The sequence below is a fragment of the Sander lucioperca genome, chromosome 2 (assembly GCF_008315115.2).
Source record: "Sander lucioperca isolate FBNREF2018 chromosome 2, SLUC_FBN_1.2, whole genome shotgun sequence".
In the NCBI taxonomy this organism is placed as follows: domain Eukaryota; kingdom Metazoa; phylum Chordata; class Actinopteri; order Perciformes; family Percidae; genus Sander; species Sander lucioperca.
The window spans coordinates 11050570-11108069 of record NC_050174.1 but is presented as its reverse complement, the minus strand read 5'-3'; the positions used below and the strand labels follow the sequence as shown (position 1 = coordinate 11108069).

The following is a 57500-nucleotide window of genomic DNA, read 5'->3' as shown; positions in this document are numbered from 1 at the left end:
CCCTCAGCAGAGTCTGACAGAAAGACAGTCAGATCACATCCCTTAGGCTCCTCTCTTGCCTGTCCATTTGTATTTATGTTTCTGACTCTGTTGATGGATGTACAGTGTAACACTCATTAACACACACACTCACACTCTCACACACACACACACACACACACACACACACACACACACACACACAGAGCAGCCGTGGGCCTTGCCTCTGAGGGATGGTTGTTGTCACAGGGATGTATAATGGTCTGATCAACCTCAGCATCATCATTGTGGAGACCCTGAAGAAAATCAGCTTCAACCAACCACAGCGTCTAACTTTGTGCTGTTAGGCTTTGAATATTTTTGTCCTGTGTGTTCCTAAGCATATGCTGTTGTAATCATTGTCCTGTATCCTAAGCATGTGCTGTTGTAATCAAGTCTTATTCCATTATCTGCCAGCTGCTCCAGAATCATTAAACTTCACTACCCCCATAAACTGCTTTGAAAGTGTCAGTATTACATGGCCACAGCGGATATTTACTTGGTAATTTTCTGTCAGCCATGTGAGAAATGAGACAAACTTCACATTTAAAGTGTAATTCTAGTTTTTTCTTGTGATATTCAGATGGTGCTAATGACAGCTATGGTTACTGTCAGACAAACAACTGCAAAATTACATCCACTGCATCTAATGCAGGATGAATGGCAGTCATGAGGAAAACAGATGCATTACGCTTTATGATCAGTTCAAGCTAAATAAATGATTAGCCTCCTATGACTTATTTGTTATCCATACTAGGAGCTAAAAATGAGTGAAATTCAATTTGTAGCGATTCCCAAAAAGTAGATCCATTCATTCCAGTTTTACATGGATTTAAAACTACATCAAGGTTAATACAATAATATCATATGGAAGGGCAAAAAGAGTATTATATTGGAGAAATTACTGCAAAACAACAGTCAACATTAACATGCCATAAATGTTGGGTGTATAGTATCTCCAAAAAGTTAGTCTTTCAAGAGTATTTTTTTTGAAGGCCAAATTGTTTTGAATTTTTTTTATTGTCTGTATGGTATGGAGTCATGAAGCTGTTGCAAACTTGGCTTAGGCTTGTAACAAGAGGCAGTCCACTTAAGACACCAACATTCCAAAAGCCAAGGAGTCAGTGGTGTAGAACATGCATTCAATAATTATTGACATTTCTCAGCACTTACATAGACTGAAATTAAATGTATCCTCTGCATTAACCCATCATATACTAGCATACATGGTTTTGATGGTGGGTGGAAACTAGAGCACCCACACGAACAGAGAAATTATAATTTGGATGAGGTTGAGAGCAAAATGCATGTTATATTTTACTGTCTATTTTATTATGATGTTCAAGTTAAGCTTTTTCTTTTTTTTTTTTTTTAGATACATTTTTTTATTAGCACCATTTATCATTCAGACATACAGAACAAACTCCACAATGTATGACAGTAAGTTAAGCTTTTTCTGAAAATGTCTGCTGGACATCCCAGTCTGTTTTGATGTAATACCCTGTATGTTACATTGTGTATGTTAAAAAGTATTCTATCAGTGTCTACATTCTTACTATTCATTTTTAGTTTGTTTTTTGAGATAAGTTAAGTTTTTTGAGTTAAGTTAAGTTTTGTTACTTTTTGACCTATCTATCTATCTATCATTATTTTGTTTGTTTTTCACTGGTCATGCTTTCTTTGTGATTTTCTTGCTCTTCGTCATGTCATATTCTTACAACAGCATAAAAAAACATTCTCACTATAAAAAGGAGTTGTAGCAGTTACAGTACATTAGTTGCCATGTAACAGCAGTAGTAGAAATAAAAGTAGGTAGCCTAGTGGAAGCAAACACTAGCGGTAGTGGTAACAGAAATAGGCTACCAGCACCTGCAGTAATAACAGTAATATATCAAAACATTTAGACTTATTTCCTCCATCTAGTGCATAGCGTTGGAAATGACATATTTCAAATTGTGCACCATTTCCTGTGTCCACTATGTGGCGCTAGAGAACACACTATTTATACGTCATATTGCTGGTAATTTGACACCTAGCCACGCCCACACCATTGGACGCAAGTGAAAAAGCTTAGCAATTTAGATTTGGCAACGTCTTAAGATTGTATTGACCAATTTTTAGTTGGGTTAAATCTGTAGGAGAAGTTCGTTAAAGTAGCCTGCAAATGGTAAAAATTATCCATAATTTGCACATTAATATTAATGTAGCTGACATTCCGTTAGGTTTAGGGTATGGCTCCAAGAGGCTTTTTTGTTAATGTGGACATGATACATATGCATACCAAATCTCATAGGTCTAGGTGAAACGCAGTGCAGGGGCTACTCTTTTTTTTTTAAATGTTGTAGGGGGCACTATTGAGCCAATTTACCATAATCAAGCCTGAGATCCATGTGGATCACTTTAGGCCTGGACTAACATCATGTATTAAAGATTTGTGTTAGATCTGACAATGTATGTTCAAGTTACAACAACATTTTGTTTCATGATGTAACATCGAAGTTCGCCGTGCCGGCATGGCGACGCCCTTTGTCAAAAAAATCACAATCTTTAAATTGACACATCATCATGGTCTTAAGGCTTTCCTGAACACTTTTGAGGTGGATCTGGTAAAACAGAAGAGGACATCAAATCATAAGGACTGTAACTTCCTGTTTTTTAGGAAACATCAAAATCGCCGCCCTGCTCCGCCCACATGGTATGATAATAACGAAAAAGCTTCGCAATTATGCTCCGCCAAGGTCTTTCGATTATACTGACAAATTTTGAGGTCAGTCAAGTCAAATCTGTAGGAGAAGTTCGTTAGAGTATAACCCCTAAAAAAAGGTCAAAAGTGTCCATAATTTGCACATTAAGATATCTGATATTCTGACAGGTTAAGGGTATGGCTCCAAGAGGCGACATGATACATATGCATACCAAATCTCATATGTCTAGGTGAAACGCAGTGCAGGGGCTACTTCTTTGAAATGTTGTAGGGGGCGCTATTGAGCCAATTTACCATAATCAAGCCTGGGACCCATGTGATTCACTTCAGGCCTGGACTAACATCATGTTTGAGAGATTTGGGCCAGCTCAGACAATAGATGTTCAAGTTACAACAACTTTTTGTTTCATGATGTAACATTGAAGTTCGCCATGCCGCCACGGTGCGCTCTTGGACAAAAAATCACATTGTTCTAAATTAAGCATCGTCAAGGTCTAAAGGCTTTCCTGAACACATTTGAGGTGGATCAGGTAAACCCATTAGGTAGAGGACATCAAAGTGTAACAACTTCCTATTGCCATTAGGGGGCGCTATGATAATATCTCAATATTAACATGTAGATGTCTTCAGGCCAGGTAGGCCTACCTTATACAATCTGAGCAGTTTGGAGCAAATTGGACAATTTGGACAACAGTTACTATCCGATGTTATAGCGAAGCATGAAAAATCAATGCCATGTCCCGCCCACAATGTTTGGCGTGCACTAAAAAGCTTCGCAATTTAGCTTCGCCAAGGTCTTTAGATTCTAATCACCAATTTTGAAGTTAATCGGGTTAAATCTCTAGAAGGAGTTCGTTAGGCATACCAATTTTCTTACATTTTCGAGTAGCCCAAGCACCTCAAAACTGTGTTCAAACGCATAGAATTAAAATGAAAAGAAAGAAAGAAATAAGGAAAGAAAGAAAGAACATTAGAAGAGCAATAGGACGACGATGTCGGTGCTCGGGCCCTAATAATCCATGTATACATGTGACAAACCCCACTCATGTTACGCATGCGCACCGCGCCTTTAAGGAACTAGAATGAGAAGTGCGTGAGTGGGTCGGGACTGGACACGAAATCTGAGATTTGACTTGATCCGCGCTCTAGTTTTGAGAATGGAAATCTATGGCTTGCGGACAAGGGATGCAATTCACCATGTTTTTGTAAACAGGCGGTGAGTTTTATGAGGATAATCCAGGAGGTATACAGGATCTGCACACCCCACCGCTGGCCCCGTCGGCACGGTAATTTGGGACAGAGGCAGGACTCTCCTGCTAGCTGCCACACCAGCTAACTCCAGGTAGTGCAAAGTGCTAACGCTAGCTGTTTACATAGTTTTAATTCGTTTCAATGTATAAACTACATAGCGCTCACTTATGAGCCAATGTTTTTCACAGCATACATTATTTAGTCGCTACATATCGAAATAAGTGGCCAACGAATGTTTGTGCTGCGGCATAATAAACAAACACGCCTGCTAGCCTTATAATAGCATGCTACGTTAGCTAGCTTGCTATATCAACAATCATCGGTGCGAGCCATGGATGCATTGGTGCTAGCTGATAGCTAGCCAATCCGATGTCAAGATATTTAAAAAAAAACCCGGATATTTCCGGTTAGGCTCTTCAGGGTAAAACCATACCTGAGCAGTAATCCACATACACGCAGCTCACAGCACCTGATGGAGCAGTAAATACATTTACACAATAAATATTAGTGGCAGGCAGATCCGCTTAAAATGTGAGTAACACAGTTATGTATATCGGAGTAGCTATAAGTCCATGTCAAATCAGATTTAAAAATGACTTTCATAACTTTGCTGTTGGTATCAGACAATCTTAATAGCCCCTCTATTGTCTTACACAGCACATTAGATATATTAAATATTTGTCAACAATCAACTTTTACATACCTAATAGGCTTACACTAAATAAGGGTTTTGCCCTTTTGTTTTTAAGAAGTGTTACATTTATTTTGAAGACGAGAACTGTTTACTTCCCTATGCTATAACTTCCCCGGCTGACGGCAGCCAGAGTGGCGCCGCTAGACAAGGCAAGCGAGTACAATTTAAACACTATTTGTATCGTAGAATAAACAGTTCCGGGTTTTTCTAAATTGAAACGCATATGTAAAAATGCTGCTTCGTCTTGTTATTATGTTGTTGGCGAGCTAGCGTTATCAATATACTGCTAAAACTTCGTTAAAACGTTACGTTATAGTTTCTGGTTCATGCCTCTTGTCTGCCACCCACATCCTAACAGAATTATTGTGCGTTTGTCGGTATTCGCTAGAAAGCTAATCTGTCATTCGGATTTGCTCAACATTACAGCACAATAGCAACATGACAGTAACTGACATCATCAAAAGAAGAAAATAACACAGAGGTAACGTTAACGTTACAGCCTATTTTTACTTACTTACTTGGTCAGTTCTACGCTTAGTTGCCAGTTTACACCTAGCTAGCTAGGTGACCTAGCTATAACTAATGTAATCTATTACAATAGCTAGCTAGGGCTGCAACCAACGGAATATTTTCATATTCGATTAATCTGTCAATTATTTTCTCGATTAGTTGTTTGGTCTATAAAATGTCAGAAAATTGTGTAAAATCTCGATCAGTGTTTCCCAAAGCCCAACATGACGTCCTCAAATGTCTTGTTTTGTCCACAACAAAAAGGGATTAAAGAAACCAGGAAATATTCACACTTAAGAAGCTGCATTAAGAGAATCTTTACATGAAATGGCTCAAAACGATTTATCAAAATAGTTGCCGATTAATTGAATAGTTGTCAATCAATTTAATTAATCTTTGCAGCTCTAACAACAGCCCTGCAATAAATACCTAAATCCATGCAATCTGATATGTAGGTTATAATGTTCAGTTTTTGTTTAAAGTGAGATTTCCATGTATTTTCTTATTATAAAGCAGGTCGAGGTGCTAACGTTATATAAATACTGTGAAAGTATCAAAATGCTCAATCCACAGAGAAATGCAAACAGCCTGTATTCAGAAACGGTCCATTTAAACGAGCCATCAGGACTTTTGTGGAGTTGTGATGTCACAGCTATACTATGTATAAGTATAAAGTGCCGCTACAGTGCCATTAAAGTCATTTGACGCCTACAATGATGCAGAGAGCGCAGATGCGGAAGGCCTGGAAACGCTGACCAATCAGAGCTAAAGGAAGTTGGAGTTTAAAGAGGCAGGCACTAAAACTGAGCTTTTCAGACAGGAATATACAGGTATATTCAGACAGTTTGAGAAAAATAATGTGTTTTTAGAACATTAAAGCATGTAAATGAAGTATAAGTATGAACCTGAAAATTAGCATCATATAGGACCTTTAATGATTGTCTAATACAGTATATTCATTGAGGTTGACCGAATAGAATTACCTTGTAAAACGCTATAATTCAATTCAATTTTATTTATAGTATCAAATCATAACAAGAGTTATCTCGAGACACTTTACAGATAGAGTAGGTATAGACCAAACTCTGTAGTTTACGAAGCCCCAACTATTACAGTGGTTGCCTCAAGAGCAAGCATTAGCAGTAGCTATTGCGACAGTGGCAAGGAAAAACTCCCTTTTTTGTTAGGAAGAAACCTCGGACAGACCCAGACTCTTGGTAGGCGGTGTCTGACGGCACCAGTTGGGGGAGTGGTGAATGGTGGCAATAATAGTCATAATAAAGATAGTGAAACAGTGATCACAATGGTAGTCATAGTAGGGTACAGCAGGGCGTTACGGGGTGTAGTGTGGCACAGCAGCCTGGGTGGATGCGGTTGGACGCGGCAGGACGCAGTCGGACACTGCGGGGAATCGCAGAGCGTAGCAGGGTGTAGTAAGTCCATAGCGTCAGCTGCACCCAGGACCCCGGTGTAGGTGCCACCCAATTCCAAGGCGATGTTCTGGGTGAAGAAGAAGCAATGGGACTCCGGGGAGAAAACTCCCCAGAGCTAGGTTAGTAACAGGCATTTCTGGGACTAAGATGCACACAAAAGGAGACAAGTGAAAAGAGAGAAGAGGGAGCGGCTCATTGTGTCCTTGGAAGGAGCTTCCCACAGCAGTCTAGAGTTATAATAGCATAACTAAGAGAGGTAGGCTAAAGAGAGGGGCCCTGGACTGGGCTCGTACTCTCCCCTGCCGGAACGGGCTTGTACTTCCTGCCTCCCTCTACTCTACTCTACTATGCTGCAACTCCTCACTCCCTAACTATAAGCTTTATCAAAGATGATGGTTTTCAGTTTATTCTTAAATGTGGCGATGGTGTCAGCCCCCCGAACCCAAGTTGGGAGCTGGTTCCACAGGAGGGGAGCCTGATAGCTGAAGGCTCTGGCTCCCACTCTACTTTTAGAGACTCTAGGAACCACAAGTAGCTCTGAGTTCTGGGAGCGCAGTGCTCTAGTGGGACAATAAGGTACTAAGAGCTCTTCTATGTATGATGGTGCTTGACCATTTAGTGCTTTGTAGGTCAGGAGAAGGATTTTAAATTCAATCCTGGATTTTACAGGAAGCCAATGCAGAGAAGCTAATACAGGAGAAATGTGATCTCTTTTGTTAGTTCTTGTCAGAACACGTGCTGCAGCATTCTGGATCAGCTGGAGGGTCTTGAGGGACTTATTTGAGCAGCCTGACAGTAAAGAATTACAGTAGTCCAGCCGGGAAGTAACAAATGCATGGACTAGTTTTTCTGCATCGTTTTGCGAGAGGATGTTCCTGATTTTGGCAATGTTACGAAGATGGAAAAAGGCTGTTCTTGAGGTTTGTTTTAAGTGGGCGTTAAAGGATAGATCCTGGTCAAAAATGACTCCTAGATTTCTGACAGTAGTGCTGGAGGCCAGGGCAATACCATCTAGGGTAGCTATATATTTAGATAATGAAGTTCGGTGGTGCTTGGGCCCCAGCACAATAACTTCCGTTTTGTTTGAGTTTAACATCAGAAAATTGTGGGTCATCCAGGATTTTATATCTTTAATGCACGCTTGAAGTTTAGCTAACTGACCGCTTTCGTCGGGCTTAATTGACAGATATAATTGGGTGTCGTCTGCGTAACAGTGAAAGTTAATTGAGTGTTTCCTAATAATATTGCCTAGAGGAAGCATATATAAAGAGAATAGAATTGGTCCAAGCACTGAGCCTTGAGGAACGCCACGGCTAACTTTAGCGTATTTGGATGGTTTATCGTTAATATTAACAAATTGGGATCGCTCAGTAAAATAGGACTTAAACCAGCTTAGTGCGATTCCTTTAATGCCAACTAAATGTTCCAGTCTCTGTAAGAGGATGGTATGGTCAATAGTGTCGAATGCAGCACTAAGATCTAATAAGACAAGTACGGAGACAAGTCCTTTGTCAGCAGCAATTAGAAGGTCGTTAGTGATTTTCACCAGTGCCGTCTCTGTGCTATGATGCATTCTAAATCCTGACTGAAAGTCTTCAAATAGACTATTTCTATGCAGAAAGTCACACAATTGATTAGCGACTACCTTCTCAAGGATTTTGGAGAGAAACGGGAGGTTACATATAGGTCTATAGTTGGCTAAGACCTCAGGGTCGAGGGTGGGTTTTTTCAGAATAGGTTTTATCACAGCTACTTTAAAAGACTGCGGTACGTGACCCGTTAATAAGGACATATTGATCGTATCTAGTAATGTGGTATTGACCACGGGTAGTGCTTCTTTAAGTAGCCTCGTTGGAATGGGGTCTAAGAGACAGGTAGTTGGCTTAGCTGAAGAGACCCTTAACATTAATTGTTGGAGGTCTAAAGGATAAAAGCCGTCTAAATAAGTATCAGGTCTTATCGTTCTCTCTAGCCCTCCTGCGCCCAATGGTGAGCCGTTAGAAGCTGTGGGCAGAAGGTGATGAATTTTTTCTCTAATTGTTATAATTTTATCATTAAAAAAGGTCATGAAGTCATCACTGCTCAGAGCTATAGGAATAGATGGCTCAACAGAGCTATGACTCTTTGTCAGCCTGGCTACAGTGCTGAAAAGAAACTTTGGGTTGTTCTTATTTTCTTCTATTAGTATTGAGTAATAGTCTGATCTGGCATTTCTGAGGGCCCTCCTATAATTTTTTAGACTATCTTGCCAATCCACACGAGATTCTTCCAGTTTGGTGGAACGCCATTTACTTTCAAGTTTTCGTGAGATTTGTTTTAATTTACGAGTTTGGGAGTTATACCAAGGTGCTAGTTTCCTTTCCTTCATCATCTTCTTTTTGAGAGGAGCAACAGAGTCTAAAGTAGTCCGTAGACAGGCCGTAGCAGCGTCTACAAAGTTATCAAGTTGGGAGGGACTAAAGTTAACATAACAGTCCTCTGTTATATTAAGGCATGACATTGAGTTAAGTGCTGTTGGAATATCTTCCTTAAATTTAGCTATAGCACTGTCAGATAAGCATCTAGTGTAGAAACTTTTATTTAATTTCGTATAGTCTGGTAGTAGGAATTCGAAAGTTATTAAAGAATTGTCTGATAATAAAGGATTCTGCGGAAATACTATTAAATCGTCAATTTTGATGCCATATTCTAGCACAAGGTCGAGGGTGTGGTTAAAACAGTGCGTGGCCTTATGCACCCTCTGACTGAAACCAATTGAATCTAGCAGTGAATTGAAAGCAGTACTAAGGCTATTGCTGTCAACGTCCACATGGATATTAAAATCACCTACAATAAGTACTTTGTCTGATTGAAGGACTACGCATGATAAAAACTCTGAGAATTCAGATAAAAACTCAGAATATGGACCTGGTGCTCGGTAAACAACAACGAATATAATTGGCTGTACTGTTTTCCATGTTGGGTGTTGAAGATTAAGAACAAGGCTTTCAAACGAATTATAATTTAGTTTAGGTTTAGGATTAATTAACAGGCTCGAGTCAAATATGGTTGCAACTCCCCCTCCTCGGCCTGAGCCTCGTGGAATTTGGGTATTATTATGACTGGGAGGAGTGGCTTCGTTTAAACTAACATATTCGTCATGGCCCAGCCAGGTTTCGGTGAGGCAGAATAAATCAATGTGGTTATCTGATATCAATTCGTTTACCAATAATGCTTTCGATGACAGAGATCTAATATTTAATAGTCCACATTTGATTTTCCTATTCTGTTCTATCGTTGCAGTGGTTGTTTTAATTCCAATTAGGTTGTTTAGTATAGCACCTCTTTTGTTAGTGTTATGTTTAAACGGTCTCAGTCGGGGGACAGACACGGTGGTTATGGGATTATGAATGGGTGATTGCTCTGAAGGGAGCACAGAGGGGCGTGTAGCGCTGTATCTCTGATTATTGACTTTGGGAGAGTGTGTCTGGTCAGTGTGCTTGTGGGAGTGTTTACGGGATGTAAACAGTCAATCAGAGGTCTGGGTATGCAGGGCGTGGTGCAAATTTCCACGTAGCATCTGGCTTCCGCGTGTATTGGGATGAATCCCATCCCTGCTGAACAGGGAGCCACGTTCCCAAAACAGATTGAAGTTGTCAATAACTCAACAGCACCACAAACTACAGCCTCCTAAACCTAAAGTAAAGTTGAATGAACACCTCTCTAAAACAGTTTGATCAACTTGCATGTTGTTCTCTTTTTCAGACCTTGTCACCTTTCCTCCTGATGCTGAGAGGTTTGTGTGGTCACACAACTGCCTCAACTACAGCTGTATTGCTGTGAAGATTGTCTCTGCTCCGGCTTCCTGGTTAAGTGAAACTGTGTCAACAACATATATATATATATTGTCAGAAATTGCAGTCAGACACAGAAGTCAAGATGTCCATCACCAACACACCTACCAGCAATGATGCCTGTCTGAGCATTGTGCACAGCCTGATGTGTCACAGACAGGGTGGTGAGAGCGAGACGTTTGCCAAGCGGGCCATCGAGAGCCTGGTGAAAAAGCTTAAGGAGAAAAAAGACGAGCTTGACTCCCTCATCACAGCTATCACCACCAATGGGGCCCATCCCAGCAAGTGTGTGACCATTCAGAGGACACTGGATGGACGGCTGCAGGTAGGCAACACAGTAGTGTTGATTAGTTTTGACAAGCTTTGGAAGAATGATAAACCTTTTGATGTTTGGAAGTTTTTTTCAAGTTATTTTAATCTACAATAAACTATCAAGCCATCCGATTCAATTGCTTATCAATGAAGTAACCATCCATCCATCCATCCATCTTCTTCCGCTTATCCGGTAACGGGTTGCGGGGGTAGCAGCTCCAGCAGGGGACCCCAAACTTCCCTTTCCCGAGCCACATTAACCAGCTCCGACTGGGGGATCCCGAGGCGTTCCCAGGCCAGGTTGGAGATATAATCCCTCCACCTAGTCCTGGGTCTTCCCCGAGGCCTCCTCCCAGCTGGACATGCCTGGAACACCTCCCTAGGGAGGCGCCCAGGGGGCATCCTTACCAGATGCCCGAACCACCTCAACTGGCTCCTTTCGACGCGAAGGAGCAGCGGCTCTACTCCGAGCTCCTCACGGATGACTGAGCTTCTCACCCTATCTCTAAGGGAGACGCCAGCCACCCTCCTGAGGAAACCCATTTCGGCCGCTTGTACCCTGGATCTCGTTCTTTCGGTCATGACCCAGCCTTCATGACCATAGGTGAGGGTAGGAACGAAAACTGACCGGTAGATTGAGAGCTTTGCCTTCTGGCTCAGCTCTCTTTTCGTCACAACGGTGCGATACATTGAGTGTAATACCGCACCCGCTGCGCCGATTCTCCGACCAATCTCCCGCTCCATTGTCCCCTCACTCGCGAACAATACCCCAAGGTACTTGAACTCCTTCACTTGGGGTAAAGACTCATTCCCTACCTGGAGAAGGCACCCCATCGGTTTCCTGCTGAGAACCATGGCCTCAGATTTAGAGGTGCTGATCCTCATCCCAGCCGCTTCACACTCGGCTGCGAACCGATCCAGTGAGTGCTGAAGGAAGTAACATTTAAACAAAAAACATCAAATACCATTTAGCCGCATTACAATTTGTTTGTTTCATGAATTAAAATAAAACCCATGGCAGTCCGTTATTCAGCATAATGTTCGCTACACCTGTGGAAAACGAGCTGTGTTTGACCTCAGCTATAAGGACAGTGAGTTTCCAAATGAATTAACTCTGTTTTCCGGTATTCTTTCTCCTATGTTGTTGTTGTTCCCAGGTGGCTGGACGTAAAGGGTTCCCTCATGTAATCTACGCCCGGCTGTGGCGGTGGCCTGACCTGCATAAGAATGAACTGAAGCACGTCAAATACTGTCAGTTTGCCTTTGACCTCAAGTGTGACAATGTGTGTGTCAACCCTTATCACTATGAGAGAGTGGTGTCGCCTGGCATAGGTGAGTAACAGGGAGGTTTTCAGTTAGTGTTTTTAAAATGTGTATGGGGTTCAATAGAACCCATTGAATCTTTACATAACAGTAAGAAATGTAGTGCCAAAGTTTCAGTTCTCTGTTATAGCGTACTAAACTGAACTGACACCAAAAGCTGCCTTTTAAAGGAGGAAATTGATGTAAACACTGGGTTTTAGCAATTGTCAGCAACACAGTTACTTTAAGGGCTAAAACATGGAGAACTACTGGTGTGGTCCAGTAACTTTACTTAAAATCATTCAACTACTGTGATTTTTCTTGAGGTCTAAGAGAGAAGACACACCAGCCCGATAATCGGGCGTCGGGCCGTCTGGCGAGGTCCGTGACTCGAGTCTGTTCGGTGTGTCCCGTGCCGTCGGCCGTCCGAGGAGCCGTCGGCATTCATTTGGGCCAACCCGACATGTTCAGTCGGAGACAGGGCAGTCGGGTCTCACCCGGAAATGGGGAGCGGATGAGCCTCTCAAAATCTGACGAAAATCTTTTAAACTGACCTTTGTCAATCTGAAATGAAGACAGATTCAGAAACTGCATGGCCTATTTCTCGCTTAAAATGTTTTCAGAAACACGTTTCGGTGAACTATTTTAGTACAATATGAGATCGTATTCTGAACAAGCCGCCATGACAGTCTGGCTGTGAATTTCCGGAGAAAAAAGAACCACGTGACGCGTTCGTCCAATCAGCTGCCGGTCTTCATTTTCTGGTAAATAATCAGACTGTTAATGGAAACAATACAGAGCAGCGCCGCCTGCTGCTATGGAGACGTATTACGTTTCGCGCACGCGCAGAGCGTACGCTCAAGTCGGCATCGCCTCAGTGTGTTCTGAGGCATTTTTTGGACCTCGGGACCCGACTGATCAGTCCGACTGGCTTTTCTGCCGACGGTCGGCCCATCTGGTTGGTGTGTCAGGGCCCTAAGTGACATTTCACTGTGCATGTGCCTGTTTAGTTCATCCCGTTTTTTAGTTAGCCTTATCTAACCCACTGTCTGTATCACAAGGGACTATTTTTTAGCAATGCAGATAAGAAGCTGGCACTGTCAATAACCTATTTCACCTCTTCATGCTTTTCCTTGGTTTACAGACTTATCAGGACTGACACTGACCAGTTCTGGGCCTAGCTCTGCACAGATGGTTAAGGATGAGTATGATTTTGATGGACCTCAGAGTCTGCCCTCAATTGAGGGTGGGCACTCCATCCAGACCATCCAACACCCCCCATCTGCCGGCCGCCCAGCCCCTTCTGAACCGTTTGCGACCCCAAACCTGCTCCCATCTGCTGAGGCCTCCACCTCTGCCTCAACATCATCCTTCCCTGCCATTGCTGCTGGATCAGGCAGTAAGATATAGTTGTAAAATATACAGGGATACAGGACAAACAAACATAGACAGACACATATTGTACATGCAAAATTGTGTCTGTAATTGACAGTTAGACATTATTGTCTCATTTTAAAATTTTAACTTCAAAAAGATTATTTTTTATATATTTTTTTCTTTGTTCACTAGAAATCATTCATATTTAAAGCATTTTCTGGATCTGTTTAATGAACCGCAGTACATTTGTGAGTTTGTGCTCTTTATCGGTCCATCTGTGGATCTCTGACTTATGTTCTCCTTTTCTCCTCAGGTGCCAGCTCATCATGGTCTAGGAATAGCAGCTTCACCTCCAACATACCCCACCACACCAACGGCCATCTACAACACCACCCTCCTATGCCACATCCGACACACTACTGTAAGTGCACCCTGTCATTACCTTACAGCTAGCTGTAAGGTAATACACAGACAAAATTGCATACTTGAATTAGTTTTTTGCAAAGTGGGTGATCGCTTCCCTTGCTCTCTCTGTTTCTCCCAGGGCCAGTGCATAATGAGCTCGCCTTTCAGCCTCCTATATCTAATCATCCAGGTGAGAACACACAATTCAAAAGTATATAAACCCTGGACAGAATCTTTAAGTCTGGTATATTAGACAACTGCGTGAACAGATCTTTCTTTGCACATTTTTGCCGACACAGATTATTTAAAGAGTACTGCCCTTGTTGGCTATCATTCATCCTTGCTAAAGGCAGTGTTGCCCATTTCAACTGCCTCAAAAAATGTCAGACTAGATTATATATAAAACTGTGTTAATATGGTCAGTTTAATTGCCTCTGTGACAACTTCTGATTGTCATAATGGCAAATTTACAGGTTACCTTTTTATCATAGCATGTAATGCTGAAACAGTTAATCAAAAATAATGTAGTTTTTAGTGATGAAATTATTTAAATTAAACAAATTGATTAAACATATCATTGTTGATTAATGGTTTTAGTCATTTATCAAATACAATTGCGATTTAACCGGTTAGTCCTCATCGATATAGTGGCATGTGTCACCCATCCAGCAAAGAGCCACGAACTAAGCAGACAAAAATAGCTTAAAACGCAACTTGCTAGTGCAAACCTTGCACCCTTGCAAACCTTGACCTTAGGTTCTCCTCTCTTTTTCAGCTCCTGACTACTGGTGCTCCATTGCTTATTTTGAGATGGACGTTCAAGTTGGGGAGACGTTTAAGGTGCCCTCTTCTTGCCCCATCGTGACAGTGGATGGCTATGTGGACCCCTCAGGAGGAGACCGGTTCTGTTTGGGTCAGCTCAGCAACGTACATCGCACTGAGGCTATTGAGAGAGCAAGGTAGGGGACCCAATTAACCTCAATATTTAGAGCAAAACACTTAAAAACATACTGCTAACGTACTCCCTGAAATAACATAGCATTTTAAAGTAGAGAAAGAATTATAGATTGTTGTTTTTTTTTTACATTTGAACCAGAAACAAGCTTGGTGGAATCTTTAAATGTGCGTTGATGCAGATATAAATATCCCAAAATATTAAGGAAAAATGCATTTCCTTATCTGTATGTTCTGGTTGGAGTATGTACTAGGGGGGTGCAAAAAAACTGATTTATATTCTAATCGCGATTCAAGCTCTACTGATTCAAAATGGATTCATAGAATTCCAAAAATCGATTCATATTTTTTTTTTAATTTAAATTGTATGTTTACTGCAATCACATGGGAAAAGTAACTACATTTACATACCGTGAATCGTTTTTTTTCTCCGAATTCGAATCGTGACATTTTGTTGTCACAAGAATGCACAGAATGTGAAAACATTTACCGCAACTGTGATCTGAAACATTAAAATGCTGCATATCTTTCTGGGCCTTAAGGATGCAGACACTATGACACATGACACTATTATAACTCACATGCTTTCCCTGTTTCCTTTATTCCCCTACTGTCCTCTTTCTTCTCTCCCAGGCTTCACATTGGCAAAGGGGTTCAGCTGGAGTGTAAAGGGGAAGGAGATGTGTGGGTGCGTTGCCTCAGTGACCACGCAGTGTTTGTTCAGAGTTATTACCTGGACAGAGAGGCGGGCCGAGCCCCTGGAGACGCTGTTCACAAAATCTACCCCAGCGCTTACATCAAGGTAAGCACATGGGTCATTGGACTGTAAAAAGAGGACATATCTCAAGACGTTTCATAAAATGTTATATTTCCTCTTTGGAAACTGCTGAGTGCAAGCTCTAAACATCCCTTGCATGCAGTCTCCTCAGGCATTCTGACCTTTACATTGGTTTTATACAGTAGTCGTGTGTATGTTACATAAAATGTTCCCCATACTGCCACCGTTTTCCATCTTTTCCACTTGTGTCTCTCATTAGGGGATATCATACCTCTTCACACAGCCTAGCTCTTACTTAGGCTCTTGATAGCCTGTGGTGGTATTTACAGTTCTCCTTTACAGGGGGCTAATTGCTTCTGAATGTACAGCATTTAAAGTCTCTTCTCTCCTGCCAGGTGTTTGACCTCCGTCAGTGCCACAGACAGATGCAACAGCAGGCTGCTACGGCTCAAGCAGCAGCTGCAGCCCAAGCTGCAGCAGTGGCCGGAAATATACCTGGACCTGGATCAGTTGGAGGAATAGCTCCAGCTATTAGTAAGATACTGTAACTGCAAACAGATGCACATTCACACACACAGACAGTGGGAAGTAAAGGCAGCATGGTATGATGTAAATGTTTACTGCAAATGAGCAGCAAGTGTGAGCTACAGTATGTACTTACATATGAAAATAACAGAAATGCTCACACAGATGTTAAACCTAATTTGCATATTTAATATTAGAGAAATACAATATAATATTGATTCCTATTAGATGATAAATATTTGCTAATATTGGCTTCATTGCTCTAAAAATGTTGCATCTAGTGTTTTCCTCTAAGTTGTTACTTTCACAGAGACTGTTTTTATGGGTTAATAGTAGGACTGCAACTATTTTCATCACTGATTAATCTGTCATTAGTCATTTTCTTGATTGATCGCTTAATTGCGTCGGTGCAAAACTCAAAAGATATTCATTTTACTGTCATCTAAGAAAAGCAGCAAATACTTATGTTTTAGAGGCTGCAACTAGTGAATTTTTGCCTTTAAAAAATGTATGTAAGCTATTTAAAAATTATCAGAAACATTGTCATTTGCCAATACATTTTCAATCTATCGACTAATCAAATAATCAACTAATAGTTACAGCTCGAGTTATTAGGAATCACTTGAAATCGCACTATAATTCACTTGAAAATATTCCTTCCGGTTTGAATTAATTGTTTTTCAGTTCATACATATGCAGCATCAAACTGACCTGATTGCGACGTCCTCTCCTCCTGTCCTCTCAGGTCTGTCAGCAGCAGCCGGTATCGGGGTAGACGACCTCCGGAGGCTGTGTATTCTCAGGATGAGTTTTGTTAAGGGCTGGGGGCCCGACTACCCCCGCCAGAGCATCAAGGAGACCCCCTGCTGGATCGAGATCCACCTGCACAGAGCTCTACAGTTACTGGACGAGGTTCTGCACACTATGCCTATAGCAGACCCACAACCTCTGGACTGAGATCTTTACAACTGCAGCGTCACACTGCAACATACAGTGGCAATGGCAAGTCTTCCTCAGTAAACTGTTTGGGTGGAGAAGCCAGTGAAACAGCTGCAACACTGAAGCTGTCCCACATGAAAAAAATACTTTCAGGTGTGTTTGAGGCACCTTTGTGCACTGTGGCCTCTACTTTTGCTTTTGTAAGTAAGAGTGACACTAAAACGAGCCAAAGCCATGTATTGAAGATATCTTTATCTCTATTTTTGATAGATGGCTTTGATTTGTGATGACTGGAATGATGAACTGTAGGACTAGAAAAAAGACGTCACAGATAACTACAGTTACAAAGCACCACAACATGCATATAGATGACCTGCAGATCCCATTAAAACTAGAATGTACAGCGACTACTTAGAGTCCACAACCACCAACTACTGGCAGACATTAGATTGACTGAACAATGAAAGAACACCAGAGTGCTGTACAGCTGTGGGATGAGATGACTCACATATCCAGTGTCTGGGCACCAGAGTACTGCTGGTTTTCTATTGTGTCATTTTCCATTCGAGCTGTTACAGACTGCTTCTCACCTGGGCTAACAAGCAAGATCAGTCAACTGTCAGGCTGAATAGAAAAGCAGCAGCACTCACAGGATCACCGCTCAACGTCATGCTGGTCGCTGCCTCTCAGATACTGGACACAGTCGAGGACCACCCAGCTTGGATCAGGGCATACTAGACCTTCACAGCCATCCACGAATATCACAGAGAAGAAATGAAAAGCGCCATGCCTAAAGCAGACTCAACCTCTGAACTGAAACAAGGTCAAGTCTGTGGACTCTTCTAGGTCAGGTATTGTCGAACTACAGGTTTAGACCTTAGTATCTGGTAGTGGGCCTGGTGGGTGTCCAATGACAAATAGTTGTCCCCCCCCCCCCCTCTGAATTAAACAAGATTTTGGAGCAAATGAAGAGCCCCCAGTTGAGGTTTTGGACCAGAGAATAATATCCTTCTGTGGCATCATGACATGCAAAGTTGAATTGCCAATTGATGATACAATGTATTGCTTTTTACTGACTTACTGTGATTATGTCATGTATTCACTCACTCACTCAAAAATAGTGATGACAAGATGCTCATTGAAGTGTGATCATTCGTCATTGGTCACTTTCCACCATGGTCGCCTCCCACCTGTTTCAGGTACAGTTACGGTTTTGGAAAACGCCCTCTTTTATGCTGCCACAAAGGATGAATCTCATACACCTGCGAACTGGTTCAGTAAGATGGAGAGAAGAGGCAGACAGTTTGTCTTTGATGTCTAATATAATCACAGTACAAGGATCAGGGTTTATCAATGTTTTGGCAAACCAAAGTACTAATTACTCAGAAGCATACTGTAACTCTAGTGTGATCACGAGAGTGAGAAGGCCAGTCAGCTGCTGGACTTTGTCCCAGTTACGTTAATTTGGAAGTTTCTTTAATTACATTTTAAAGGTGATTATGTTTTTGTATTCATTTTAATGAATATTGATTTTTTTTTTTTTTCTCTAAGCATACCCGACAGACTCTCCAACCTACTGTAGTTGAGAATCATTGTACTTATGACTTGCAGCCCACTAATATACTACTTGATCCAGGTCTCTTGTGTATAGTGTACTGACAAAGATATGAGAATTTAGGACAGGCCCCCAGCAATATAGATATATTTTCTTGGTTTTATTTTTGTTACTTTTATTAATTGATTTGTTTTATATTTTTAGCACTTTACTTTTTTTCTTGTTTTTAACTCAATAACCTTAATTTTGAGGTGGTTGTGCTGCGATATGTAAAAGGGAGTGAATAGGTTGGTTGATTTTTTTTTTTTTATATATATGTAGGTTTGTGATGCATTTGTGTTAAAAATACTAAGACATCTTTTTAAAATCATTTTTTGCCCTTTCAATCTATAAAGGCATATATGCATTTGTAAGTTGTTTTTTTTTTGCTGTTCTGAGTTGCAGTCTTTTTGATTTGCAGTTTTTCTTTCCTTTTTAATCCATGTAAATAACTTTAGTTTTTTGAAATGCATGTCAATGTTTGCATGAATCTTAATGGCAAATAGACCCCTTTATCCCTACCCCCTTTTTAAAATACTAAGTACTTCACTTGTCCTGCATTACACAGGGATCCTGGTATCTGAGGAGAGTAGAAAGCACCTGCTGTATACTGGTATGGTGTGTTACTGGTTTATGAGAACAGCATTAGGTAAACAGAGGGAAGCTGTATAGTCCTAACTGATGGAAATGATCCAATTTAATCATATAACTTACTTTTTAGCAGCCAAGCTCCTTAAGAAGGCAACTTGTCTCCTGAGACCTAATTTGTGTACAGTAACTCCGTCAGTTATTAGTGTGCAGCCTCTCTTTGTAAGTAAAATGAATGATCATTTCTCTTGCATGTGTTGAAACAGGTGAAGGTAGATTTTAACACAAGTCCCTTTGTCTCCACTGCCCCCGCGCTGCATGTGATACATTTGTTATAGATCACACGCATCGATTAGGAATACACATTTAATTTACTCTCCTCGTGTTCATGCTTATTTTCCACATCAACCTGCCATACAGTATCATCTTTCTTGTCATCTGTATATGAAAAGACAGGTTTTAAAAATAAAATAAACAAATGTGTTTTGGACAATGCTGTCTTGGTGGGTTACAGATGAAATGAAAAAAGACAAATTGGATTTCTTCAAGGTTTAGTTGAAACTTGGGGTCTGTTTGTCACAGGAAATTATCTGTTTTGTTATCCAATTGATTAAGCAAAACTAAGCAGTGGGTTGCTTTCTCTCCCCTCTTTGATTATTTCACTATAATTTAAAGGTCCCATGGCATGAACATTTCACTTTATGAGGTTTTTTAACATTAATATGAGTTCCCCCAGCCTGCCTATGGTCCCCCAGTGGCTAGAAATGGTGATAGGTGTAAACCGAGCCCTGGGTATCCTGCTCTGTCTTTGAGAAAATGAAAGCTCAGATGGGCCGATCTGGAATCTGCTCCTTATGAGGTCATAAGGGGCAAGGTTACCTCGGCTTTCTCTGCTTTGCCCGCCCAGAGAATTTGGCCCACCCATGAGAGAGCGACATCATGGCTTTCAAACAACCAAAGTGGCAGTTGGTCAAGGCCCCCCCCCCCTCCTCCTCAATACCTACAGACACAGAAATGGCACATATTAAGTAAAGCTCATTGTGGGACTGGCTCTAGTGGCTCTAATTCTGCACCAAGGCTGAATTTTGGGAAAGAGACTTCAGATACAGTATTAGGGGACCACTAAGGTCTATATAAAAGCATCCAAAGAGCACCATGTCATGGGACCTTTAAAAAGCATCGTTAAAAAAAGGTTTGTCCTACATCTGAGATTAAGAGTCAAATTTATTCACTTAATTATGCATCCAATTGATGAAACTGAAAGACCTGACCTCTCTGTCTGGAGAATTACTCTGTTATGTTCTGTTGTGCTTTAAGGTGGACAGATGTTTTTTTTGTTTTTTTTTTAATTACTTGCAGTTATTATAGGAGCCTAAAGACACAGCTAAAATAAGTTGATGTTGACTACTATGACAGATTGCAGATATACATTTTACCTGTATTTCTTATGAGTCTTTAATTAAACATGGCCTGATATTCTCTAAGTGGTGACCTGTTTATTTTCTCAACAAGGTAATATTTTTACAAGGATGAAATTAGTACAGTATAAACACTTATATTTAATGTAAGACTTAACTTGAGGGGTCCTGCATACACATACAGGTGTTTTCAGTTATTTTGATTAAACCTCTGCTCAGGTGTTGGGGAAGGGGGGGGGGGAGCTATGCCTGGAAATAAGTCAGCATACCTATAGACCTTTTTCACAGCAGACATTCTGACTTGTCATAGCAGGAAAAGCACAGCTGCATTTAATAACATGAATGATGGCTGCATTCCACTTTTGGCTGGTCCTGGTATTTCCTGCTATGACATGTCATAATGTCTGCCGTATATAGGAATGATGAGGGTGTACGTTGTCTACAGCAAGGTATACAACAAATGATTGGGGCAGATGTCAATCATGCACAGTGTATACATGCCCACACTGGCCTGAGAAGAGGTCTAATCAGACACTAAATTGAAATCACGTGTGTGTGTGTGTGTGTGTGTGGCACCTGCATATCAGTCAGTGTGGTCTTTGTCCAAATGATTTTTGCTGTATAATGACATGCAAACAAGCAGAGACAGTTCTGAGGCCATTTGTGTGAGGTTCAATTTACTCAAGGTAAACGACAAACGCATGAGAATACCTCACTATCTGCGAAAAACGTATCACACATTTAAAAAGGCCCTCCAACCATGGTAAACCCACACAGGTCATTTCAATTATTTCCATCATTATTGTATATTGTGTGGGCATGTACAGGCTGTTTGACATTTCCCCCTCACTCCTGTTAGCTTTGTTGTACCGGTTAAGATGAGACAAATCACACCTTTGACCTTTGAAGACATGTCACAGTAGAAGAAGAGAGAAAATAATGTTGATGGTGTAATTCAAATTAGCTGCTTCAGTTTCAGTGTTGGCACATCGTGTTGTTGAACGTTTACCCTACTACAAGCTCTATACCAATGCTTTTTGGTAGACAAAATTAGGCTGAGGGAATTGTCATGTTGCAAATCGCAGCTCAAATGATGCAAATTCAATTAAATGGGCCCCAGGTTCCTCAAAAAGCAGTGTGAAGTTCTGAAAGGTGCTGGAGTGCTGAAAGGATCCTGCAGAATATGGAAGATGGGTGCAAGCAACATTACAACACCATTTTACATAATAAATTAATCACACCAGTCTGACAAGTCTTAAAATGAAACCGTCTTTATTAAGTAACTTTAATATCAGAAAAATAAAACTCTTAAATTCTCTTTACAGCAAATATATAATATCAGTGCTTTGGCCGCAATAACTTAAAAGGCCGTTATAAAATATAGTCTGCTTTTAAACTCCTGACTCAATTTGAAGAATTTATATGCCATAAGACTCCCCCTACATATACATAACAAAAGTGTAGTAAAATTAGCAAATACTTTGAACTGTTGGTACAGCTTAACAATATATGTATTTATATATAGATAATCTAAGCTCCATTTTACAGAATACAGTTTTTAATTTGGAGGCGTACAGACATGACCGGCAGCTTGAATCCTTGGCCTTTTTACAGTTGCAGTGGGACGCTTTACATTGGCGGTACATTATGAAGACATGCTCGTGATGCACATTCCATTTTCCACTAAGTTAAACGGCAGCTATCAATAATATTATCATCAATACTTTAAACTAATAACTAGACTACAAGCAGATAGCATCGACACCCTCCTCCTGCAACATTTCTGGGTTTCCAACTCTTCATTTACATAATCACTCAAAGTAAAAAAAAAAAATTATTGTAAACATTTTAATATAGATATATTTATGTATATATATGAAATGTAACAAAATAAAAATAAGTTCTGTATATTTATCATTAACAGTAACATTATATAATACATACAAAAAAATGTCAATAGATTCATGTCAATAAACTGAGGGCTGACAGTGTATTGCATTCCCTCAGAGAGAGCAAAGAGAGGTCAACCCTTTCTAGAGCTGAGAGAAGTAAAACAAAAGGACGGAGAGAAGACCCGAGGGGGCAGAAGCAGATGGTTTTTTTGCACTTTTGGGACTCATTTGGTTCCATTTCCTCGGGAAAGCTCAATCATCCACGAAAGAAGACGATATTTAAGAAACAGAGCCAAGCAACAGAATAACGCCAAAATACTGTTTACAGCTGGAATGCTAGACGGACTGTGATCCAATGTCCACAAAGTAAAGCAACAGTATTGACCTTATGTAGTGTTGGCAGAGTCCAAGATGTAAGAATCTTTCCAGCTGCTTCCCCTTCGAAATGTCCATCAATTCATTCAATCCTGTAAAACAAAGACTAGAGACACTGGTGTTTAAAGCTAAGACTTGAGATGATTTCCACCAATACATTTTCTTCACTTTTCAGGCGGAGGAACAGACAGATGCACACATTGAATGGGGGAAAAACAAAAGTCAGTTTTTGGAGTCCAAACTTGTCAATAGTGTGATAAGATATGGGGAAGGCTGTGCTTAGTAGGACACAGGACAACAGCAAATGTGCTGATGAGACAGGAGAAGCAAAGTGTGTGCTATTGAAACATCTCATCAATGTATTAGAGCAGGTGATGAAGGTTAACCCCGACTGAAATGTAGTAGTAAAAAGAGAAGGGATATGGTTACACAGGTCTGTCAACAAATTAACACCCAAGGTAGTTTGAGCTCTAATTGAAACCCAACTTTAGTTTATCTAGTGCTTCTTTGAGTAGTTAACATACTGAGTTTTTTTGTTTTTGTTGCATAGGCCGCGTGGTGGCCGCCGTCTCAATTTTGCATCCTAATGGCATTTTGCTGACTGCTTACCAACAAGGACACAAAATGGCTGTGACGAGACGGCCACAGGGTGGAGCAGTTCAAGTGAAAGAAAATGACACTATTGAGATGGATGAGAAGTCTGTAAGGGATTTGTTCCAGATTAAACCTGTCGTCGTAGTAGAGTTTCATAGAATATCAGCTCTTTTGACTCCCAGGTGAGGCGTTACTACTAACTAGCCATACTTATACTATCTACAAAAGTGATTGCAATACAGGGGAGGAGGAATGTTTCTAAAAAGGGACGAGGCTGTGCATATCCTTCTGGCTGAAAACCAGCACATGGCTTCCCCAAACAAAGACGTAATCGAAAAATATACAAAGATGGTATTAAAAAACAATGAGAGGGGAAATATATGGAAACAGAAATAAAGTAAATGGGAGTGTTTGGTGCTGAAAAGATAAAGCAATAGGTGGTAAATACTAGAAAGGCTCAACAAAAATAGGAAGCAAAAGAAAACATCCCTGTGATATAGCCTTTGTTCCACCGAGATACATTTAAGAGATTGAACTTCGAGGAATACTTCAAGACCTCGGTATGTCAGCTTGTGTTCTTTCGGGCAAAGATCTAGATTTGTAGATGGCGTTAAGTTGATTACAGGCTTTCCAAAAAGGCCACCAGTTTGTTTTAAGACAGAGAAACACTGTGCGTCTGCTGAACCAGTGGTTTCTTTTTGTTTACTCAGAACGGAATTAGGCACGAGTTTACAGTAAACAGTTTTTTTAAAAGTAAAAATGGAAAGCAACGTGGCGATACTGAAGTGGTGTAAAATCCTGGTACTTTACAAAAAGGAACTACCCACTTGTTGGTTCTAGTCTGGAAAAGAAAGAATCCTGAGGCAACAAGAGGTTGCCTTCGAGTGTGACAACTTTGCAGTTGCAGGTTTGACCCACTTGGTTTAAAAACCCTTTGTGGGTTTGTTTGCATGCATATTAATATGCTGGTAATATCAGCAATACTCAATCATTCTCATGACCTGGAGCATCTAAACATCATATCATGTTTAAAAGTAGCACAGACACACACTTTGCTAGCCTGATCATTTTTTACACAATCTGGAATATAGTGCCATTTGCCAGGATAATACAGCACGTATATCCAGTTTACTGCAGTAGGCATTAAATTATGTGGTAACCAGGAGAATACTATTAGTTTGAACACTTATGTGGAACTCACTATATGTAAACATGCTCACCTCTTCTTTTTTCCTTACAGTTCGCCATGAGCACAATAACTGAGAGGCAAAGGGGCTGGGCTGTTTTTCAGTACATAAAAACAACTGTAGCAGCGAATTCTTTATCCTCTCTCTTTTTTTAAAATGGACAAAACTATTAAAATGTAGACAAAAAAATAACTTTGACCCAAAAGCCAACAATATTTTTATATATATATAAAATAGAATTCAAAGCACATTTAAAATGTTTGATAGGTAGGCAAAAAACGATAATTATTAGCTTCAGGGAGAAGAAAATGTTAATCAAAAATCATGAGCAAATATATATATATATATATATATATATATATATATCCCACCCCACCCAATGCTACACAGAGGGTTTCCAACCCTCCCATTGATCAATCAATCAATCATGGAAGAAGACTTCACAATAGCAGGCACATGAACGGGCTGAACACCCTAGCTCACGCCCCTAAATACAGATCATTATAAATTCAACTATTCTTCCTCACCTTTGTCAACCAAACACCAGCTTGGACAAAACAGGGGTGAGGCCACACCTAAACACTGACTTGGGGGTCAGTTTTGTAATTTCTCCACATATGTTATGAATTGGAAGTGTTGGGGAGGCAGATCCCTCATCAGCAATCAAAGAAAATGGATTCAAATCACATGTTGCGGAGCTGAATGGCCTGTGTGACCGGGGACAGGCACACAGGGCAAACGGCGTCTGGACCCTGGCATATATGGGTGGCACAATCTAGACAGAAGAGGTTATGGCCGCAGGGAACCAAGGCAGCGATCACCTGGTTATCCATACAGTGGATGCAGATCTCCTGTCCTCTCCCTGCTGATCCGAGCCCCGGCCGATAGGAGAGGGAGGATTCAGGTGGGGAGGAAGAGGAGGCGGTGCTTTCACTAGAAGAGGAGAAGGCCGAGCTGTAAGAGGGAAACCTGTGGGCATCGAGGACCCCAGCCGCGCCAAAAGGCCCTCGGTGAACTCGCTGGGCCTGAGGGTGCTCCAAGGCTTCTGTCCCAGAGAAGGTTGGAGAGAGTCGGGGCGTCCCAGGCTGACTGGTCTGAAGACATTGATGACAACAGTCATTAGATGGCATTAACATACTGTATTGCATCTTCAAAATTCCTGTTCAGGATTCAAAACAAATGTTTTCTAAATTTCTTATTCAACATAATGCATCACTGATGCAATTTCTGGGCCATCAGTGTCACTGCACAGACTTTGTCCTTGTTCTTTTCAGGAAAGGGGCAAAGGTTATCAGAAGATATAAATGGTAACTGCCACAAGCCAAACATCTTAGTTAAAATTTAATTTTGTGGAGCACTTCCAGCTGCCCTGTCTGTGCATGCGTCCAGGTCAGGGTTTACATTACTGTGACTCAATGAAATAAGCTAGCTCCCAAGATGTATGTATAGCAGCACAGACAGGCGTGACGCCATCAATCTGAAAAGGGCCTTATTTTTTTTCTTTGTATCAATAATCAAAACTGTAAACTGTGACTTAAAGGCACGTGCCAATCCGGTAGACTTGGATCTAATGTTTTGCCGATTCTCAGATTTCACATTTAAAATAAACAAAACATTGCTTGTACATGAGAAAAGCAATTGGTATATCCATAACTGTAACAGTAGTCCCCATTTTGATATTTACATACCAAACACCCAATGCACATCGTCTACAATAAAGGATAAAAAGGCAAAAAGCTCATATTTAAAATTGTTGTAAACTGTGGGATGGTCCTAAGGAGGCCACAAACTGTATGCTCCTGTTGAATTTCACCTACCTGAGCTTGACGAGCATCAAAGGCCTGGGGGGGTTGGTGGTCCACAAAGGGGCTCCAGATTTGTGGCTGTGCAGCAGGGTGCGAGGCTTGGGCAGTGGAGATGGTTAATGGGTCAAATCCTGAGGTAGAGCCTCCACCTCCCAGGCTGACCAGCTCCTCAGACCCCACAGGAAGAAGGCTATCACCAAACCAGAAACTTGTACTGCTGCCATTACTGTTGTTGTTGTTGTTGTTGTTAGCATTGGCATTAAACTGACAGGTCGGGCTTAAATCTGCCACCCGGTTCCCATTACCACCGCCGTGGACAGAATCAGCTGAGCTGGAGCCGCTGCCCAGGGAACTTGAGCTGTCATTGCGGTAGGTGGAAGACATCCTGACACCACTGTTAATATTGCTATTGATTCGCTGAGTACCGTTGATGCTCATTGGCAGCAAGCCACCACTCGGTGATGATGCACCTGCATGAAGCCACCCGGCCTCCCCCAACCCAGCTGGTGTGGCGGAATTCTCAAAGCTGACGTCTGTCCCATTGAATTGAAAGTCATTGTTGTCTACACCAGGAGCCTCAATGCTTCCGCAGGTTCCTGTGCGGAGGGCGATGTGCGCCTCTATCTCATCCCTTGCCCGGTCTACGTTCTCGGGCATCCCGGTGACCTCGAACACAGGCTCTTTGTCCCGACTCGGTGTCACAATGTAGGTGTGGGTCTGTTGCTGAATACGTTTGATGGTTGCCCCTGAAAGATATGACCAGACCAAGACCCTTATACTTAAAAGACTTGTCAAGGGTTAAAAGTTTAAATAACTGCTCTGATCACAAGGCGCCATGAATGTCAAGAGTGCACCATTAAAGTTTGGTTTGACAAATCATGTGTGACCATTCCTGAGAAATATACATCTGAGCATAAAACAATGGCACAAAGGAAAAAAAATAAAAATAAAAAATAGTTCCGTGTCAAGAAGAAAATAAATGGTAAAGTATATAGTGCTGAATACATAGCTAGAGAACAGATCTGTGTTCATTGTCACTTTTTGACTACAGCTTGACCTGAGCGTTTCAAGTCAAGAGTCATACTAAAGACTGCAGTCACATTAACACCATTATATATTTTCAGTAAATACACTTGTTTTTTTACAATATCTGAAGTTGAAATTGGAAGAAACCCAGCTGTGCAATAATTTTAGCACTTCAGGATGTCCTGGTGACTCAGCTGACTAAATCGCATACCTAAAGCCTATAGCAGCTAACACAACGCTGAGTTTCAGTGTTGTATAGAAACATTTGTCAATACTACATATTTTGAAAAAGACTGGATAACCAGAGAGCACATTCACAAAATAGATGTGCCAAAATGAATGGGCAAGTAACAGACACTTTTTACCTCAATGCTTGTTAACACCACATATTAAATATTAAGATTCCACACTGCTTTTTGCTTCTGTATGCATGGCACAGTGTTTCCTCACCACTTCCAAATTGTTGTCATTTTGACTCGTTACCTTACCCACTCCAGCCAAATGACACATGGTTGAGAACCGCTGCACTTCAATTTACAAATCAACCCCAGGACTTTCTGACACTGAGGTGGTAATGTCAACAGGGCAATAGGTTAAAGTAAGAGCAAAATGAAACCTACTGGAGTAAGGCTGAATATATTAAACTCTTCCAAAAGCTGTAAGCAACTTAAGACACACCATTAGACAATTCACAATTTCCTTTAAATGCTCAGAAAAACAAAAAAAACTGTTATGTAAGGGCTAGCAACTGGAGCAAACAACATGTATTTGAATACAGGATTATTTAAAAGACCCACCTTTGGGACCCACGACCAGCCCTACAACACGATATGGTACACGCACCTGTGGGGTTGAAATGACACAGGGTAACTATAGACACTTTCAATGTCAAACAACCAAAACATAAAACCCAGAGAGACTCCTTTATAAAACAAAAGTGCTTGGATAGTAACATACACAACATTTAGATATTATAACAACTGCACTTAATGTGAGTCACTGCATAAGAATATCTGTTTTATATTTTTAACACTGAATGACACTATGACTCCTAATCACATGCTTGCTGACCTGAATGGTAGTCTGTCCAGGTAGAGAGGGGGTCCCAGGACCGGTTGTAACAGACACAGGACCCGTCTTGTTTCGAGAGGCTCTGATGAGGGAGAAGTGCTCTGCTGCAGACAGGATCTCCCTCTTAGCCATGGCCACATCTTCTTTGCGCCCCGTCACAACAAAGACAGGCTGCTCTCCCCTCACTGGTGTCTTAATGTAGGTGTTGGTCTTGGCTCGAAGTGCCTTAATCTTACAGCCTGTCAAGGGCAAGTGAAAGTGAGACAATAAAAGACAGAGGAAGATGATGGAGAGATCTGTGGCCCGGGTACATGGAGCTAGTCAGAAAACTCTACGTGCATGGGATGAAGTTTACACCTTGGTTAAAGAAAGTGCAGCATTAATGTATTTGACTAATTTTTACCATGTCAGTATTATATTTGTATTTTTGTATTGTATCTTTTTATTTCTTGGGGAGTTTGTAATGGGGTCGCCATGGGTTGGGGGAGGGGATGTTTGTTCTGTTTCTGTGATGTATATGGTTTTGTGATATCTCAAAAAAACCTGTACTATCATTGAATTTCTACCTGTATATTATCAATAAAAAAATTATCACAAAAAAAGAAAGACAGAGGAATGTTGGATCACTTTAGATTCACTTTTAAAATGTACCACCTTGCATTACATAAACATATTAAACTTTGACGTTGAACTAATAAAAGACTATAGCATATGCAATTTCAGTTTCCAGTCCCTAATGCCATTTAAAAGTTGCACAGTTGATAAATTAAATATTCCTTTCAGCTGTGGTTGAGAGTCCAGCATCATTACCAGAGCCATTTCCTGTTGTTGTCAACACTGCAGTCTGTGCACCCTCCCCCAACTGGTCTTAAACCTAATAACACTATCCCAACTCTACCATTGAGTTATGTAAAGTTCATGTAAAAGACCAGATAAAGGCGTTGGGTATATAAGAAAAGCCGGTCGTGTTTAGTTGTACTGAGAAGCCTTGGTTATGTCACGGAGCTAACTATTACCTACAGCTGATGTGGCAAAGCAATGGTGACCAACACACTGGTCTTCATGTTCTCTTTCGAGACAAAGCCGAGCCTGGTTTAGCACGGCAAGGCACGGCTGAGGACAGGCTCACGGTCCGCGAAGCACAGACAAAACATCCATAATACAGACGAGCTGTCAAAGCGAGAAGACACAGATGGGTCTGCTGGTTCATAAAACTTGTGATGCAAACTTTTGGTGAGGGTGTTGGACGAGTGTGGTGTTGACCCAGTTAGGAGTGCTAAGCTAGATGCTTTCAAGCTAAGTTAATTGTTGTTACTTTAGAAGCTAAATGACAGTTTGCTTGAATTATGGGTGAGTGTAATGTTTAAACTATAACGTACACAACTCGTCAGGGGTTCTATATCTAAAATTGTAACTTATAAAAATGATTCTAGTGTAACGTTACATCTTATTTGTTTGCTTACTTTCCTGCTTCCTGAAGTATCTCCCCACCAAGTTAACGTTACGTCCAAACTTCTATTAACAACTTAGCTAACTAGCTAATGATTCCAAACAAAACCAGCAGAAAGACAACGACGACTCACCCTGCCTGCCCACAATCTCAGCGACGTGCTCGGAGCTCGGCACCGCCACACACTCGGTCGTGTTGACGCTCTTTCGCCGAGCCAACAGCGTAGACTCGGCCTCGTAGCCCGACTCCCCGTACACGCCGGGCGGTAGCATCGCCATGCTGCCAGCCAGTGGTAGGGCGCTGCCGCCGACTCCAGTATCATCCCACTCGTCTCCGTTGTACAACAAGACCGTCTCGATGTGCGGTGGCTCCATCCCGGACGGCATCACGGAGCCGGCCGGCCCAGATGGGAGGTGTTGATGGCGGCGGGCCTGCGCTAGCATTGAGGAGTCTGCGGCGGCTAAAACTTCTGGCTCCTTGTCCTCGGGCGCAGCCGTCATGTTCACCTCATCTCCCGAGGGCGGCCGATGCAGAGGCTTCAAGTCTAGGACCGTACCGAGGAGGTTGAAATGAGAAATTGGGGAAAGCTGGTGATTGTGGTGGTGATAGTGGAGGCTCTCATCTACTTGTTCGGGGGTCTGGCTCTGGGTGCCGTGGTGCTCCTCAAGGCCCATACCGGCGAAAGCGTGCACTAGCGGAGGTGGGACCTCGGACTCTCCCTCGTCGGCCTCCAGCAAAGACGTGCTACTCGGCATGGTGCAGAACTTTTATAATATTTGCATTAATCGAAAATCGATACGAATAATGATTACAATTTGTTTAGGTTTACAAAAAATAAAAAGCGACCAGCGCCTGTTGGTTGAAATGTGTGTGGCTTTTGTTTTGTCTTTCAGCTCATGCAGCCCTCCCTACACTGTAATCTCGTATTGCTGGTTCACGCGAGACTTTGCTTTGGGGTCAGGGGTCAAACCAGTTCTCTTAAACATCCATGGCTCAGACCATAGACTATAAAGTCTATGGCTCAGACGTGTATTCATTTCTTTTACGGTCTATGGTACTCACCACAACTGTCAGAAAGACGCACTCAGTGCGCATCTTGCAGTGGTGTGATGACATTGATTCATTATAATATATTACTAATTACATTTTTAAAAAACACAGGGTTGATGAGTAGAATTTAAGATAATTGTAAAAGTACATGTAACACACTCCTGTACAGTAGGTGGCGGTATGCACCTAAACGTTGTTTGCAATCCGCCATTAAACAGAAGAAGAAGAAGAAGAAGAAGAAGAAGAAGAAGAACAACAACAACAACAACAACAACAACAACAACAACAACTACTGGTGGTGCCACTGACTGTAAAATTAATATTAACAGTCTATGGTTTAGTGCCCATCTGCCCAGGGCTACACACCCCAACGCTGTTGGTGAATAATTTGGTGAATAAGGCCTAAGACTTTGTGAATAATTCAGTGAATAAGGCCTAAGACTTTGTGGCATACACTGATACACTCTACACAGACTTTGAGAGATCAAGACAAGAGATAAAAACAGGAAGAAGTAAAGTTTTCTAATAAGGCTTAGATTGAGGGCAAGGATAACATATATTAGCTAATGCAGAAGCATTGACTGTAAAATTAATATTAACAGACTATGTGCAGAAGCTGTCAATAGACCAATGAGTGCCTGACCCCATGCCAGCTACCTTGTGTCCAAACGTGCTGCCTCTCTATGCTGGTTTGATGAAAACTGACTTTTAAGTAAAAATCAATCTGAAATACAACAGATGGCTTCTCGAGAGTTGATATAGAGATTGTGTAGTCTTTCAAATAATTGGTTGTCCAACTAACAACAAGCTGAAGAAGTCTGACAGCAGATGCCCTCCACCGGAAGTTAACTAAGGAGGAGCCTGTGGGGCACCAGACGTTCAATGACTGGGGTGGCAACAACCATCCTCTATGCAGTGGTCTGTTGGACCAGTGTCATCTTAGGTGCAAACGGAAAAACCCTATCCAGGAATGTCTACTGTACTCCATAGATGAACATTTAACAGAAAATGATGATTTGTCATTACACATCCAACCCCCTGAAAGAGGTCCCCTATCCTGCAGGTCTTTTTTTTTTTTTTTTATCTCAGCTTCAGTGAGGCACTGTTCTCAGTTGTCCACAATACCCCAGAGTGTACTGTAGGTCAATCACTTCATAAGGCTTGATGTTGGGTATTTTGCTACTGTACCACACGCTTCCTGTCGTCGTGGCCATCATCATCAGTGTCTTGCACATAGATTTCACGCATGAAGACACAACCCACCACAAACATCTCATAATAATAAAAAAGGTAGCATAGAATACCCCATACCCCATCAGTTCTTACGAGTACAACATAAAAGAACATGGATAAGAATACATATATTAAAGAACATGAAAGAGAAGTAAAAAACAATTGAAAAAACATGTATAAAAGAGAATATAAAACACCTACAACAATAATGGTCCTTACATTAACTTGGGCACTGCCAAGAAATTGTGTCATAACTGGAGGCTTTATCAAATGATGATGATTAGGACTAGTCACAGTCAGATTTTGTGTGGATTTTTGTTTAATCTAGTTTTGTTTTTAACGTAGGCTATCAAACCTTTACGTACATTTACGATATCGTATAAACTGCTTAACAAAACATAATTTTCAGATGTAGTATATTATCTAACCACAAAGTGGCAGCCACGTTGGAGTGTATTGAAAAGGCAGCTACGCTTCTCTAGCATAGAATGTGTTCGTCTGGTGGTGGACGTGGCCATCCTCTTCTTTCTAGACCAATTAGAGAGAGAAGGGGGCGGGCTTTTACAGATGACAGCCAATCCCGTGTCACGTTTGTAAAACCCTACTTAGTTAGCATTAGTCGCATCCGGGTGAGCGCTTTAAGGTGAGTTAGCTAATGCTGGGACAAAATAACATGAATTAAGAAATGATAATGTTTGAATTTACCTTAACTTCAATGACCACGAAATCGCCCACAATACACAATTACACTAGCCATAAGAAAATGGTACAAATCCATAGTGGCTTTCTGTCTCTAAAATATAAACGCCAACAAGCTAGCTAGTTACCGTTAGCTTTAAGCTAACACATTGATATCAATGTCCGGGTTTGCTTTGCCATTTTTGTCTTCTTCCCTCCCTCGCTATTGATTTTAGTTTAATGTCTGCTAATGTTTATTTCGGCAGGTCCGCTCAGGTTTTTACTTTGAAGCTTGGCTCTCGGACATCAGGATGTACGGATCCTTTCGGGTGCTGTTGCAGGTGCTGTCGGCCCAGCTGCTCTGTGTATGGGTGCTGGGCTCCGAGCTAACCTTTGAGCTGCCAGACAACGCAAAACAGTGTTTCTACGAGGACATCATCATCGGCACCAAGTGTACACTGGAGTTTCAGGTGGGTCTTCTTTCGGCCCACAGTTCAGCCCTCTAGCCTTATTTATCATCCTAATGAGGAAGTTCTCATTTTTAAATCAGACAGTCAGACTTTCATCTGGATGGCAGTCTGGGCTCAGCAGAGATCAGCAGCGTTATATCAGCAGTTATCTCACTGATGAATACATGGTCAACTTTTTAAAATATAAGGACAAACCTGTTTTTTTCTTTTAAACACACAGGAGCTTTTGTCTGTCCCATTGTATTTATTAATGTAGCAGGAATGCTCATTACATAAAGTGTTGTTTGCTCAAACAGGTAGATTTTGTCCGCATAAACAATTCCTATAACATCATACATCTAAATGTTGCACTAGTTAGCAGGTTTTTGTACATTTTATTACAACATAAACCATATAATTTACATCATGTATTTCCATATAAATATGTGAGAGTGCCAGTTTTTCTGTTTTTTGATAAGCGATAATTCATTATTAATTATATTGTTTTAAAGTCTCTTCAAAAATGATCTCTTCATCCCAGTCTGTCATGCCTAAATGTGACTCAAATCTGTCATCAATTTGAGATATTAAATAATTGAGAACATGCATTTTTAGATAGTTATAGGATTGTGTTGTAGTAAAATACTGCATTTGACTTTGATGTGACAATCATGACATGAGTTTTGTCCATGTAGTCCAACCCTCTTCTTTGTCTCTTTACTACTTGACACAATGCATGATGGCTTGAAAGGTGGTGACCGGTGGCCATTATGATGTGGACTGTCGTTTGGAGGACCCAGAAGGCACTACACTCTACAAGGAGATGAAGAAGCAATATGACAGCTTTACCTTCACAGCAGCCAAGAATGGCACCTACAAGTTCTGCTTCAGTAACGAGTTCTCCACCTTCACACACAAGACGGTTTACTTTGACTTCCAGGTTGGCGATGACCCTCCACTCTTCCCCAATGAGAACAGAGTCACTGCCCTCACTCAGGTAAACTGTGTGTGTGAGGATGCACAAGCTTAATCATTATATAGCATGCAAGTGTATAAGTGCTTTTTGTAACTCTGACATAAACCCGATTTTGTTTTTATCTGACTTAAAAACTACAGGCTCGTTTTCCAGACAGCATGTTGTACAACATGAGATTATACACTTTCCCACATCTCTCTTACTCTGCTGTTGGTTATATAGCACCTGTTAAGGCTTAGGGTGGTACTACTAGGTTCTTATTAGTACACGGTGTCTTCTGCAAATTCCCAGCCATGCTCCACCTAATTTCTAACCTGAAAAGAGGTTTGACCTGCTGTAATGACGGAAACACCTGTCTGGCTATGCTCGGCACTAGTTAGTTTTAACCAGGACGAATATGTTTTTATTCAACACCCATAGTGAGTGATGTTTTAATATGCCTTTTATGTTTTCCTGATGTTTGTTTTCTCGTGACAGAATAACAGATGAAACATTGAAAAACAGAAAAGCACAGTGTGTGCTGCAAGGCTCAAGGGCCTGGTTACTGCTAGAGGAACATTTAGTCCGAAAAAATAAAATAAACCACAGTGTGTGGTAGTGATCGAACCAAACTGAACCAAAATAAAGAATAAGACTGATAACATTATTGCGGGCTCAAAAAGTCTTAATATAAATGTATGCCTCATCATTTTACAAGTTGGTGGATATTTTAACATTTTTTGTTCCGTCTAGTTTGTGAAAGAAATATAGAATTGTCTTCTTGTTAGTTGGTCAATCGTTAATTTCCAGCAACAGTCTAAATACGTTGGTCTTGGCTTCCATTTTTTTTTTTTTTTTTTTTTTTTTTATACCATTCTAGATGGAATCTGCTTGCGTGTCCATCCACGAGGCCCTGAAGTCGGTCATCGACTACCAGACTCACTTCCGCCTCCGTGAGGCCCAGGGACGCAGTCGGGCGGAGGACCTCAACACCCGTGTTGCATTCTGGTCCATCGGAGAGGCCATTATTCTTCTGGTGGTCAGCATCAGCCAGGTGGTCCTGCTGAGAAGCTTCTTTTCTGACAGAAAGACCACTACAACACGCGTTGGATCGTAACAGTCTCTGAGCCCCGGAATCTAATTCATCACTTTCTTTATCCGTACCTGGACTGGTGTGCATAGAGTGGGTTAGAATATCAGTGCTGATCTAAAATTGGATCATATCAAACTGCCAGGTTGTACAATCTGACATGTCAACTTCATTCTTCACTGGTATTCTTACAAACATTATGCAAATGAGTCTTGAAGTCTAAAAGGTTAAATATGTTCAAAATGCTTTTGAGGGGTAAAATAGAAAACCTGAAGAAAGGTTTCCTTGTTTGTGTTGCTTGTTACCATCTGTATTGGAGGCAGTTCAAGGTCATATAGTTGAAGCAAACCCTAAATAATTTGAAGTAGAGCTGGGCAATGTGGAGAATATCAAATATCACAATATTTTGGACCAAATACCTTGATATCGATATAACAACGATATTGTAGCGTTGACTATTGGTGCTTTCACAAACTATTTACACAATATTTTTTTGACAAATAATCAGATGTACCATAGATATAATGACTAAGTGGTTAAAGGCAAATAATAGAACAGCTAGAAGTAAGGTAAGTTCAGAAAATGATATCGCATTAATGTAATGCAGCCTGTAGAACCAGGAAAAGACAACACATACTCACCATAATACGATAGCCAAAATTTAAGAAGATATCTTTTATCACAATATTGATAAAATTGATAAATTGCCCAGCCCTACTTTAAATATTTGAAATAATTTCTAAATGTGTTTTGATTTTATTTGTGTTCTTTTTTCCCCCGTCCTCTCAAACCTCTCCTCCTGATCTGTTTCATTTTTCAGCCCAAATTGTGCACTGAAATAACAGAGTGGAATTTGTGACTAAATGTACTCATAATGTAAGGTTTATGGTTTTGTTTATTTTCTTGCATGCAAAGCATTAGGTTTCCAAAACCACACTGGCAAGGCAAAGGGTGTTTCCCCCACAAAGTTTGCATTTGGTTATGAAAAATATGTTGCTTTTTTTTTTCTTTATTAAATCTCGCTGTATTAAGTGAGAGTAGATTTTGTGTTGTGGTTTTTAATTTAAAAAGAAATTTTAGACTTTATTTTGATAGGACAGCAGAAGACATGAAAGGGGAGAGAGAGGGGGGGGAATGACATGCAGCAAAGGGCTGCAGGTCGGAGGAGTGAACCTCTATGTATGGCCGCCCGCTCTACCAACTGAGCTATCCATTGTGTTGTGCTTTTATCAGCTTTGTCATTTTAAATGAGTTATAAGAGTATGCTGTATTCAGAGTAAGCCATCCTTTAATTTAATATAAGCTTGAAACAGTTTGTATTTGGGTTGAAGGATTGAGTTTAGAGATACAGATGGTCTCCCTTAAGTGACTGCAGACCCAATTCCTTAAATGTTTTTGCTATTTGTATTCCATTTGCACATCGGGGTAAAGTCATGCTTCAGTTTGACCACACCTAGGTGAATTATTTCCTAAAAATGTTATAATTATCTATGTGACTTAATGTCGAAGGCAAAAAAATAATTATTCTTTTGAAAATGACACATTTGAGTGTTAAGTGGTAATGCCAGCAGTTTTTAGTGCACAAACTTAAAAAAAAAAAGAACTTTGTCTTTCACTTGTTCCCTTGCAATGTTACATCTAGTTCTTGCTGTGTAAGTGTAACAACTTATTTATCTTGTAGGCTGATATTGCTCTCGGTTTTATACAGCACTGTTGTAAAAATGAATGTTTTGCAAAATATTGCTTGAATATAAGGTAATTGCAGTAACTTTGAGTTGTAGTTGTAATTTTAAATTGTACCCCCTGACTCAATTAAAAAACTCAATTTTCTAAAGGAACAGGGAGGAAGATTTAGACAGCTTAAATCTAATGTGTCTATATATATATATAATATGACTGGTTCTGAACATATGAGCCTGCTTAGTTCAACCTGGTAGTGTCGCTTCAACCAGGAATCAGTCATTGGGTCATTCTTTCTCTCACTATTCACTGATTTCCAAATTCAGCTCTTAGACACAGGAATGAATGCTGAAACATGAAATACCTGAGTATATTGTGGCCATTTTGAAGTTCACCTGTAGAATTGAATGTGACTGAACAGAACACCTCTGGTGAAGCTAGAAGACATCACTGTTGAAATGTGAGATAAATATAACTTTTATATTCATAAGACAGACTTTTACACCTAACCCACTGAAAGAAACCAAAAACTCTATTTATAGTTTGGTCTTGTTTAACCGTCAAAACTGATTCTAGAGACTTGTAAAACAACTAATTTATTTTATTCATTTATTAGTTCTGGTTTGGCTTTGCTTCCATTGGTATGCTTTTCCCCTCTCACCATATGTTCATTGTCAGTTTTGGTAAGTGGTGCAAAGTTGCCATTTAAGTTTTAGGTTTATGTGCTGCCAGGTCATTTTTGGACACAAATTTATCTCTGATGCATTCTGGGAACTTTTTAAGTTATTGGGATGACTGAATAAACTTTCTGTTAAAATGTCAAGGTATGCTTTTATTTATTAATTATTAAAAAACACTTGCTGTTCAGTGAGGGGTGAAGTTTTTGGATACATTCTCAGGTCATGCTTATTTTATCCTGTAGGGAGAGATATAATCAAGGCCATCACAGTCAGATTTGCACCCATACAATATTTAAAAATATTTCTTAATCCGGTAGATACAAAGGAGGCATTTTAAATTTTCTTTTGAAGTTGGTTGCTCTTTACCATACACAGTGAAAGAAAGCTCTTTACAGGATGATCGTTTCTCAGGTTCCTGTAGAGCAGCATTGTCTTTTTTTGTATTGACTACGACACAGTCTACCAGCTCTGTGATTGGTCGTTCACACGTCAATCACTTGCGCTAGTCGAGAAAAAAGACTGCGTTGGGTTTGCGATTTGACAGAAACTGAGTCGTGATCATCCGGTCGAGCCGTGGGTGGATAGCCGTCCATATTTACCTTCGCTGAGATTACTGTCGTGCCAGCTTGCTGAGGGGCTACACGGACGAGTGTTGTTCGCCGCTTTGGGGGTAACGTCTCTCGCTTGCTTTTCGACGTGTGTGTTATAGAAAAGCTGCCCGGACAGTAGGGGTATCCCCTGATTGTTTGGCCGAACAAGAGACCGAACGTCGTTTTCCATGGCTAACTAGCGAATAAGCTAACAACAGCACGGCGTAACGGGTGGGGGTGGATGTCTATAGGTCGGCCCTTAGGAAGCGAATATAAATAACGTCTCAGCAGTGTGTTGTGGAACAATGCCCATCACAGGAAGCAGATCTAATGGAGGCGAGCTTCTCGGAGGGGAAGACATGTCAGTAGATGGGTATCGGCTGAACGATCAATAAAGAGGTGTAAAGTAACGTTAGTTAGCTGGCTAGCTAGTCGGTTAGCTAGCTGAATTAATCAAGGAAGTTGACTAGCCTTGCTATCTTGGCGACAAATGCATTACTGGACCATGGGTCATCTCAAACGTTTGAGTTCTTAATATATTTAGAGATTCACACAACTGGCTGGTGATGCCAATTTTTAAAGCTGAAGTTTAGAAAGACAATTTGCCGTGGGCTTTTAACCAAAACGCTAGCTAACGTTAGTGAGTCGGAGCTTGTAAACAAAGGGTCCCGAGCTTCACCTGGACACAGCAACATTACACTTCGAGTAAACGTTGGCCGATTGTTTCACGGACATCGTTGCCTTTTATTTAACAGTGAAACTAACGCTCAGAGATGGATTTAAAGACAGCAGTATTTAACGCAGCCAGGGACGGTAAGCTCCGGCTGCTACAGAAACTGTTGGAGAACAAAGATGGACATGAGGTGACCAAGTTGATGGGCGAGAAGACAAACGGGGCCACCCCGCTCCTGATGGCCTCCCGATACGGCCACCTGGACCTAGTGGAGTATCTGCTGGAGTGCTGCAGCGCGCCTGTTGAGGCCGGGGGCTCGGTGAACTTTGACGGGGAGACCATTGAGGGAGCGCCCCCTCTCTGGGCAGCCTCGGCGGCGGGTCACCTGAAGGTGGTGCAGTCCCTGCTGGGCCACGGAGCTTCTGTCAACAGCACGACCCTGACCAACTCCACACCCCTAAGGGCAGCCTGCTTTGACGGCCACCTGGACATTGTAAAATACCTGGTGGAGCACAAAGCTGACCTGGAGGTGGCCAACAGACACGGCCACACGTGTCTCATGATTTCCTGCTACAAAGGACACAAGGAGATTGCACAGTACCTGCTGGAGAGAGGTGCAGATGTCAACAGGAAAAGTGTGAAAGGTGAGTGGATAGCACACTCACCGCTATAAGCAACAGATGATACTAGTGGCCTTCTTTTAATGACATGTCAATCTCTGACCCTGAGAAAAGAAACTGATTAATTCTGCAGATGTGTAAATTTCAATGTCTAATATGGTTTGAATTCCCTATTCCACAGTAGTGTTATCAGACAAACGATACATCAAGGTATTTCATAATCTCATAGCAACAGTTTGAGAAAATCCAAGAACAAATGCTTTGTTTATATTGTGAACAGGTTAGTCTCGCTTTGCCAGACCCTCCTCCAAAGCGCCTGAAGGAGGGTCTGGCTACTCCACACAGCATTCAGGGATGGGAGGAAAAGGTGCTCTGGGTTAATGGCATTTCTTTTAACTAATCAGAATCGTCGTAATCCTGCTAAACTCCGCACAGAGCCGCTGCAAAATAGTAATGTGAGAGAAAATTCAGATTGGACAGATAGTATAGCTAGCTGTCTCAATTTACCATGCATAGATCTGAGGAGCAGTCAACAATAGTCCTCATAAATCCACCGAATTTAAAATTCCAACACAAAGAAAGCTGAAGGAAATGGAAAATACAGAGGATATAGACTAAACGGGTAAAATACCCTCACGGGTGATTACACCCAAATATCTAAATGGGAATTTTGCAATAAGCAGTAAGGGTCAACAATATGAGATACTAGTTCAAGCATTTCCATGTTTTGATGTGAAAAGACTAAACATAATAACATGAATTTCTGGTTTCACAATGGAATGCGGAAGTGATGTCATCTTGGACCAATTCTGTGGGTGTGTCACAAGCTCTCCTTGGATGGTATTTTTTTTTAATACCTGAAAACCAGTGTACATCTGTTTTTCTAGGGTATTTTATGAGATGATGGACCACAGCACAGCTGTTGGGATTGGTTTGAATTCATGTTTGTTACTGTTAGTTTTCATGGTTATGAAAAAGTATCAATTTGTCCTTAGAAGCATCTCAAACCATAGTCCAATTATCTTTTAACCATCTGTATGATTTAGTGTGTTCCAAATTATAACACTCTCAAAATGTATATACTACGGTAGTCAATACTATGTGGTGTTTGTGTTTAATCATCATACAGGACTGTCAAACTTGCAAACTGTATTGGTTTGTGCACATTTGACTCTTCAACTCCTACAATTCCATTGGTCAGAACTAGGGCTGGGCGATATGGAGAAAATCAGATATCACCATATTCTTGACCATATACCTCACTCAATTGGTGCTTTAACAAAATAGCTAACCAATTAGATTTAAGATTAAATAATCAATGTGAATATACTGACTAAGTGGTTAAAGGCAAATAATAGAACAGCTAAAACAGTCTGGTAAATTCAGAAAATTACATCACTTTACTGTAATGCAGCCTTTAAAACCAGGAACAGACAAAACTTAAGCCACATTACGATGTCCAAAATTTAAGACGATATCTTCTCTCATATCACAATATCGATATATTGCCCAGCCCTAGTCAGAACAGTGCTCTTTTAGCTTATCCTTGCCTTGCTGATGAACCCACATTCGGCGCATTCAGGGTTAACACTGTTCATTCAGTTCAGCCAGAACACCTAAGTCGAGACGCTTAGTTCCTGACCAGTAGAAGAGCAGGAGGCAGGTGCTCTATTCTGCACAAACCAATGTATTAATAAGTGAAGTCAATATAATGTGTGGTGATTGTGGTTGAAAACACTCTTTCTATCCCAGACCCTTTCCCATAACAGCTGAACCAACAGGAAGGGGTAGATGTGTAATAATATTAGATGTAAAGTGGCAAATTTCTAAAAACAATGGATCTTGTGTTGATGGAGGAAGGCAAGTTAGGAAGATAATGTTCCAGAGTCGGGACACTACAAACACAGCTGATTTGAACTGCTTAAAATACTGTGGTCGGCTCTCTTTCTCCCCAGACAAACCAATACTTAGTGTATTAAATTCCTTCAGTACAACACCTGAGGTGCCGTCCTCACTTCGGCTTAAGGTAGCCTCAATTCTGTTTGGAAGCGCATAATGAGTATTCGGACTAATCCCTGGCTTTGGAAAGGATTTCCTAAGTTTGTGGATGAACTTGTTTTGTTAGTGGAAGTGAATTCACCATCCAGACAAGCAAAGCTCAACATATTTCCAGCACTATGTAAAACTATTGAAGTTGTTGGAACATGTTCCTCCACAAAAGCTGTCACTGTCAACTCTAGTGGCAGCTGGTTTTGAGGGAGGTCCAAAAGAGCCATAGTGGCAAGTCTGACATGATGATGAAATGGTGTAATATTCCTTTGTAGCAAACGGCATACAATTTTTAATATTAAAACATTGACTGTATAATCACTTAATCACGTCCATTTGAAAGCATTTTGCCCATCCAAGGCCATAACAGCACTATTAAACAAATGTTATGCAATGTTAACCCGTCTCTAATAAACATGAGGAAAACCTGCCACGCTGCTGCCCCCAAGTTTTGTCAAGATTAAGAGTAAAAAACAATCTGATCAGTGTAGTTTTGGCAGACACTGCAGAGAATATAAATAATGGTTAATCCCTGACTAACCCTGTTTGGTCGGGTCTGCTTGAATATGGATTAGCCTTAGTGTACTGAAAGTGGTCAGGCTAGACACAAGCGAAGGCAAAGCAGGATAGGCTGGTAAGAATGAACATGAAGTGTTATGAGGTGTGTTGAACACAATAACTTGTATGAGTTGTTTTTTTCTTAACTTTATGGAATCAATAAGCGCTCCCCCAGAACACAGACTACTCATGTTTAACTCCAGGCAATTGAAGTTGATTATCGACCCTGCTTTCCAGGGCTGAGTGACCTATTTGAAAGAAAAGTTTGCAGGGCATGCTTAGTAGTATTATACCTCCAGACCTTTGCATTTGTGTTGCCTAGCAGCTATTAGTCATGGTCACTCACAGGTTCATCTGGATCTCTAAGGTTTTCTTGCTCTTTGCATGAAACACTGAAAATATGTCAGTGGGCAACACATGCACACCATGAAAGGGACCCTACTGCAGGAATCTAGCATTTAGAGGTGCTGTATTTAAAACTACCCAGATTCAGTTTCGGTCTTAACTTGAAGAAATGCAGTGATAGTGAACTCGGTCCCGGTTGGCCCCCCTGAAATAATATATTTATCCTAATAATAAATATACCTTCAGTCTTTCCACTCAAAGCTTGGATTCAGCATCAGCACTGATCACAAGTAATACTGTAGAAGCTGACATTTTAATTTTGCCCGTTCTCAGTGAGGAATTATCAAAACCTGTTACATGTGGAACACCTGTTATAGTAAAATGTGGTCCATTATGTGTTGATGACTGTTTAGAGTACCACAATGGCTCAAATCTGACCAGGTCTTACCTACACACCCACCAAGTAAAGTCAAACAACTAAGACTTGTTTGTTTCAAAACATTGCACACTGTCAGAACAGAGCACATTCATAATTTTTTTTTTATTTTTTTTTTTAAAGATTATTTTTTTGGGCTTCTCCACATTTATTTTGACAGGACAGCTAGGTGAGAAAGGGGAGAGAGGGGGAAGACATGCAGGAAATCGTCAGAGGTCGGATTCGAACCCTGGACCTCTGTGTCGAGGCATTAACCTCTCAGTATATGTGTGCCTGCTCTAACCACTGAGCCAACCTGGCCACCGGAGCACATTATTTACCCGAGCAATGCTTTTTCACACTACACCTGTACAGGTTTGCAGCAGCTGAGCAGACATCTTCTCTGGAAAACTTTTTCCAGCAGGTTTACTTATTATTATTATTATTATTATTATTATTATTATTATTATTATTATTATACTAGAACTAGAGGCAGCATGACTGGCTATTTACTATCTGAATGAGTTGTGTTGAGAATCGTCTTCCTCAATAATCCTGACATCGGTCTGATCTGCAGCCATTTTGAATATATGTTCCAAAAGAAAAGATGGCGTGCAGAGTAAACGGCTGCACTTCTGGCTTTGCTGTAACTCTCTAGGTCTTTATGTAGAAACAATAAGAACATTTGCTAACATTTTTATGATATTACATGTAGTAACATTTTAGTTAATAATGGCCAGTTTTAAAACCAACCAGTAGCACGAAAACCATTTCTGTTTATCAAAAATTCTGTGACTCAGCTGGTGTTTCTCAATGGTCGTACAGCATCAGTACAGGCCACAGTTTCCACCCCTCATCTGGCAGCATGGATATACGATCTCCAATAAATGTATCTGCACATCATCTAGCATTACTTGTTTATGGTAACTAGTTCTGTAGCAGAAAGGTCACCATAAATTGTCCATTGTTCGCAGGCAACACGGCACTTCATGACTGTGCAGAGTCGGGCAGTCTGGAGATCATGCGAATGTTACTGCAGTTTGGAGCATCCATGGAGCAAGACGGCTATGGCATGACCCCCCTTCTCTCTGCCAGCGTCACTGGCCACACTAACATCGTAGACGACCTGACGATGCACCAGCAGGTCAGAGTTTCTGTAGAGTGTGTGTGTGAGGCTATGGTGTTTTCAATCTATTGAATATAATGAATAGTAGTAATGATATTCTTTCTCCTGCAGACAAGCCACACAGAGCGCATTGATGCCCTGGAGCTTCTGGGAGCCACATTTGTTGACAAGAAGAGAGATCTGCTCGGCGCTTTAAAATACTGGAAGAGAGCCATGGACCTCAGGTACATGGACGGTAACAACATCGTCCATAAACCAGAATCCAAGCAGCTGATCATGGCATACGACTACGCCAGGGAAGTGAGTATTAGTTTGAGTCTGTCTTTCCACCAGGCTCCAACCCCAAAATAATTCTGCATTACATGCTCTTGAAATTGGTTTTATGACATGGACATAATTTGTTAAAGGTAGCACAGAGTTTAGTAGCTTGTAAATAGGGTTGCGTGCCAAAACCCGGTGCCAATATGAGACCGGTTCCTAAACCGCTATCAACCGGACTGAATAGCAACACAGATTTCAGTGCCATTTAAATGCCTGCACTGTTCTCTGGTACTCCGAAACAGACTTTTTAGGCAACAGAAGCATCGCTGCACGTGACGCTAGTTAAAACTAACCTAACCTAACTAACCTTAGCCTACCATTAGTCTATATCAACGATGTTCCACTTCTGGGATTGTTCAGGTGCCGCTGGATATTCCGCCAGATGTCCCTCTTTTTAGGCCGAATGTCCCACACCTTCCGCTTTCTTTGTGTTGGCATTCTAAGCTCCGGTAGATTTATGAGGACTATGGTTAACTGAGGTCTCTGCAGGGTTAATTGAGACAGCTAGCTAGACTGTCTGTCAAATCTGAGTTTTCTGTTGCACGACTAAAACAACTTTTGAACGTACACGTTCCACCAAAACAAGTTCCTTCCTGAGGCTATTTTGCAGAGGCACCGTCATTGTGTCCAGTGCTTAGCGACGCCCAAGAAGATTGTGATTTGTTTAAAGAAATGCCAATAAACCAGAGCACGTTTTTCTCCCATCATGGAAACCTGTGTGGACTAGCCAGACCTTCCCCCGCAGTGCTGCGGAGGAAGGTCTGGCAATACCATTAGCTAGTAGCTGGATAAAATGCTGACAGCTAAACAGTCTTAACAGGTGGCCAGTATTTCACTGGAAAGGATTCAAACACCGGGACATACAACAGTCTGCAGCTAAAGACACAGAGTAGCCTAGCTGCACTTTGAGACACCGTGGCCATTGCCGTTGTCGGAGAAAGATCACAACTGGGTCTTAATGTTGCATTCACTAGCAACTCGTAAGCTTATGGTGCATTCAAAGTTATTGTTAAATATCCTTCTGCCATCTAGTGGTTCTTCTTTTTGTTGTTAACAGCAATTGACTGGTAAAATAAGTTATTGTTATTACATTTGAAATAAATTATTTCAATTTGACCATATGGCCTTAGCAATAACCAAGCCTTATCGGTTCAGGCACAAGTATTGGAAGAAACCCAAAAGATATCCAACCCTACTTTTTAATTCACTCACACGAAAATCCCTTAAAGTTGCACTCTAGTCTTTTGTATCGGAGACACAGGCTGCACATTTTTGCATTTGCTGTGAAGAAATGGAACAAAGAACTAGCTATTTAGGGCCATGCTTGATCCAACGCAAAAAAAGGAAACGGAAGAAAATGCTAAATACAAATGTAGTATAATACAAACGCACACAGATAACCTACTACTGCAGTCCAGTGTCAGGTCTTAAAACAATTAGTTTCTGAAAAGCATGATTTCATCGTACATGGAAACCCTAAATTGCTGCACCCTGCCATTGTCTTGACCATATAATCGTCTTTCTAGGTAACAAACGGAGAAGAGCTGGATGGGCTGATATCCGACCCGGACGAAATGCGCATGCAGGCATTGCTCATCCGTGAAAGAATCCTCGGCCCACAACATCCAGACACGTCTTATTACATCCGTTACAGAGGTGCTGTCTACGCTGACTCTGGGAACTTTGAGCGCTGTATCAATCTGTGGAAGTATGCATTGGACATGCAGCAGAGCAACCTGGACCCCCTCAGCCCTATGACGGCCTCCAGCCTGCTGTCGTTCGCTGAGCTCTTCTCTTTCATGCTCCAGGACAGAGCCAAAGGGCTCCTGGGAACATCGGTGTCATTTGAGGACTTGATGGGGATCCTTTCCAAGAGTGTGTTGGAGATAGAGCGGGCAGTTAAACAAAATGGACCGATGCCTCCTGACCCTGCCCAGCTCAGTAAGGCCCTGTCAATCATCCTGCACCTCATTTGTCTTTTAGAGAAGGTGCCATGTACTGCAGAACAGGACCACTTCAAGAAGGAAACCATCTATAAGTGAGTTTCTCTGTAAATTACTTGTATTTCCCTTCAGTGAGGAAAATTGCCCCCGTGATCTTGTAGAGTGTGTCCATGCAATACAAAAATATACAGTAGTAGTTTTGAGGGAAATGCATATTTTTTTGTGGCAGTGATTTTCTTTGCCCTGATTTGTAAAAATGTCTTTGTCATGCCCTGCCCTGTATTTGTTTTGGTAGTCTGAACTTGCACTTTCATTTCCCCCTTTTTCAGCAAATAAAGAGTGTCAGTAAAACTAAACAATGCCTTCCACCTCTGCCACACAGGCCTTTGGTAAATTTGTGTCAATTAATCATGTACCTTAATATGACCCTCTCATAATCTGTGCCAATAGTTCAAGCGAACCCAAAGTCCTCATTGTCAGTTGGGACATTGTCCCTGCTTAGTGCTGTTAACATGACGGTTGTAGTTCATTCTCACCTTATTGCTATTCCTTGACCGTGAAGTTTCCACATCTTCACAGATTCCTGAAGCTCCAGCCGTGTGGTAAGAACGGCTACAGTCCACTACACCTGGCAGTTGACCGCAACACCACCTGTGTGGGCCGCTATCCCGTGTGCAAGTTCCCCTCCCTCACAGTCGCCTCCATCCTTCTTGAGTGTGGGGCAGATGTGAACAGCCGCGATGAAGATGACAACAGGTTTGTTTTTTTTTTCTCTTCTAGTTTCAGCTATCATAATTGTTTTTTTACTATCCTGGTTTTATTTTTTACCAATATTTCTAGTAATAAGAAGCACCATAATTAAAGGGGTTAGAACAGTCATTTTATTTCTTTCGTCTGTAAACTGGTAAGGTTAATGAAAATAACTAAAAAGCCCCCCAATTGTGCCATTATGACAGCCACCATTTAAACAAATGGCAAAAAAAGTTTAAATGGTTAAAAACATGTCAGACCCCACCAATGATAGCATGTCTTGTTGTATAATCCTAAAGCAAAGCTATTATCTTTTCCAACCCGCCAGCCCCCTTCACATAGCTGCATCCAATGGTCACCCTGACATCATGAACCTCCTGATATCATGCGGGACTCACTTTGACAGCACCAATGCCTTCCAACAAACGGCCTGCGACCTCCTGGACGAGAAGGAGCTGCCCAGGAATATAATCCAGCCCATAAACCACACCACGCTGCAGTGCCTGGCCGCCAGGGCCATTGTCAAGCACAGCCTCGTTTACCGGGGAAACATCCCTGAGAAACTAGAGGCCTTCGTCTTGCTCCACAGATAATGATCGTGAGTAGAGGGGGATGGATGGATGGATGGATGAAAAGAGGAGGGGGTTTGATCACACCAAGTGGACTGGATAGACTGAGGACCATTATAGTTCAGGGCTTGACTCACAAGGTGTTTGAGGAGCTTAAAGACACAATTTTGTGGGTTAGGTTTGCAAATTCAAACTATTTTTGGAGAGTATAAACTTGGAAGATTTGTGTGAACAAAAATTGTCCTCATTCAACCAGGATAAACTGAAAAATGATCGGGGTAAATTGGAGGAATGAGTTACCATTTTATTCTTCTGTTTGCGGTTTCATGAAGTCACAGCGCTGACTGGTCACAGCTTGATCTGTGGGGATGAATTACGAGTGGATTGCAACATGGACAAACCTATCTCTGGATGAACTGAACAAGAGGTTTACGTATTTTTGCTATTTTTTTTTTTTTGTGTGTTTTTTTTTTTTTTTTTTTTTTTTTTTGCATATTTCACTATGCTATTTATTGAAAGAAACTTGAGAGATTTTTCTCCATGCTGGCTCCAACCTAGCCTCAACTTTGCCTACTTCTCTCTTCTCAAAGCAAGGATTGAGGCTTTTCCACATATGCTGGGACTTCAGATTATATTTTGTTAGTCCCATCACTGTTGCCAACAGTCATGGACCCTTCCTCAGTCATTAGGTTACTCTTGTTTTGTACTTCTACAAAACATGTAGTTATTGTCATGCAACTCTGGATATCTGCCAAGTGGTGTGGATTCTAGACTCATCTGTCGTTCCCACTTTAGTGTATAACAAAGCTTTACAAGAAGGGTTTAATGTCTGCAAACACCATAAGTGCTTTATTCTTCCTATGCACAGGCTAGGCTGTTGGAAAGAGAGACTGTGGTATTCTGTGCCGGCACTTGTCTGTGCAATATCTCATGAGTTTTTGTGTTTACCTCATTGCTGCCGTTTCCTTCAGTATCCCCTTACTTCATGCATAGAAAGGGGGGATGGGGGCAAAACCATTGTACTGATTGTTGTAAGAAGAGTGAATGAATGTGAGTGATTGTGTATGTACGTGTGTGTGAGTGCCACCCAGTGTGTTTATTGTAGGCAGAGTGTTTTTGAGCTTACACAAATGATTGAGGACAACAGTTTGAAGTGGCCCTCGTGGAGATTCCATAATGCACATGACTGCCACTAGAAACCACAGCGGCCAAACTCGGTGTCTACAACCGCTGGAGTGTGCAGGCTTGTACACAGAAGTGACCTCTTAACGTTCGTACATGGCCGACCTTTGAAATGCCATTGTTCTTTTAATAATCGTCATCAAAAAGAAAAAAACATCTAGGTAGGTTACCAACATTGGCCCACTGTTAATGTGCAGCAGCAGCATATCAACCAACCAATCACTGCAGAATCTTTCATTAGAACTCCTGAGGCTTCAAACTACACTACAGCTAGGACAGTTCTGCTCATTTTGTACAACTATCGTCCAGCTGTATGAGAACTGAAGACCCATACGAGTGGGAGAACGCCTCGACGTACAGAGTAGTAAAGCTTTGTGAATTATCTTGTTTGCACATTAGCTTTAGATGTGTGGGTTGGAAAAAAGGGCTTTTCATAATTCATAGGATTTCATATTGCAGTCTATTTCACCTGACAGTTCAGAACCAGACATAGAAAATGTATGACAACTCCCAGGGCAACTTGATTTGAATCTGCACTTTACTACCGCGGAGTTTAAGATTTGATATGGCATTAATCAAGTTCATGTCTTAATAACCAATTTGACAATAAACCCATGTTGCACTTGTCTCCTTGTCCAAATGTCTTTTTCCTTAATTTTCTGTGTATTTCTATGCAAATGTTAAGGTTTCTAAGTGATGGTGTTTTTGTAGCCTTTTTAGATGCCAATTTCCCATGGCCTAATTGGGAGGAAAGGCAGTCAAACTACTACTGTATCCTGCCAATCAGGAAAATAACATTTCATAAAGAAAACGGCTGCTTTCCATCCTGACTGAAATTAATATAAATGTACTGAATAATAATTTCCCAAAGAGAATTTTATGAGTTACAAACTCATGTCACAAATGCAATTATTACCACAAGTTACCTTCAACCAGTTGGTTTTGCTGCTTCTGTATCGGTTGACTATTTAATTTTCCGATGGATTTCTTGATTGATTGAGGGCTTGCTCCTGTGACGGTAGACTCATTCCCGATACTTGAGCTGGGAGTGGGTATGCAGAGAGGACCCCTCTGGACTGGAATGTGTCCGGAGCAACCTTTGACATTACTGGAGGGGTTGCTCACGTTGTTCATTAAGTGGCTTCGAAGAACTGTCCCAAATAAAAACCATGCTGATTTATAACTTGTTGGTTCAGTACTCGTTGCTTAAAGCAATAGAAGAGCAACTGTGACTGACTGGGTGCTCTGCAGAGAACTTGGACTGTGTATTCCTTGTTGAGAGATTGACTGACATAATTTACCCAGTCATAGGAACAAAGCAAATATGTTTGCTTCTGGCCATATTACAAGTAATGAAAACTGGTTCCTTTGTTGTTGAGCATAGACATCACAATAACTGTCCTCAAAAATGTGATGTGTCCAATACTTTTATGATTGTTGTATGGTTTATGACCAAACATCTTACTTACACAGCCATGAGTATGGCTGTACACTTTTAGTCTTGGTTTTTTTCATTGGATTTGTTCAAATAAAGAAAATGGATGATCCTTAAGGCTGGAAACTGGGGGTCCCTGGACACCACTTTGGGAACCACTGCTTTAGGCTGTTTCCTGCTAGAAACATTTGTCGCAGTTTATTCTCCAGGTTCTAAGGTGATCTAAGTTGGTATTTCAGTTTGAAATTGTGAAAGGACCATAAGAGAAATGTTTAATAACTTGATGATAGAGATCATACATCATATCAAATTCACAATGGAAATATGTCTTGATCAACAAATTCATATGCAAAGATGAATTAAGTTTTTTTTTTTTTTTCTTTTTTCTTTTTTCCTCACATTGAGGATCTCATCACCTGTTTCCTCCACATGTAAAGCAGCAGTCAGTCCCAGATCGTCACACCTCTGATGAGTCACTGCCAGGATCTCTGGCAAAGTGCAGTGAGAATTTCTTAATAAGTCACGATCACTGTAGGTACGGTATGTGTGTGTACTGGGCAGCTGAGGTAGAACAGAGCAGGTTTCTGTAGATATTTTTTACCATCTATGTGGGTAAGCATAACAAGAGTCCATTTTGTGACCTGTAAACAAGGATTGTGCAAACTCTGGGGACTTTTTTTTTTCAAACCAGCACTCTAACAAAGGTCTACAACAAGCAGCTGCTTGAAACCATACTGTATACTGTTACTCTCACATAACAGAAACAGGACTATAACTACAGAGAGCTTAGCTAACCTGGAAAAAGAAAGAGACAAATGATAACAGGATACTTTTTGATGTGTTTTTGAGTTCATGTTTACTGGCAGGGCCACTCGGAGGAGTGTCATTGAACTGTGCTGTTTTGAACTATCATAACCACACCCAGGATAGCCTGCTAAAAATAGCACAGATACTATGTGGTGAAAGAGGACATTAAGGCCCTGTTTACACGACAACGCTCACGGGTGAAAACAACAATGTTTTATCAGATGTGCCTTTCGTTTAGATGGCAACGGCGGATTTGGGGCTTAAAAATGCAAAAAAGTGAAACTATTCTCCAGAGTGGAAATCTTAAAAATTCTCCACTGTCGCGTTCCCGTCTAAAGGGTAAAAACGCAAAAGTCTGCGTTCACTTCTGATGTTTCGACACCAGCCTCTATTGTGGTGGCTGGCAACCCACACCATATTTCGTTACATAAATCAAAATATAGTGTGATTACTCCCCCATGGCCACTCCGCCGTTGAGTATCCACAGCTTGCCTTTACTTGGTCCGGATCGCTTTCAGCTTTGATGATATCTGACTTTTACAGATAGCGTGTTTCTCGTGTGGATATGATGTCCCTCCAGGTACAGGATACTGCTGAAAAAATTCGGTCCATATGTCTATATATTTTGACTGGCAGGACTACAAGTCCACTGCCCCTCGTCTGTTCAGACAAAATTGTCAGCTTTTGTTGTTTGCTTCGCCATGTTTGGGTTTCGCGCTACTAGGGAGAGAAGTAGAAGGAAGGTTCTACGGAGGCACGCGGACTTGATGGTGTTGTGTGGCAGTGCTTCACACTACCACCTAGCCGCCTGGTGTGCATACTACATTGAATTTCACGCACTTTTGTGTCACCATATGTACGCAGATTTCCCCCCCAAAACGCTTGTCTAAACGCAGAATAAAAAGTGAGAACGCAACGCCACTTTTGCGTTTCCGTCTAAACATAGCCATAGTTATTTAATTTGACGTAGTGTGAGGAGTAACATATCAGTGTGAACTATATCAGTTGGAAAATTAATCAGACTTTCCACACATCTCTATAACTCTTCTTCCTTTCCAACTTGTCATTCCAGTTAACCTATTTCCTCCAGCAGGAATGTTAACGTCTCTTATTGTTGGTAATTGTGAAGTATATGGTGTGGGTGTTTCCGGGCTTTTGTACCTGGAACAAGTCGAGGCTTGTCGCAGCACAGTGTAAAACATGCAAGTGTTCATGTGGCGCAGCCCCACTTATACTGACACTGGAGGTTAGCTGTGCAGCCAGCTCTGTGTCGAGCTAGATGTTGACATAATGATTGAGAAACGAGTAGAACAGAAATTAGGAAGGTGCGTTTGTAGAAAGAGTGTGTTAAAAGCCAGATCTTCTTAAAAAAAATCACTCAGCTCTGCAGGGAGGGGGTGTAGTGAGTCAGAGGGTTGCCCATGAAGTCCCAGTCATGAAGTTGGTGAGAATCTACCTTGCTGCACTGTCTTTTTGCAAGATACAGACTCCTAACCAGCTCCAAAAAGAGAGTAATTATTTGTTATTGTGTGGTAGGATGATGATGACAGGATACAGTGGGTATTATACAAAGTCAGGATTGGTGTTAAGAGTACTTTCAATGCAGCACTTCATCTCCCAAATCCCAAAATAAGTGTTTGATTTAATGTTAGTAGAGCATTATAACAGTTTACAGTATTCATAAGATGTCTCTGTATAAGAAAAATCACTGTGTAGGATAAGATAACATACAGTACATACCTTTATATGTGAAATAATGTTTTGGCAAACAAAACGAATATGTATTTGTTTGTGCAAAGACCATATGATATTATTAAATATAAATTAAATATAATATTAAATATGTTTTCTTTGTTTGGTGTAATAATTACTTTATGGTAATTTTGTGGGTTTTGTCACCTTCATCGTCATGTTTGTGGCCAAGGGAAGACAACACTTTTGGGTTTTATGTGTGTGAATACACAGTCCTCACTCAGTGTACACAAGGCTTCACATTATGACTTATTTTTTGTGGCCCTTTGGCAGTGCTCTCCGCTCAGCCTACTTCTGTCCTGTCTATATTTAGGGCTGAAGAATGCCCTGTTGGAAAGCTGTCCTACATTACGTGTGCTCCTCCATCTTTGGATATCTGCAGGTGACATTTCCTGTGCCCGTGCCTCCATCTGTCTCCACGTGCCACTCAATTCATTTCAGTTTAATTCAGGTTTCACTACGACGCTGAAGTTGGCATCCGATTCACAGCTTCCGATTCGGCAGTTAAGGGGAAATTTAAGGGGAACTTAAAACTGTCCGATTCAGCAGGGAAACATAATTTACATTGCTAAGTGACTGATCCTCCGTTTTTTGAACCTCTTACTGTATTGAATTAGTGTTAGTCATTAAGGTAAATTATTAATTATGTCTAAAACACACTTTTAGATTTGTGAAAGCTTTATTGTCTTTATGAGAACACAATAAAGGGAGATTTCACCGTTTTTTTCATATGTAGACCACATTGGACCAGGTCCAGATCCAAAACCACAATACCTAAACTTGTCAAATCTGGACGAAATTATCCCAGAGAGTCTAAGAGTCTTGTCTATGTCTAGAGAGTCTATGAGTCTTAAAAACACAGTTTCAGATTTGTGAAAGCTTTATTCTATTTGTGAAAATGCAATAAAGGGAGATTTTACTGTTTTTTTCACATATAGACCACATTGGACCAGGTCCAGATCCAAAAACCACAAGAGTTGTCAAATCAGGACTAAATTAACCGAGAGTCTAAGGAGTCTTAAAAATAGATTTCAGATTAGTAATGCTTTTATAGCAGGTCCACTGTTTTATTTTATTGCCACAGCATGGCCTTTGCTAATTGACATTCAACGTAGAAGTCCACGTCTCTCCATGTCATTTCTTATATCCATGAGCAGGTCTTCCTTCTCACTTCAAAAGAAAAGTAGAAAAAGTTATTTTTACCTTTTGGAAATCAATCAAAATATCTACATAGATTTGCCAGTGGTTTAATTTACTCTTCAAATCCTTCTCCTTCAACATAAGTGTCGTTCTCTCACCTTTCCTCAGAAAAAGAGGCAGGACTGAGTAATTATTAAGATTTTTTTTTATTCATACTTCATAGGCCATTGTCTCAGGTGAGGAGCAACCCCACTTTACTTCTGGGGAACGCTGGGTCCCGATCTTCTTTGATGATGAAACCCAGCTGGACAGGATTGTGAAATACCTGTCAAACTTCCTCAACAGCTGTGACACACTCTCTGATAAAGTGTGCACCATGGTGTCTTCTGACAGGATCAAATACATCCTAAATGTGTTGCTGTCAGAGGTAGGTCCACATCAGTTCCACATTATATTCATGAAGACATTTTTTTTCTGTGACTTAAAGTGGATATATGTAACTTTCAGTTTGTGTTGATTCTAGCAGCCACTTTGGACAAAAGTGGTAGTATTTTCACCACACCTGCTGTCGTAAAGGTATTTTCTTTACGGTGCTGTATTGCCCACTGTAGATTACCCATAGACGGTATATAAGAGTGGACCAACAGATCCCGTGTCTCTGGACGGAGACCAGTGAAGGACATTAGAAGCACTTTTCCGGTGAGCGCTGAGCGTTACTGCGCAGCCTCCAACTGAGAGAGACAACGTAAATGTGCCGTGAGCAACGTGTCTGAAAGTTGTAAGTCTTCTGGTAGCTGTGCCAAGAGAAATCTCAATCATTCCCAATCTTGCAGAGACGGAGAGTGTAGGTATATGTAAGGAGATAACATAGGCACAGGCTAATTATTGATCACTAAAATGATAGTTAACATTAGTAATTACACTTAAACAGCTAATGTGAGACGAAACTGCCTGCGCGCTTCTCCTGTACTATACGGTAATTCCTCTACTATGCGACAGTAAGTCCCGTGGTTATGACACAATCGTTAGCCTATTTTTACAAAAACGTCTGCTACGGAGCCATAACGTGAGGTACAAGGTAATGGAGCCTTTTATACATTGTCGTGTTTCTTTAGAAATAAACAATGGACAAATAGAGTCTTTAAACGCTTCAGATGTAAAGTTATTCTCCGTCAAAGTGGCACCAAAATGAATGGCAGTCAATGGGATGCTAACGGGAGGTGATCGCTTTGTAGCATTAAAATGGCGGCATAGGAGGTTCGCGGTCCGAGGAGAAGCTTACCTCCTTGAGATTACCAAGTTTGTGTTACCGACAGGGACGTCGTTAGGCCTATTTTAGGGGGGCTGAAGCTACCCCAAAATGTTCCTAAGCCCCCCTAAATAATAATAAGAACAACAATAACAATTCGATTTATCCTCATTTATATATAGACGCAACAAATGATATATATCCAGCTACAAAAAAATAGCCGAAAAGTCCGAAGTACAGAGAGTCGTTGTGCGGTGTGAACTGGCAGCTTTCAGAGCGTTGCAGACCGTAGCGCTGCAAGCAACTGGGGGATTAATCTCGTCTCATCGCTATTCTTTGGTCTGAACTCGCTATGCGCCCCCCCCCCCACAAACACACACACCGATACACGTTAATGGTGAAAGGAAGATTGATTACACCTACCGTGATACAGAGTGAAATTGTAAGTTGTTTTTAATGACCTGCTTACCTTTAGCTACGTTTTCTTGAGGTAAAGGAAAGGGGATATTTTGGTTTACTATGGAAAACTAAAGTCTAGCTAGAGTGAACGAGGGAAATACAAGAAATGGTTAACTTAGCAAGCTAATCACAACTCTTTATCTATTGCCAATAATATAGCCTATCTCTATAGTAGGCATATTCTAAAACAATATCAATGCCCATGTTATTGTCACTGAAAACTAAAGTCATCGGGTCCCTGTTAATGCTAATGTACCGTTGTATCCTTCAATTCATTGAGCAGATGAGATTGATATTGAAAGATATTTCAGCAGAGAGAAAGAGAAGCAGGAGATTGGCAGAGCAGTCGATTCTGAGGGAGCCCATTGAGGTCAGTAGTGGTCTATAGGTCTAAGGATTGTTTTGTAACAATAAGCATTTGTTGGCAGGTCTAGGCAATATGCATAGCCTAATCTAAATTATTTCATTATATTTATTATATATGCTAGCTAATAAAATAAATAATCTAATAAAATCTAACCAATTTAACTTTCTTCATTCATTGGCTGTGATAAATTAAATACATATGTAGATGCTGCCTAAGGCTAGGCTAAAGATGAGGACATTCCCACAGATACACATGTGAAAATAAAATGAAAGCAATCCTACATACAGTAAACGTTACTCCAAATCTTTTATTCCTTCTGCCATCAGGTTATTGTATTTAGACAGTAGCCACTTTAAATATGATCTGTATCAATAGCTTACATGATAAAGTATGCAGTGATGCCTATTACACTATTATATATTATTATATAATAATATACTATTATGTATATTATATATACTATTATATTATACTATTATTTTTTCTTTTTCTTGTACTGCTATTTGTCATATTTGTTTAACTTACCAACTTATTAGCTGCCTGGCCTCTGTTTGTCTGTTTTTGGACATTTTGGATGTTGTTTCATGTGACCAATTGGCATTTCGAAGTCATGAAATTAGCATCAGGGTTTTGTTTTATCTTAAAGGATAAGACAGAAGGAACAGAGTAGAAATGGAAGAAGAGGATATGTCTGTCACTTTTTATTTGTTAACATATTGGTTTCTTGACTGGTTGTTGACCTAAGTGTAGCTTAATACAGTAACAAAAGATGTGAGTGCAAAGATTTTGCAAACGCAAGTTACAAATACCCTGGGGGCTAAGCCCCCCCTGTCTTTCAATCCTTGTGACGTCCCTGGTTACCGTGTTTACACAAGTACAGGGGAAGACCTGCTCATGGATATAATAAATGACATGGAGAGACGTGGGTTAATTTTTGTCCAGTTTTGACAAGTTTAGGTGTAGTGGTTTTGGATCTGGACCTGGTCCAATGTGGTCTACATATGCAAAAAACAGTAAACTCTCCCTTTATTGCATTTTCACAAATAGAATAAAGCTTTCACAAATCTCAAACTATGTTTTTAAGACTCTTTAGACTCTCTGGGATAATGTAGTCCTGATTTGACAAGTCTAGGTATTGTGGTTTTTGGATCTGGACCTGGTCCAATGTGGTCTACATGTGAAAAAAACAGTAAAATCTCCCTTTATTGTGTTCTCATAAAGACAATAAAGCTTTCACAAATCTAAAAGTGTGTTTTAGACATAATTATACATTTACCTTAATGACTAACATTAATTCAAT

The 57500-nt window shown here is 40.9% G+C and overlaps 4 protein-coding genes across 8 annotated transcripts; 3 read left to right on the top strand and 1 right to left on the bottom strand.

The window, feature by feature from the left end:
* The first annotated feature begins 3780 nt into the window (after positions 1 to 3780).
* Positions 3781 to 18997, top strand: LOC116056835 (mothers against decapentaplegic homolog 4-like). Of its 4 annotated transcripts, none has more exons than XM_031309198.2 (10): positions 3781 to 4064; positions 10355 to 10768; positions 11913 to 12087; positions 13202 to 13456; positions 13748 to 13855; positions 13979 to 14029; positions 14615 to 14798; positions 15427 to 15595; positions 15967 to 16105; positions 16842 to 18997. In XM_031309198.2, the coding sequence occupies exons 2-10, from the start codon at positions 10529 to 10531 to the stop codon at positions 17051 to 17053; spliced, it is 1533 nt and encodes a 510-aa protein (XP_031165058.1). In that variant the 5' UTR covers positions 3781 to 4064; positions 10355 to 10528; the 3' UTR covers positions 17054 to 18997. The 4 variants fall into 4 exon arrangements, with proteins under 4 accessions (XP_031165058.1, XP_031165059.1, XP_035848108.1 ...); XM_031309199.2 differs by having other exon boundaries at positions 3782 to 4008; positions 16842 to 18184; XM_035992215.1 differs by lacking the exon at positions 3781 to 4064 and adding an exon at positions 4098 to 4816 and having other exon boundaries at positions 16842 to 18184.
* Positions 18998 to 21890: 2893 nt separating this feature from the next.
* Positions 21891 to 31001, bottom strand: LOC116056834 (RNA-binding protein MEX3B-like). The gene is made up of 5 exons (XM_031309197.2): positions 30169 to 31001; positions 28586 to 28824; positions 28312 to 28357; positions 26501 to 27234; positions 21891 to 25777 (listed from the first exon to the last, which is right to left on the bottom strand). The coding sequence occupies exons 1-5, from the start codon at positions 30788 to 30790 to the stop codon at positions 25367 to 25369; spliced, it is 2052 nt and encodes a 683-aa protein (XP_031165057.1). The 5' UTR covers positions 30791 to 31001; the 3' UTR covers positions 21891 to 25366.
* Positions 31002 to 32829: 1828 nt separating this feature from the next.
* tmed7 (transmembrane p24 trafficking protein 7) lies at positions 32830 to 36527 on the top strand. Its single transcript, XM_031309204.2, has 4 exons — positions 32830 to 32961; positions 33263 to 33466; positions 34197 to 34442; positions 35281 to 36527. The coding sequence occupies exons 2-4, from the start codon at positions 33308 to 33310 to the stop codon at positions 35515 to 35517; spliced, it is 642 nt and encodes a 213-aa protein (XP_031165064.1). The 5' UTR covers positions 32830 to 32961; positions 33263 to 33307; the 3' UTR covers positions 35518 to 36527.
* A 1802-nt stretch (positions 36528 to 38329) lies between these two features.
* fem1c (fem-1 homolog c) lies at positions 38330 to 49618 on the top strand. Of its 2 annotated transcripts, XR_004895194.1 has the most exons (7): positions 38330 to 39757; positions 44075 to 44244; positions 44338 to 44526; positions 46074 to 46585; positions 47070 to 47246; positions 47569 to 48049; positions 48106 to 49618. XR_004895194.1 is itself a non-coding variant. In XM_031308876.2 (6 exons), the coding sequence occupies exons 1-6, from the start codon at positions 39214 to 39216 to the stop codon at positions 47831 to 47833; spliced, it is 1857 nt and encodes a 618-aa protein (XP_031164736.1). In that variant the 5' UTR covers positions 38330 to 39213; the 3' UTR covers positions 47834 to 49618. The 2 variants fall into 2 exon arrangements, 1 of the variants encoding a protein (XP_031164736.1); XM_031308876.2 differs by having other exon boundaries at positions 47569 to 49618.
* The last annotated feature ends 7882 nt before the right edge of the window (positions 49619 to 57500 follow it).

Coding starts and splice junctions, on each gene's coding strand:
- LOC116056835 (XM_031309198.2), top strand. CDS start 10,529: ATGTCCATCACCAACACACCTACCAGCAATGATGCCTGTCTGAGCATT. Junction 13,856..13,978: donor GCCACATCCGACACACTACT/GTAAGTGCACCC, acceptor TGTTTCTCCCAG/GGCCAGTGCATAATGAGCTC. Junction 16,106..16,841: donor AGGAATAGCTCCAGCTATTA/GTAAGATACTGT, acceptor CTGTCCTCTCAG/GTCTGTCAGCAGCAGCCGGT.
- fem1c (XM_031308876.2), top strand. CDS start 39,214: ATGGATTTAAAGACAGCAGTATTTAACGCAGCCAGGGACGGTAAGCTC. Junction 44,245..44,337: donor ACCTGACGATGCACCAGCAG/GTCAGAGTTTCT, acceptor TTTCTCCTGCAG/ACAAGCCACACAGAGCGCAT. Junction 47,247..47,568: donor CGCGATGAAGATGACAACAG/GTTTGTTTTTTT, acceptor CCAACCCGCCAG/CCCCCTTCACATAGCTGCAT.
- tmed7 (XM_031309204.2), top strand. CDS start 33,308: ATGTACGGATCCTTTCGGGTGCTGTTGCAGGTGCTGTCGGCCCAGCTG. Junction 33,467..34,196: donor AGTGTACACTGGAGTTTCAG/GTGGGTCTTCTT, acceptor ATGGCTTGAAAG/GTGGTGACCGGTGGCCATTA. Junction 34,443..35,280: donor GAGTCACTGCCCTCACTCAG/GTAAACTGTGTG, acceptor ATACCATTCTAG/ATGGAATCTGCTTGCGTGTC.
- LOC116056834 (XM_031309197.2), bottom strand. CDS start 30,790: ATGCCGAGTAGCACGTCTTTGCTGGAGGCCGACGAGGGAGAGTCCGAG. Junction 28,825..30,168: donor TGAGATTGTGGGCAGGCAGG/GTGAGTCGTCGT, acceptor TGCCCTTGACAG/GCTGTAAGATTAAGGCACTT. Junction 27,235..28,311: donor GCTGGTCGTGGGTCCCAAAG/GTGGGTCTTTTA, acceptor CATATCTTTCAG/GGGCAACCATCAAACGTATT.